This window comes from Alosa pseudoharengus, unplaced genomic scaffold (assembly GCF_046254945.1).
Source record: "Alosa pseudoharengus isolate Yale_2024_CS ecotype anadromous, Long Island Sound unplaced genomic scaffold, YU_APseudo_1.1 YU_APseudo_1.1_scf_18, whole genome shotgun sequence".
Taxonomy (NCBI): domain Eukaryota; kingdom Metazoa; phylum Chordata; class Actinopteri; order Clupeiformes; family Clupeidae; genus Alosa; species Alosa pseudoharengus.
This window is the reverse complement of record NW_027468650.1, coordinates 33,093,224-33,165,312: the sequence shown is the minus strand read 5'-3', so window position 1 is coordinate 33,165,312 and position 72,089 is coordinate 33,093,224. Positions and strand designations below refer to the sequence as shown.

At 40.7% G+C, this 72,089-nt stretch overlaps 3 protein-coding genes across 6 annotated transcripts in view; 1 reads left to right on the top strand and 2 right to left on the bottom strand.

Annotated features, from left to right (window-relative positions):
• The first annotated feature begins 31,547 nt into the window (after positions 1 to 31,547).
• LOC143131384 (uncharacterized) lies at positions 31,548 to 47,543 on the top strand. Of its 2 annotated transcripts, none has more exons than XM_076290995.1 (10): positions 31,548 to 31,826; positions 31,949 to 32,070; positions 32,193 to 32,217; positions 32,308 to 32,354; positions 32,460 to 33,088; positions 33,989 to 34,094; positions 34,213 to 34,359; positions 36,058 to 36,118; positions 39,300 to 39,463; positions 42,156 to 47,543. In XM_076290995.1, exons 1-10 carry the CDS (start codon positions 31,763 to 31,765, stop codon positions 42,168 to 42,170), a joined length of 1,380 nt encoding a protein of 459 aa, XP_076147110.1. In that variant the 5' UTR covers positions 31,548 to 31,762; the 3' UTR covers positions 42,171 to 47,543. The 2 variants fall into 2 exon arrangements, with proteins under 2 accessions (XP_076147110.1, XP_076147109.1); XM_076290994.1 differs by having other exon boundaries at positions 42,153 to 47,543.
• Positions 47,544 to 54,625: 7,082 nt separating this feature from the next.
• Positions 54,626 to 58,830, bottom strand: atf5b (activating transcription factor 5b). 2 transcript variants are annotated; one of them, XM_076290992.1, is made up of 4 exons: positions 58,537 to 58,830; positions 57,646 to 57,855; positions 55,954 to 57,118; positions 54,626 to 55,748 (listed from the first exon to the last, which is right to left on the bottom strand). In XM_076290992.1, exons 3-4 carry the CDS (start codon positions 57,096 to 57,098, stop codon positions 55,508 to 55,510), a joined length of 1,386 nt encoding a protein of 461 aa, XP_076147107.1. In that variant the 5' UTR covers positions 57,099 to 57,118; positions 57,646 to 57,855; positions 58,537 to 58,830; the 3' UTR covers positions 54,626 to 55,507. The 2 variants fall into 2 exon arrangements, with proteins under 2 accessions (XP_076147107.1, XP_076147108.1); XM_076290993.1 differs by having other exon boundaries at positions 54,626 to 55,694; positions 58,537 to 58,828.
• Positions 58,831 to 61,645: 2,815 nt separating this feature from the next.
• phldb1b (pleckstrin homology-like domain, family B, member 1b) overlaps positions 61,646 to 72,089 on the bottom strand; it is a 55,543-nt gene continuing 45,099 nt past the window's right edge. For both annotated transcript variants that reach the window (XM_076290990.1, XM_076290991.1), the window contains 6 exons: positions 69,671 to 69,971; positions 67,969 to 68,059; positions 65,970 to 66,116; positions 65,225 to 65,444; positions 64,453 to 64,538; positions 61,646 to 63,938 (listed from right to left, as the gene is read on the bottom strand). In XM_076290990.1, the coding sequence (XP_076147105.1) occupies positions 63,798 to 63,938; positions 64,453 to 64,538; positions 65,225 to 65,444; positions 65,970 to 66,116; positions 67,969 to 68,059; positions 69,671 to 69,971 (986 nt within the window). In that variant the 3' untranslated portion in view covers positions 61,646 to 63,797. The remainder of the gene's footprint in view (positions 63,939 to 64,452; positions 64,539 to 65,224; positions 65,445 to 65,969; positions 66,117 to 67,968; positions 68,060 to 69,670; positions 69,972 to 72,089) is intronic.

The window sequence follows — 72,089 nt, the reverse complement described above, 5'->3', positions numbered from 1 at the left end:
CTAGAAAACATTAGTTAAGTTAGCTAAGTAGCATGGTTAACATTGTTAACATGTTTACAAAACTGCTAGAAAACGTTAGCTAAGTAACATGGTTAGCATGTTAGCATTGCTAGCACTGCTATAAAACATTAGCTAAGTAGCATGGTTAGCATAGTTAAAAATCTTAGCATAACTGCTAGCAAACATTAGAGCCATTCCAACTTTCAGTTATCTACCTATACACAGCCATTAAACTATTTGAATATCAACATTCATTAAACTTCCAGTCTGTCAACAACTTTTAAACTATTTACCTTCAACTTTTAAACGGTCTACTTTTAAACTATCTATTAAACTAGCTGTCTATCAACAACTTTTAAACTATCTACTGTCTATCAACAACTTTTAAACTATCTACATTCAGCTTTTAACCAGCAGAATGCATCCCCTCGTGTAATTCCTCGGAATTGCATTTCTAGTTTGATGTGTTTGTGATTACTGTAGAAAGTAATTATGCTATTGCATGTTCTGCATGATCATTCTGTTATGTGATTTAACCTGGTTTTGATGAATTGTTAGAATGAAAAAAAAGTTCGCTACACCTGCACCAGCTCCCAATGAATGCTTAATTTATTGCGAAGTTTCGGGCACTAGCCCTTATCATTGTCTGTCACATCTCTGTATTTTCCCTGCCGCCGTGCAGGCCCAGATGGAAGCCTATATCGTTTTTGAATACATACTTTAATTGTATGTGTTTGTGATTGCTGTAGAAAGTAATTGGGCTATTGCACGTTCTGTATATATACGCACTAATTGCTGTATGATGCTAATGATCATTCTGTCACATCTCCAACGTTACGTTTGTGATTGCTATAGAAAGTAATTGGTCTATTGCATGTTCTATATATTTCACACACTGTTGTATGATGTTGATGATCATTCTGTCACATCTCCATCTTCTTTTTCCTGCCGCCGTGCAGGCCCAGATGGGAGCCTATATCGCTTTCATTTGATGTGTTTGTGATTACTGTAGAAAGTAATTAGGCTATTCCATGTTCTGTATATTTCACACAGTAGCCTAATTGTTTTATGATGCTGATGATCATTCTGTTATGTGATTTAACCTGGTTTCGATGAATTGTTAGAATGAAAAAAAGTCCGCTACACCTGCACCAGCTCCCAATGAATGCTTAATTTATTGTGAAGTTTCGCCCAGCCAACATTTGTATGTGGGGCCCATGTGGGTACCATGTGTTGCCAATATGGGTCCAATGTGGGATTGTCCGCGGGTTCCAAAATGGCCCCATGTCATTTGCCCACATGGGCTCCATGCAGGATTACACTGGGTTTTATTTGGGTCCCAACTGGGCAACATACACTGGACCCTTCTGGAACCCAGCCTTAAATTCTACCTGGGTCCTACATGGGTACACTGTAAAAAATGGCTGTGAAATCTACAGTTATTTACTGTGGATTTCACAGTACCATTACTGTATATGATTTTTACAGTAGACTGTTGTAAAATTTACAGTAAACCCGTGTCCACATGACAAAACTACAGTAGTCTGAGTGTTACCGTAGAAATCACAGTAGTCAAAGCATTACTGTAAAAAATCACAAGATAGCCACTGTAGTACTGTAAATACTAAAGTAAACTACTGTATTTTCCTTCTTTATCTTATCTTACACTCTTAAAAACATATTGGTTAAAAATAACTTTAGCCCCAAACATAGCAACATGTAGGCTTACCCTTTCTGGAACATTTATGTAGGCCTACCTTTTATAAATAATTCACAAAAAGGCCTAAACAGTAATGTGTCACTCAAATGTTGTTGGGGGAGGGGATTTTAGAGCGACCGTTAGCTGCTACTTCAGTCATCACTCACTCTCCAAATGATGCAGCAACTTTCAACAGAGGAGCTTCTGGAGTGTGAGAGAAAACACGTTTGTAGGATGGAATAAACTTTGTGGAAGAGGAGGCACAGCTATTCAGAGGTAAGGTTTAGTTTAAATGTAAGGAAATTCGGGTGGTAAATACTGTTAACCGAGCCAAATTATTAGCTAAAAGGTCAACATTAGCTGTCGCTAACGTTAGCAACCTAGCCTAAGCTACCCACAAATTCTGATACTTCTGTACTCTTTAACATGCCTTCAATAATGCATGACTGTTGTCAAGGCTGCTTGGCGCAAAGCAGAACTCACATAAAATGGGGGAGACCACACCGTAGCGTTTCAATATAAATACAGAATTTATTTACATAAATAGAAAAGTCAGTATAATGTATAAAAGCAAAGTGTCGTGCAAAGTGTGTCTAGGGGAAATGAATAACCAAAACAAAACGCGACGAAGACGGAGGGAGCTCCCAGCAAGGGCTACACGACCGGCGACGGCTCTCTCCAAGCTCTCCCCATCGAAGCAAGCCACAAATGAGCGATAGGCCAAGAGCGCATCCATGGGAAACCCGGCCTTCTTATATAGTCCAGCCCAGAGCCATAGAGAGAAAGAGTTGCGACACTCCCATTGGACTCCGTTGTACGCTTTTTGCCGCCTACTTCCTGGGTATGCAGCCTCACGTAGTTCCAAAAAGCCATTCTATGGCGTTGGACATCATTCACTTCCATTGCTGACTGTCGAGTAACTTCTGAGGTAAGTTGATTAAATAGCTACCTGTTTTGAATTGTCAAGTGTCTATATTTTAGCATAGGCCCTTTATGATGCATACACTGATCTTTTGTTGTATGTACACAACGTACAGTGTTTCCTCTAGGATTTTTTTAAGCAGTGGGGGCAGGCCTGTCCGAACCACCCACCGCCCCCCCGTCCCACGGAACTGACAACTGACACTTCGCTGCAACACAAACAATTATATGTATTCACCTCTATTCACACACAATGAGGCATTATTTTCAGTTGTGATTGAGCTGTATATTTGGAGAATCTACAACAGGTCTGCACAATGAATTTTGAAAGGCAACTGCGACTATTGTACGTCTGCCCAATTTCTGATACCGTGGGGGAAGAAAATTAAACCGTGGGGGGCCGCCACTAGCAAATCAACATAGAGGAAACACTGACGTAATTATATATATATTTTTTTATCTTGGTAGACGACCGATTGCCTGCTAGTTTGTTAGCTTGACTTGCCTTCTGTGAAGGTAACGTTATATCCAGGGGTAAATTGATTAAATAGCTACCTCTTTTGAACTGTCAACTGTTTATATTTTATCAGAGGCCCTTTATGATGCATATACTGATCTTTATTTGTATGTACACAGCGTAATTATATATATGTTTTATCTTGGTAGACCACCGATTGCCTGCTAGTTTGTTAGCTTGACTTCGCCCTCTGTAAAGGTAACGTTAACGTTATATCCAGGCGTAAATTCATTAAATAGGACACAGATGAGGATGTTAGTATGCGTTGTCGAGAGGAACTGCCTGCTGCTGGAGCGATGTCTGCTTGAGCTGGCTGGTGTTGGCGAAGGATGGTGATGGCGGCTGCTGCTGGTAATGGTGGCGGCTGCAGGTAATGGTGGCTGTTGCTGCAGGTGGCGGCTGCTGCTGGTAGCTGCTACTGCTGGTGGCGGATGCTGGTGGCGGCTGCTGGTGGTGGCGGCTGCTGCTGCTGGTGGCTGCTGCTGGTGGTGGCTGCTGCTGGCGGCTGCTGCTGCTGGTGCCGGTTGCTGGTAATGGTGGCTGGTGGTGTCTGCAGGTAGTGGCTGCTGGTGGCGACTGCTGACGGTGTGCCGGGAATGGAGAGGCCGAATACATTCAAGGATCCTCCCTCCCTCTCTCTCCTCAACCACTTTTGAATTTGCTCAGGGCTATTATAAGTGTGGTAAAGTATAGTATATTTGCGACGTTATAATATGTTGTGAATGGTTTGCCCTATATATAGTGTTACCTGCTGTGTCCATTGTTGAATCTATTGTCGCCCTATTTCGCTTCATCTGCTTTGAAGGGCTGTATTTTCGGTCACCAGCGCATGGCGTAAAGTTCGTTATTCACCGGCGCGAAGTTGAATTCGTTATTTTGCACCTTTATTTTTTAAGCATTGCGCCCAGGGGTGTGGCAATTAACAACCTAGGGAGGGACCTGGCGCATTGTCTAAAAATCGCTATCATACACCACCTAAACCTGGTCAGAAGTCAATGGCGAGTTGTTCATATGCTATTTTAAGAGCGCATGTCAACAGTCATATTGGCAGGTGCACGCACCATCCTTCTATCATTCATGAACGCACACCAGCGCACGTCCATGCAAAGCATTACAAATTGCACGATTACAATGGTAAAAATAATTAGAATAAAGATATTACGAAATACTGTACATCTCATGATGAGTAGTTATTCACCATCATTTGCAAATTGGTAATGACGGTTAAAAGTGATTAGGGGAGAGGCGAGAGACAAGTATGGAGCACAGCTGAAGACGCACTGTCACGAGATATAAGCAACTCCTCTGCAGGATAAATGTTGTTTTATTTAGTCATTTGAGCAACATTAGGGTAAGTGTTGCTTTTCCAGCCTATGTTTTCTATGGTAACCCATTGTCAGTCAATAGTGAAAGTAACTGCATATAACTGTCTTGTCGTTGACTGACTCCTTGGTGAAGTTAGTTTCACTTTGCCAATGAGTTCAAATAATAGACGAGTGCAAATGCGTGAAGGCTATGCTAGGTTTTAGTAAAGCATGGTTTAAGAATGACTATTCCATACGGTCTTGCAAGCAGCCTCCTTCAAATGCGCCGTTGAATGCCAAAATACCGATGCATTTATTTGACATATGATAGCAATAAAATGTATGGTTAAAATGGATAATAATTTAACTTCAAGACTACTTTTAGTTAGCCATGTAACCCATCTTGGTTTTAAACAAAGACCCCATCCCCTCAACCAATGGAATGCTAATGTGCTGGTTTAAGGCCTATCACTTACACAAGACAAAGGATGCTTCCTTGATATAATGTATCCATGTATCATGAAATGTAAATGTATTCATGTCTGGTATCATTTTGATAGTCTCATTACAAGGATTGTAATGATGTGATTGTGAGAATGTTTGGAACATTCTATAAGTGATATTTCTGATGTATAAGATATCTCTCCTCATGCTATTCTGACAAGAATTCATAGGTGTGAAGTGGGTGTGAGTAGGTGTGTCTGATACCAACTGTAGAACCAATCAAGTGGGCTTGTTCTTGGCGCCATTTTGTTCTTTGTTTAAACCATTTAAAGTAACTAAACTGCAATGTTTGTGAGATCAGATTTTCTAGACTTGGACTAAGGATGTAGCGGAAGAGAGGAGTTGGCTCTAGGCCAACCTAGGCCTTTTAGGCCTGGGCTAGGCCTACATAGACCTTTTTTTGTACCCTCTTTGCCTGTAATAGAATAAACTTGATTCCTGAGTTTTTCCTGAAGTTCGCCAGTCTAAGATTAATATTAAGTAATTATTCACCACAATTACTTTCACATATCGCGCGTTGCGCCGTTAAAGGGAATGACAGATGTCATTCTCATTGGTTTAAAATGATGTTACGCCCCAAACACACCCATATGACTGATTAAAAGACCTAGGAACACCTTGTTACGCCATGCGCTCCACTTTTGAGAACGAAACCCCTCCCAATGTGAACTGGACATCCTACTAAATTTGAATAGACTTTTGACGAGTGACGATGCACTTTAGAATGTCATGATAGGGCCCTTAGTGTCCAGGACACAGATGAAGAGGATGTTAGTATGCGTTGTCGAGAGGAACTGCCCTACAGTGACTGGCCATAGTGCATAGTGGAACTCCACAGGTGTGAGTCTGATGTATGCAAGAGAAAGTATTTTCTAGGCAGTCCTGAGTGAACTGGCTTGTTAGAATATATTTGTGCCCCTGTCTCAACAGATCTTGCTGGACCACCAGTATCGTTGTTGTGGCCACTGTACGTATGTTTGTTGATATTATTCATGCTTGTTCCTTGTTCATGCTTGTTCCCATTTTTTTTGGTTCCACACTGTTCATTTTTATCTTATGCCAGGTACCTTTATTATGAATGTTGTCCTTCCTTTCAGCCCTGATGCACTCTGAAGCCTGATGTATGTGGAGGATTTTTTTTAATGTATTAATCACTTATAATATTCCTCCCTGTTCCTTCACTTTGTTCTTGTTTTTCCAGTTAGATACACGCATTTACACACACACACACACATCTTGTTGTCTCACTCAGTATTTTTTATTAAACAATATTTGATTCATTCATCCAAGCTTAATGAGTTGTTATTCTTTAATATATTTGATTCTTTGTGCATGGCTTAGTATTAAAATGATCATGGTTGTGTGGTCAACTCCTGCCTCATCAGAAGAAGTGGGTGTAAATGCTGAATGGACTGTTCTTTCTCAAAAAAGCAAAAAGGTACAACGGAGTCCAATGGGAGTGTCACCTGTCACTCTATCACTCTGCAGCTAACCTTACTCTTACTCTGTGCATTAACCCAGAGCCGTAGAGAAAAATCTTAATAGCTCTGCACTTACCTATAGACCCAAACATATAAGCATAATGCTTTTGATAATATGTGAATGGCTTAATCTTAAAATTATATTCTTAGTCTTAACATGATCATGTTTCACGTTGTGGTCTGGGGGTGACCACTTATCAGAAGTGAGCTAGCTGCTAGGCGAATGCTGAATGGACCACGGCAGACCTAACGCTACCACGAAGGTAAGCTAATGGCTGAATCGGAATTTATAAGCAAAATCACGGTAATCAATAATACAGCCCAGTTGCGAGAAAATGAAAATCATGAGACATCTGTCATCACATGAATGATATGGAAAAGAAAACTTAAGTTAGAGCCGTTCTAGCCTCTACTTCTGTCCATGCGAACATGAACATAAGCTTTTCCCTCCAAAAATGTAAAACGTATCTAAGTAATATACAGCTTTTTCGTTGTCACCCTGCCTCTCAAAATGCAAAACTGACATTAACAAATATGTAATCATGCAATAACAGCTGAAAAAGTAGTAGGGTGTATGTTTATATATATATATTTACCGTTAAATAACGCAATCGCTGCTGTCTGTCCCATAGAAGAACATGACAGCCAGCGTATGTTTTGGAACTATAGCGGTTTACACGAACCACGTGACTGCACTGGCGGTGACATCAAAGAGTGTCGCAACTCTTTCTCTCTATGGCTCTGGTCCAGCCTATTAGCTACTAGGCGCCACCCCTGCACTCAGCACCCTGCAGGAGACAGACAGGCAACACATAGAATAAAGGGGCGTAGCCCCAAGAAGAGTCAACAGGGTCGTAACACTGTCATGATCTTTGCCATAGCCTAGCACTTTTAGCCATAACTAGACTAGTTAGCTCTGTGTCCTAATTGAAAGTCGCCTTAATGCAGATTAAAGAATCCTGTAAGCATTAACGTTAATATATTAAAAAAAAAAAAAAAAAATAGTTGAGCTGCCTATGTTGACCAGTTTGTCATGCAGAGAAACTTAGCTTGTCAGAGGTCTGTTTGTATAATACAGCTGTATTCATAAATCCAGTGGTGGACATTACTTGAGTACATTTACTCAATTACTGTACTTTCTGTCGCTTTTTCATGTATCTGTACTTGACTTGAGTATTTAAATTTTGTTAAACTTTTTACTTTTACTCCAGTACATTTCAAGGCCAAATATCTTACTTTTTACTCCACTACATTTTGTGACAGCTGAAGTTCCTTTTGGAAAAAACACTGTCCAAATACATGTGTACTGTACTTACATGTATATTTTCTATTAAGCGAGCTAGGCTTTAAATAATGGTGTTGCCTAACCTATGTTATTGTCATATCCACTATTTACTGTACCTTGTTGACCCCAATAATAATTCACAATATTGATGTTAATATAACTAACCTCTTGACGCCATCGAGCAAATGATAGACAATGATGGACAATCTGACATTATCAAACACAAAAGGGAACATCTTGATTTGGTCTGAAAGTATAAAGCATTCAACAAAGAAAAATGTGGTTACTTTGAAGAATCTAAGATAAGATATCACATTAGTTTGTTTTACAATAATTATTAGCTGATTTTGTCCTTGAATCGAGGAGAAAGGCTCAATGAATGCCTATGTCTGTGCCGAATCATTTCAACAAAAGTAAATGCAACTGTATTCGTCAAAATACATTTCAGGACTTTTACTTTTGATACTTAAGTATATTTGAAGGCAAGTACTTTTGTACTTCCACTCAAGTGGAAATGTAAAAGGAGGAGTTTTACTGGAGTAACATTTGACCATGTGTATCTCTACTTTCACTCAAGTACAGGATTTGTGTACTTCGTCCACCACTGCATAAATCTAACATTAATGGTTAACCTTCTCACAGGGGTCTCTCCAATGCAGAATATGGGCAGAATAAGTGCTAACAATGAAGTACCTGTCCAGAAGGATCTAACAGCTATGTAAGTTTACACACCTTTTTTGTAGTATAGTGGTGGTATTTCTTTTTTAATAATATTAAGCATAAGTACACATAAGTATTGCATTTATTAAATTAGGGTGCGTTCGTAAATTGGCACTCTGAGCGCTCTGAGCACACTCTAAAACTTTTTAACCATTCTTAAATTCTGGGCACGGAGTGGCAGAGTGTGTCGTCACACAGTAGATTGCAGGCTAGTGCAAGAATGCTTTCACATTACAAGCTAACTGTTGTTATTTAGTAGGTTAAAACAATTGCTTACACAGTCCTCATCATCACTGTCAAGAAGCTCTTGCATTAGTGGAATTGAGTTCTGAATGACACATAAACCCTGTTCCACAAGTGCTATAGTGATGTCCATATTGTAAACCATACTGTCTGTAATCCTAAATAAATTCACAGGGAGTTAGAACGCTCATCTTTTTCGAACTTCAGAGTGTTATTTTATTTTCAGAGTGTCAGATTGAATTTCACGAACTCAGCCTTAGTCTTGAGTGTGATGTTACATGCGCTCCAGTCCATATGGCCCCACCATGCCAAATGCAGCTCTTGCTTTTCCTATTCTCCTCTTTACATCTCCTTCTGATCCGCCATCACTCGCTACCTCGCTTCCCAGGCAAATGAAGGAGTTCACTTCCTCTAGTGGTTGGTGGCTAACCATCAAGCTGGCTAGCATCTTTGCATTGGCCTTGAGCACTTTGGTCTTTTGTGTGCTAATGTAGAGACCTGTCTCAGCAGCCTTCTGTTCTTCCTCTCTCAATTTATCTTGCATTTTTGGTGGTTTTGGGACAGTAATGTGAAATCATCTGCAAAGTCTAGGTTGTCCAGTTGTGTAAACAGGGTCCATTGGGCACCTGTTGTCAGTGGCTTGCTGCATGATCTAGTCGACCTCTAACAGTGTTGGGCAAGTTACTTCAAAATTGTAATATATTATGTATTACTTATTACTGTCATTTCAAAGTAATTTCATTACATTATAATATTACTATCTCTGAATTGTAAGGCATTACACTACTATTGTATTACTTTTAAGTTACTTTTACCAAAATATCTTGAAATATGGATTTGGAATTCTAAATGCAGTTTATGATGCTCAATGCAGCTCATTGCACTTCTAATGGAGGGTGATGTGGTACAACATAATGACTGAGCTAGGCTTAAGGCTAACAACAGTAGAATGCAATAGGTGCAGTGATGGCTCATGATGCAATACAAGGAACAATCATAGCCAGAATTTTGTTAAAAGAAGACAAAAGGTCAAAGTCTGGTCAATTGTGATAGAAATGCTGTAACTTTAGGCTTAGGCCTACTCATTAAAATCAACAGAGAGCCCACTACCTGTATATTGTAACCCAAAACTTAAAGACATGTCAAGATAGGCTACACAGTGCAGCTACTGGCCATTTTGGTGCCCTAACTGGTGAAATACAGTATTAACCTATGTCCTCATATGGCCAACTATAAAGATGTAATCTGCCTGTTCCCAGGGATGGGTAGTATTTCTGAAACATGTAATATGTGTTTCAAATGCAAAATAGTATTTTGTCATTTGTATTTTATTGGGTTGAAGGAAAGGGCTCTGTATTTTGTATCAAAATACTTTATTGGTGTGTATTTTTGTATTTTAAAAATACTGCAAAATACTATATGTGAAAAACACAAAAAAAGTAGATACTACACACAGGTGTAATGAATAATTGGTAATTAGGCAACAATGGTTTATGTTTATCACAATCATCTAATGTGAGAACAGCTGTGTTCAACAACACTTACAGCTTTTCAGTATTGCTGAAGCATCAGCTCTGGTCTGAAGCACTGGTGTGAAGTGGTACGCAAGTAAAGATGAGCAAGTTTACCTGTGCAAGTTCACATAAGGACACTGACAAAGGCAACCATGTCCCATTGTCTCCATGCCAATCTTTAACAGAAAAATGTCAGATATCTCAACCACAATGACATCAACAGATGGTAAGGTGTTGAGTGTGTTTGAATTCCCTTGTAGCATCCTTTTCTGCATTCCACAGAGGGGAGAAGTTCACCTTGTTTAATTAAATAACAATTCTATTTCCACCATACTTGAGGTTGGAGATATTAAGGCACGTCAAGTCTCTCACATACTGGAACTTCAAGATACATAGCCGTATGATTTTCTTATTCAGTTCTGCACTGGACTTGAATTACGAATTTCGGCACAGATACACAATTATGATTTTGGCCTATTGATTATAATGTGTTTAATTGAAAGCTCTGTCAGTCATTTGGATAAGCATCAGCTAGATGACTAAATATAAATGTAAATTCTTGAATTATTCTTAATTCTGATCACACTACATGAACTTGCATACGGTATACGACAGGGGCCAAATTGTATTGTTTTTTACTATATAGTTTTAATAGGCTAAATGTTTGGGATAAAAAAAGCTTTTTTGCAGTGCTTCCATACTTCCTTAAAAAAAGTATTTTGAGTATTTTCTAAATACAAAAATACAGTATTTTATTTTGATACATAATATGGTTAGGCCTACTGTATTTTGTAGTTTATTTTGATACATTAAAAATGAGGGTATTGGGTATTTTATTTAGAAATACATTCTGATGTATTTTTGCCCATCCCTGCCTGTTCCCAGCATTAGCACAACACTTTGCGATGATTAGCTTGTCACCTGTGACGATATATGCTAGGCCTAAGTGACTGACCTATCTGGGTGCGTTTGGAGATGCCTGTCGAAATCAGACATTGTTGAATAGGCATAATTTATCCTGGTGCCACGCACCTTGCATGTAGCTGTTCGCTTATTTCCTCTGTGTACGAAGTTATTGTAACTGAAAGTAACAATAAAGGGCACAACTCCACGAGGACTTTTTGTCGCCATGGTCAATGCATTTTTTTTATATATATCTGTTGAGTGTGCGCACATAGCGCATGCGTTACATTGCACATTATGGCAAAGGGGCAATGCCGCTCGTTATACGTTTCCCAAAGTACGGAGCCCCCCTGGGGACAGGGTGGGCAATATTTTTAGACCGCACTTTTGCGTTCCCACGCAATACTTTTTGCGTTCCCTCGCAATACTTTTGCGTTCCCACGCAATACTTTTGCGTTCCCTCACAATAGTTTTTGCGTTCCCACCCAATACTTTTGCGTTCCCTCGCAATAGTTTTTGCGTTCCCACGCAATACTTTTGCGTTCCCTCGCAATAGTTTTTGCGTTTCCTCGCAATAGTTTGGAGTGGTCTATTGCAGGGCTCTGTATTCCCAATCTGGCGTAGGAGACACACAGGTCCGTTGGTTCGCACATCATGGATAACCTCAACTTGATTAAGTTTTACTTTAACATGGGGCTCACATACAAAAATATGCTGGAGGCTTTGGCGGTGAGACACAATGTGGTTATGTGCTTAAAGACTCTGAAGCGTATTTTAAAGAAAAACGGTCTGTTTCGGCGGAGATATGATGCACTAGAACAGGGGTGGGCAAACTTTTTGGCTCAAGGGCCACATTGGGTTTTGAAAATTGGCCGGCGGGCCACACAACCCCCCCCCCTCCCCCCGACGACACACGCCTAAAAAAATACATTTTTTATAGCCTATAATTTAGTATGAAAAGTATTTGTTTTAAAATAGTGCTAATTTGTTTTAAAAATACTGCTAATTTTATGCTGTTAAACAAATGTATAAATTGTACACTATCGCTTTAAGACAGTCGCTTTAATTCACGTTTATTTCTCAATGATCTTCTGCCTGCTCCACTATGACTAGTGCTGTACCTACGGCTGGGCCCTCTCACAGTTTTTAAATGGTCAGTAGTGGGAACTACTGTTGCCTTCATGATTTCCTTTTAAAACTTTCTTATAAGGAGGAGATATCAATTATCAACAATCACAAGCCAGCTGGAACCTGCGGCTCTCTCTCCCTCTCGTGAGTGCAGACGCTTTCCCAATTAAATGGATTGCATATCTTCACGTTAGATCTGCTGCAAAGGAGATAACTAAGAGTTAAATTAGTTTAACATGATGTTATCTCTATTTAACATGATGTTTTGACATTGACATTGTAAACGTTATCTAAGGAGAGTGAAAAGCAGTTTGCAGTAAAGCTAACCAACGTCTATCGCAGGAAAAAAATAGCGAGCAGCCTGATAACTAGCCTAAATGAAATGCTCGGCGGGCCGGATGAAAGTGCTTGGCGGGCCGGATCCGGCCCGCGGGCCGTAGTTTGCCCATCCCTGCACTAGAAGATGCCGTGCGCTTTATCCGGGACGAACTCCGAGGCTCTGGAGGCTTGCATGGCTACAGAGTTATGCACGCCAGATGTGTTGAAAAGGGCATGTCCATCCGGAAGGAGGATGTTCGGATGATATTGTCGACACTGGATCCAGAGAGTACAGAACTCAGGAGACGCCGGAGACTGTCTCGAAGGGCTTACTTTGCCAAGGGACCAAATTTTATTTGGCATGTAGACTCCTACGACAAGTTGAAGCCCTTTGGTATCTGTATCAACGGGGCTATTGATGGGTTTTCTAGACGAATGCTATGGTTGAATGCGTACAACACTAGTAGTGACCCTAAGGTTGTTGGTGGGTACTACTTAGAGACGGCCCAGGAGCTTGGGGGATGTCCGCGCATTGTCAGGACCGACATGGGGACAGAAAACAGCTCCATCCGTGATATGCAGCGCTACTTTCGCCGTAATGACACAGATGCTCATGGAGGTGAGCGAAGCTTCATATATGGGAAAAGCACAAGTAATCAAAGGATCGAGAGCTGGTGGGGCTTCCTTCGCAAACAGTGCGTGGACTTCTGGCTGGAACACTTTCACCGTTTAAAAGACGAGGGGGATTTCGTGGGCGATTTCCTGGACAAGAACCTAATGTTGTTTTGCTTTCTGGCCTTAATACAGGTAAGTTAAACGTTTTCTATTAACCTACTTTCATTTCAGCCATAGCCTGCCAGACAGAACCTTGCTTAACCTCGCTCACCTCCATTACATGAGCATCCGTGTGAAGTGTAACTTTCTTCTAAGACTCAGGTCACAGGTAAGTATACTCAGGTAGGTGTAGGCTACTGATTTTTCAAGTAACAGGTACAGTAAACCAAGTGAATTCAGGTAAGTGAGCACATTTTCAGGTAACAGGTAAGGTCACAGGTAGGTATCAGGTAGGTGAACTCATTTTTTCAAGTAACAGGTACAGTAAACCAGGTGGATTCAGGTAAGTGAACACATTTTCAGGTAATAGGTAAGTGATTATATTTCTCTTTTGTTTTCTTTTTTTAAGTAACAAGTTCAGTTAACCAAGTGGATTTAGGTAAGTGAACAGAACACATTTTCAGGTAACAGGTAAGTGATTACATTTCTTTCTTTTCTTTTTAATTTTAGGGCAGCGATCCGCCCACACCCTTTACATTACAGGTCGAGAGTTGGCTTTGATCTGGAGATATGTCCAGACCTTGTCATGTAACCAGGCTGCTGTTGGTCTGTGGGTCGCAGGTGGTTGGCAGGTGCAGGGTGTGGGGTCTGTGTTGTTGTGCGTGTTGCATATCTGTATGTTGTGTGTCCCTTGTCTGGGGCGTCTCTGCTGTCACGGAGGTGCCAGCGGTTTCGCCGCAGAGTCTGTCTGTCTCCTGTCTGTTTTGTTACCGCTGCGGGTCTCCATGATCCATACTTAGTTGGGGTTTCAACTTGTCATATATGTATGTACATTACATTGTAATGGCTAGAGTAGCCTACAGACAGTGGTCTGAGGAAGTTTGGAAAATATTCAGTTGCTTAAAATGTGTTTGATCTATTTTTCCACCTCTGCAGGATGAACTGGACTGCACCAAAAATACCTGGAACAACCACCTGATTCGTCCTTCAAAGAATGTGCATGTTCCCCATGGTCGACCTGATGCTATGTACACCATTCCAGAGTTATATGGCACAGAGGACCATTTGTGCCCCGTGGAAGAGGAGGATCTGGCCAGGTGTGAGGAGTTTTGCACCCATCGCCGTGCCATTGCCCGTAACGATGATCTGTTCACCCTCTGTACCAGCATAATGGCAGAAAGAAACGTACAGGTTCCTGTGGATGCATACATGGCCATTGAGCTCTACCTTTCACTGAGATCAGAGCTCACCAGGTTCTTCAATCTTGATAGAGTTGCTTTTGGACATGACACATAGACTGCAGCTACTCCCAAAAAGATGTGGTCCCATATGTGCAAACACTACACTAACTTAACTACATTTCACAATACAACACAGTGTTCTGCATTGTTTATTTGCAGAGCTGCATGCACGTTGTCATGCAATCAGGAGGTATGCTGTACTTCATTTTTTCTAAAATTATTTTACATTTACATTACGTTTACATCTGTGTTTTTTTTTTTTTTTCAAAACCATAATTTGGAACATTCTAGTGCTTGAAAAGGTGTGTTGTCAAGCAGTGCTCCCCTACAATACATACAAAATATTGCCTGGAATTAAAATGTATGTCTTGGCATAACATTTGTCATTTGTTTTTTCAACAACCTTTGTTGCAATGCACAATTTGATTTTACTATACAAATCCATGACAGCCCTCTACTGTACATCTATGAAGGAATACAGAATGAATGTGCATACTGCAGCAAAAGTGAAAAATGTTCCCAGTTTATTGAACTGATCAATGCACATGGAACAAAGTGCAAACAGCATTATAAAACCAGCCCTTCAGTAAAAGTTAATACTTGCTAGGACACAACAGATCTCATTCAAGTAGTTAAAACTGTTGGAGTTAACTCATTAACATCTTAATGCATGAGCCTTAATGCAAGAGTCATCACGCAATGCAGAAACAGGAAATAATATTTTCTGAACAGTATGACATTCCTCAGTGGGGAAAAAACAAACCAACAAGCACACAAGTCCCTGTCATTAACAAACTGCATGGTAAGCTTACATCAGTCTCTAGAAAATGTAAAAAAATACAGGATATAACCTATGAACAAAACACAATTTATCAAATCATACCTAGATGTAATCCATTACCCAAACAGAGCTGGCAAGTATGTTATTAAAATCACAGCGCAGCTCTGGATAGTTGTGGTAACCTACAGGTAGTTTTAAAATGCAGCCACATGTGTGGGATTGTGGTCGTCTTTGAAATTCTGAGGTCTCAATTAACTCAACAGTGATTTTTTTCCCAATCAAATTGGATCCAGTGCAGAAGCGGAGGGAAAGCTGAAGGTTGTGCGTATCCATATCTCCTATGTATCTCTTCAGGTATCTGGCAACTGTTGTTTGTAGAGGAGACATATTGTGCGGGAACATCAGAAGCTCCTTCACAGCTTTGGCAGTAGGTATTTTCTGACATAAAACACCATGCAGAACATCAGGTGGCATAGATGTTGCAAAGTGTTGCAAAATCGGACGCCAACTCTCTATGATAAACAATGGTGCCTGAAGGAGAGCCTTGTGTCCCAATTGTGACAGCAGTGGTATGAGATTCTCTTCATTTGGCATTTGCAGGCAATCATGTGTCTCAAGAGCATCAAATAGATCATCCTTCTCCACAGAGTTAAAATCTTCCAAAGCCTTAAGAAGAACTTGTCTTTCGTTATCTGAGACATACTGTAAGAACGAGTCCTTCAAGCTGCTGGTGTTTGTACCATATAAAGCCATTTCAAGAAATGGAGGTGCCAGTTTAACTGGAAAGTAGCGTGCAAATCTCCAACCAACTACTAAAATTCTGGCAACTGCCTGCCATTCCTCAAACTGGTAATCGTGCCTAATAAATGGGACTTTAACGTCCCCTCCCAAGGTGCACCTCTCATAAAAATCTGTCCAAAACTCTGTTACTCTTGTAACACCACTACCCTCTCCTTCCTCCAGTGCTCCATTTGGAAGGCGCATCTTGATGGAGACATCCATATTTAAAATATCTGGGTTTTTGAAGGCTTGGATCAGATCACTGAGACAATGTCCTCTTCTAATAGTTAGTGTAATTGGTTCATCTGTTGTTTGCCCATCCCGTGTATCCAGAGGCGATTCTAGGGTCTGTGGGGGCCCCAAGCAAAAATTCCAAGGGGGCCCTACCGACAAGTGTTATCACCATTATGTTATATCACCATTATTAAATAATAAAAATACAAAAAGCGTATTATAAAAATTGTATATTTTGACATGTATCTCACAAAATATCATTTTGAGTGCATGGTGTATTATAAACATGCTTTGCCACAAAAACAGACAAAAATTCGTAAACGTGGGGTAAGTCCAGCTATATGAAGTTATTATTTTGCTGTCACTTCGTCTGTTTTATAACCCAGAAGGATGTACTTCATATCAAATGATAGCTCTGTGTCTCCTCTTTCATCTGACGTGCGTGGCATATCTATCCGATCACGGGTCCGCGAGTAATTCAAACGAGAGTAATGGGTGTGCAGCGTTGGTTTGTGTACATGACGTTATTATTTTGCAGTTACTTCGTCTGTTTCATGAATAAGGATCGATATTCATGGTACCAATAGATAGCCCTGTGTCTCCTCTTCCATCTGATATGCTTGCCATATCTATGCGATCACGGGTTTGCGAGTAATTCAAACGATAGTAGTGGGTGAGCAGGTGAACGCAGAGAAGTATAGACTGTAAATATGATGCAATTTGATTTCATTTCATGATTTTCTTTTATTTTCATACTCTATCGTACAGACACGTGTGTAGTCTCGTTGGAAAGCCCCACTTCTGCTCTGTCACGCAATAAAAGTTGTATCTCGCTGCAATGAACAGTTCCGGAGCAATGTAACAAAGAAGAAAGGGTGTGTTTTTTGACGCACTTTGCGTCAATCGGGCAATCTAACAAATTAACGCGTATGCTTGGTCCTTACTGCATCGCGATTATCATGTTATGGCTGACAGCCCTAATACAAACATAACGTTAACCATCTCCTTTTATTTAACTAGTTGTAACTGCCGCTAGCTAGCTGAAGTTTACTGTCGTATAGATGTAGCAAACCATGTTCAATCTTTCTGCCAATTAACATTAGCCTACTATTGCTTCATTGAGTAGGCTAAATGCCAAAATCCGATGTTGATCCGTCATCACTGCACCCTCGATTGACGTTTACCACAGTTGCCTAAATATGTGCGGATTCTTTGAACTTTTTTGAACACAGATCCGCTGTTCATAAGGCCATAGCATAGGGCCTACATATGCACGTATTGTTTGTACAACAGGGCAGGAGCACGCAAAATACATCATTCAATCTCTATGGGCGAAATTCTCGCTTGACCAGCAAACGCGCTGAGACCAGGTCGGGGGCCCCCTAGCGGCTCGGGGCTCCAAGCAGTTGCTTGGTTTGCCTGTTGACAAGGTGCGCCTCTGAGTGTATCTGGAACATCTAGATAGATGCATAGGTGCCAACTCTCACGCATTGGCCGTGAGACACACGCATTTGATTAGTTTCACACACTCACACGCCACCCCCCCCCCCCCCCCCGATTTCTCACGCTGAAGTGTCAACCCGGTCGGTCAGATGCCTGAAAAATGAGTTTAGCCTAGATCTACCTGTTGAGCCACGGTTATGCTTTCAGAGACGGTGAGAGGGTTCAAGAGCACCCCCTGTCTGTGGAATTTTCTAAATTTTCTCTCATTTGCGATGCTACTTCAGAAGCCGTCCCAGGCGCATTCCCCTCGCATTCCCCGGCTTCAGGTATGCTTTGAGTATTATTGAGTAGGCTATTTTTCACGCTGAAGTGTCAACCTGGTAGGCCTAGGTCAAATACCTGGCAGATGAGGTTCAACTAAACTAAACCTATACATATCACACATCAGGTGAACGTGCGGAATCTAAGCTTTCCAATGATATTAGTGCCTGTGATAAATGGTTAGATGGATAAATGGGAGAAAATTAACATTGAACCAACGTGCAATTTAGGCTAATCAGATATGCATTTTGCACACAGTGCACACCCATTACTCTCGTTTTAATATTTCAATAACCCTTCACACAACACGTGGCAAACCCAATATCACAATAAACAGCAAACCGTACCGAATACGAGGATATAAAGCATGCCTCTGTGCAATAAGTGGTTCCTGAGTAATGCGGTTTTGAAATTGCAACACATTTCTACATAGCCTCATTGGGGCGAAATTATAATGTATTCTAATGTAAACTATTTGTCAGTAGGCCTACATACATTTTTGTAAATTGCTCAGCCATAGATTATCCCACTATGGTTCTTATATTTCAGGTTCCAGCCAATCCCATTACAGATAAATGACTATATTTATATTGGCATGCTTCCTAGTGACATTAATGCAAAAATATGACGAAAATCAAATAACGAGACACAAATATTGATATAAAGCCTGACATAAGCCATATGCAAACATTCACATCATGCAGATATGGGTACATCCTGAAAAAGGAATAGCATGTAGGCTATAGGCTATGGCCATTACAATGACCAATATATTATCTTAAATAAACTAGCTGAATAACACAGGTGACCACTTCTGCATAATTTCATGGAGTGCTGAAATGTACACACATTTTTGAACATTTCTGAACTGTGAAATGTAGCATATGTTTTTTTTGGTTGTGAACTTATTGCAATATCACCATAACTATTCCACCTGTGTGTGCATGGTTATAATTGTGAAGTGCAAAATAGCTTAGGCTACAGCACAAATATTTCCATAAAAATAAGCAAGTCTGATCTCTGAATTTATTTTGAGATTGATGCATTTAAAAGTTAAAATATACCAACATTTCTTAAATTCTTACAAAACACCCACCCACTTTTTAAAATTGTTAGTTTGGACCCCCTCACTTTTGACGTGCGAAATACCAGTGCTGTTTTCAGCATCTGTTTAGTGCTTCATTGTCATTTTCATTGGATTCACGGTTTAGTTTGATATTTAATTTACTTTTGGACTGTTTGATTATATTGTTAAATGTTGGGACTGATGGGCACTGAAATCTGGGGAGGTATTTGATGATCACTATTACGTTCCATGTAGTTGAAAGAGTGTCGGGATTTCAAACAAACCATCCGCTTTCATGCGTTCATTGAACGTCTGCGGTGCTCTAATGGAAACCTTATTGCGTAGCCAAGTAGCCTATTGAGTTATTTTTAAATTATGCATGATTCACTTTTTATTAATTTCGTAGGCTGGCTTTATTTTGTTATATAGAAGTATCTAAATAACCTGTTAAAATGTACCAGAATTCAGAAAATTGCATCTAGTCCAAAAAAAAAATTCTGGGGGAGGACCCCCATACCCCCCCTCTCAAATGTCCCACCCACTTTCACAATGCCTCCGACTCCCATGGTCCTAGTAGTAGGCTAGATCCCTTTGATATCAATGTTCATTTAACTCTGGGACCCTGGTCCCAGGGATGGATTACTGCACGGGCCTTCCGGGCCCAGACCCAGGGGCACAAGGTGTCAGGGGGCCCTGAAGCCCAAGCATTTGCATGCAATCATTGCCTCAATATCAACACATCCGGATGTAGGCTATGAATCTGATTGAATTTAGTATTGGCCATCCCCAAAATGCTAGCCTGACGAGCCACACCCACATGTGGGGTAAAATGTAGGGTCTGGGCACTCACCGTTCGCAGTGCTAAGTCCGAGGGGTGGGATAATCGGTTGTCTTTCAAATTCCCTCTGCACGCAATAGGACAGCACTGAGTCCCATGCATTTTCCCACCAGCGGAGCTAGTTGGCTAGTTCAAACTTTTGCCATCTCAAAACAAGCTTAACTCGTGTCACACTGTTGGCCAACAGCAATATCCATCTTCTTTGTTTTCAAGTAGCAGGGTATTCAAGCCAAACCGTTGCAACTCTGCCATCAATCATTATGTTCTGCCCCCCTAACGACTCTATAGACGATTTGATTGGCCTGATAGAAGTTTAATTTTTCAAGCTCACAAGCCAACGGAGAGTTGCTAAACTAGCCCTGGAAGCAAATGTAATTTGCTGCCGCTAGGGTGTGTCTAGATTTCTAAGCTACCAAAATGCAAAAAAATTCTGGGGGAGGACCCCCAAACCCCCCTTCCATATATGCGACAATTAGTGGGGAGCCCTTAATACATGTGGGCCCAGGGGCCCGAAAGTTCATAATCCGTCCATGCCTGGTCCCTACACCTGAGAACCACTGATGTACGTTTTTTTTACTGTACGGTATAATGCTGAATGAGCCAAACAAAAATTTCCGCAGCAAAATTTTGGTTGGCCCCACCAAATCTCACTCCAAGGTTTTTTGAAAAGTTGGCAGCCCTGTAGATGGATAGTGATGTGGATAGAGGGAGAGAGAGAGAGATAAAGAGAGATAATCTTTATTGTCCACACTCATTACGTCTCAAAAGATCACACACACACACACACACACCCCCCCCACCCACATGCACATAGCAACATAGCCGTGGGAAGTAGGGGTGCTGGGGGCAGCACCCCCTGCAGGAAAGCACGCATATTTATATGTCATACCACTCACGATCAGAAAAAAAAGAAGCTCTCCGTCCCCCTGTCTATTATTCTATTATGCACTAAAAAATGTTAGGCCTACATTAGACCTGGGAGATCTAAACAAAAACTAAACAAATTAACAAAACAAACCTGAGGGAGATATCCTATGATAGCTTTATGGTACGACAATATGCCATATTAAGTAGGCTAGCTGAATATTACCGTGAGTTTCCCAAGGAGCTGAACACGGGCCGCCTCAATCTTCAGCTTAAAATGATGCATAGTGTTATGTCTCGGGTGCACCACGGTGAAAGGTGGCATGGATATTAAGTAAGCTCCATCCACAAACAAGAGCTCTCTTCAGCGAGGTAGATGAACTTATTCATCTGTGTCTTTGCGTGCCTGTTTCAGTGGCCTCCTCAGAGCGTTCTTTCTCTTCTTTTTGAAAGTGTAGGTTAAAGGCTACACTGTGCGTTTATGATGTCAGCATTTGTTGTAGCCTATATTTGTGATATGTGGATCAATTTAATGTAGGCTAGCCTATGAATATTGCATTGTGTAGGCCTATGTTATGCATATTTTTGAGTCAATGTGTTCTGTCTAATATGCTGTGCGATAGAGTCTTTAGCCTGTTTTGACACCCATGTCAGAAGCGTCAATAATTATTACGTTTTATTAATGTTGGTGTTCAACAGTTTTATATTTCTCGTGTTCACCGTCGATTTCGGTGCAAGGCTACAGCAACTTTGTTAGTGTAGCGTCAGATAGCAGACGGTTACTTTGTTTGCGTTAGTATCAATCTGTGGTTTGCGACATTTTGTCGCATTTTTTCTGTAGTGTAGCCATAATGTTCTTGACATTGATGTATGCCTGTGCCGTGTGTCATGCAATGCCAGTATACTGTTGTCCATTAACAGAGAAAGGCGTTTAAATAAAATACAATAACTTTTTTACTACAGCACCCCCAACCAAAACTCACTTCCCACGGCCCTGCATAGCAACCACCAACTTTTTGTTTAAGCTACCCTTTTGCACAGCACGTACAGCTATTGGCACCCTTGGAGTGGACCATGAAGTGGAACTTAAAAAATAAACTTTTATGAATATTGTCAAATGATAATCCAGAATAATACAAACACAAAGGGAAGCAAATTCAAGGTTGACTCCTAGTGAATGATTTAAAGTTTCCTAGTTTTGTTGCAATTTGTTTTTTTGGTCAACTTTACCAGGGGAGTTAATAATTGTGAGGGGCACTGTACATATAGCCAAATACAAGGGGGTCAAGCTGTTGTTCACCTGGTATCGATGGTGGATGAATAATCTCTGGAGTGAATTGAGCATTCCCGAATCCATGCAACACCTGGTTGCCTTCATCAGCGGTGGGTGGTTGAATGTTTGAAATTGCTGCACTCTCCTGCAAAAGGAACATTTTCATAACACAGAAATACTAATTACTTAACTACATAACAAAACAATATACTTTCCCATTTTGATGACTTTGATGAGTAAGAATTACACTCCAGACTTACCAATAAGGGTACAGGTGTCTGTTGAGAGTTGCCTAATCTGTGCATGTCCTGGTCAATCCTTGAGTTTGGCTGTGGATCATCCAAACTTGGTTGTGTGTTGCTCTGATCAGCTGAGTGTGGCTGAGTATTTGACATCACTGCAATCTCCTACAAGAGAAACATTTTCATAAGTTGGAAAGGTTAATTACTGAACCACATACATCAACAGCTTACTAGTCATTATTACACGGCTCTTCATAATGCAGCAGAATGCTCCATTCACTGGAATGGGCCTTCCCAACATTCGGCGGTCTGCTAATTCTGAATAACAGACCGTTGCTAAGTATAACAGACCACTGTCAAGGAAAATGGGCTTTGTGCTTCTATTTCACGTCTTTCATATTACTGCGCAAGTAGTCCGGCCACTTATTACTTTATAATACTCTGTTGCTAAGCAACGCGAGTTGACCTGCAGATACTTTGTAACGGACAAACTTCCAAAACATCCGGCACAATGGATGAGTTTAATATTAGTTTTAATATTCTTGGAGATTACCCAGATTTCGATTCTTGGATGAAGGCTAAGTTGTCTTTCACAAGAAAAGAAAAAGAAAAGAAAACGACACAGAGGAAGGCAAAGAAGCGAAACGGCACAAACATCTGGACGACAGAGACATAGACAGAATTGAAGAGAACCGACATAAAAACAATACAAAACGGACCACGGTATGGGCCATGTCAATTTGCAATGGAAATGCTAATGACCTGGTACTGAGTAGAGTACAGTAGGTACTCTGTATGGAAAAGTGCCACTAAAACAGCTCAGAACTTACCCGCATGACTGGAAGCGTTTCATCAGCATCATTGGAAATCTCTTGTCCTCTCCATTCACTTTGCAAGACGAAAACTTCAACTAGTTAACTAGTGAACAAAATATGCATGCCACTAGTTAACTAGTAAGGCCCACAACACCCTCACTAGTAAACTAGTGGGCATTTTGGCCTTTACATGTTAACATGTGAGCGTTTTGGCATCTCACTAGTTAACTAGTGGGGCTGCAATGGCCTTCACTAGTTAACTAGTGGGCATTTTGTGGCACACTAGTAAACTAGTGACACTTTTTGCACCTCACTAGTTAACTAGTCGAATGGAAATTGCCATGACTAGTTCACTAGTGGGTGTTTTGGTGCACACTAGTAAACTAGTGACACTTTTTAGACCTCACTAGTTAACTAGTGGGCATTTGTGTCTTCACTAGTTAACTAGTGAGCAGTTCTGCCTTCACTAGTTTACATGTAAGTGTCACACTGAAGCCACTAGTTTACTAGCTAGAGTTCCTTAGGCCAGCATGTTAACTTGTGTGCCACATGCAAATGTTGTGGGTGGGATTTCGTGAAATTCAGCACTGTGATTGGTTGTCATGTTCTATTTGGACATAGGGAGCCAATAGAAAGCCTCAATTTCCAGAATTCTCCGCCTCCTAATTTGAATTCTGCGCCACTAGTTGACTAGTGTGAATTTTGTCTTGAACTAGTTTACTAGTATACATTTATGACCTCACTAGTTAACTAGTTTGGACAAATGATGCATCAACTAGTTAACTAGTGAGCCTGCTGCCATCACCTAGCTAGCTAGTAAGCCATTTATGGTTCACTAGTTAACTAGTGACATTGACCTACTGCAACTAGTTAACTAGTGAGGGGTTTTGCCTTCACTAGTAAACATGTGCAAATTTTTGGCTGTCACTAGTTAACTAGTGAGACCCAAAAGCCTTCAACTAGCTGACTGGTATGCATTTTGGCCTTTACTAGTTAACTAGTAGACATTTCTGGCTCTTACTAGTTAACTAGTGAAGCTAAAATGTGTTCACTAGTTAACTAGTGTGCATATTTTGGCCCTCACTAGTTAACTAGTTCACACAAACATGGCTCACTAGTTAACTAGTTGACAAAAATGGCTTACATGTACATGACAATTATGCCTGATATCAAGATATCAGAATATTTTTTTTTTTTCTGAGACCTATCAGAATAAAACAATTTTTTCTGAGACCTGATTTTCTGAGACCTGACCCCACTTTTTCTGACAGCGTTTTTTCTGAGACCTGACTCCACTTTTTCTGAGGCAGTTTGGTTTGAAGCAGTTTTATCTGAGGATGACAGAGGTTTTTCTTACGCTGAGGCAGTTTTGTCTGAAGATGACAGAAGTTTTTCTGAAGCTGAGGCAGTTTTGTCTGAAAATGACAGATGTTTTTCTGAGTCTGACACCTGAGTCTGGTTTTTCTGACGCTGAGGCAGTTTTGTCTGAAGATGACAGAGGTTTTTCTGACGCTGAGGCAGTTTTGTCTGAAGATGACCGATGTTTTTCTGAGTCTGACACCTGAGTCTGAGGATGTCCTAAAATGAACACCGTACGGCTGGCATTTTGTGTAACTAGTTAACTAGTGGGACGTAACATTGTCCCACTAGTTAACTAGTGTGCAATGTTGCACTTGCATGCAAATGAAGAAGGCGGAACAAGGATTTTGATTGGTCCATTTAGGACTCAGAAACCTAGAAAACATGGCTGACTTCGTCCAGGCTGTTCTAAGAGCAAACTTTTATAAACTAAGATCGTTTGAGCATAAAAATATGTTTTTATAACAAGTCTAGTGACAAAGTTATGGTGTATTGCTGTACTCTTCGTTCAGTTAATGTGTACAATCTTTAGTTTTTCAGTTATTAGTCTGAAAATCGCGATAAAACTGGAGGCATTTGTATATGGTTGCCTAGCAACAAAATGTTTCAGTAACATGAACGCTGAATGAACAGTGGCAATGCTCAGCATGTTCATTGATGATAGCTTTGCTGATGTGGCAAGACTAGCTCAAGTGGTTAAGCAGCAGGAGATCATGTGGGAGATCTGGGTTCAATTCCTTAGAAGTGCATGAAGCTTTTTTCTTGAGCTTTTAATTACTTTTGAAACCATGTGCAGTTAATGTGTGCAGTTAATGTGTACAATCTTTTGTTTTTCAGTTATTAATCAGAAAAGCGTGACTGAATGGATACATATATGTCTGTGGTTGCCTAGCAACAATAAACAAAGAATGATATTAAAATCGATCCCTTGAATCTTTGGAGCTCACTTGTTAAAGCATGGGGTTTCCCTGTTAATATTAAAAAACATTTTGACAGAATATGAGACACTGCATACTGCAGGCTCTGCTTTACTATCTATACTGAAGTACCGTTGCAGAGCAGTGTGTCACTTTAGCCACTAGGGGCACCCATCAGGACCTGATCGCGAGGCTATGAACAGTAAATTTACATTTAGACTGGGTGGGATTCTTACATAATACCCAAAAGGAGTCTTCTACCCACCCTCTCATTAGAATTTGCATAATAGCTGTTTCAGGCACTAGTTAACTAGTGAGCTACTTCACTGCCACACATGCAAACTAGTGAGACTTCAATTGTTCCACTAGTTAACTAGTGGACAAAAATGGTCAGCTTGTTTGTGTTTTTAGGTGTAACTAGTTAACTAATGAACAAAATATACATGCCACTAGTTAACTAGTAAGGCCTACAACACCCTCACTAGTAAACTAGAGGGTATTTTTGCCTTTACATGTTAACAAGTGACCATTTTGGCATCTCAGTAGTTAACTAGTGGGGCTAAAATAGCCTTCACTAGTTAACTAGTGGGCGTTTTGGAGCACACTAGTAAGCTAGTGACACTTTTTGCACCTCACTAGTTAACTAGTCGAATGGAAATTGCCATCACTAGTTTACTAGTGGGTGTTTTGGTGCACACTAGTAAACTAGTGACACTTTTTAGACCTCACTAGTTAACTAGTGGGCATTTGTGTCTTCAGTAGTTAACTAGTGAGCAGTTCTGCCTTCACTAGTTTACATGTAAGTGTCACACTGAAGCCACTAGTTTACTAGTTAAAGTTCCTTTGGCCAGCATGTTAACTTGTGTGCCACATGCAAATATTGTGGGTGGGATTTTGTGCAATTATGCGCTGTGATTGGTTGTCATGTTCTATTTGGACATAGGGAGCCAATAGAAAGCCTCAATTTCCAGAGTTCTCCGCCTCCTAATTTGAATTCTGCGCCACTAGTTGACTAGTGTGAATTTTGTCTTGAACTAGTTTACTAGTATACATTTATGACCTCACTAGTTAACTAGTTTGGACAAAGGATGCATCAACTAGTTAACTAGTGAGCCTGTTGCCATCACCTAGCTAGCTAGTAAGCCATTTATGGTTCACTAGTTAACTAGTGACATTGACCTACTGCAACTAGTTAACTAGTGAGGTGTTTTGCCTTCACTAGTAAACATGTGCAAGTTTTTGGCTGTCACTAGTTAACTAGTGAGACCCAAAAGCCTTCAACTAGCTGACTGGTATGCATTTTGGCCTTTACTAGTTAACTTGTAGACATTTCTGGCTCTCACTAGTTAACTAGTGAAGCTAAAATGTGTTCACTAGTTAACTAGTGAGCCTTTTGTCTCCCACTAGTTAACTAGTGTGCATATTTTGGCCCTCACTAGTTAACTAGTTCACACAAACATGGCTCACTAGTTAACTAGTTGACAAAAATGGCTTACATGTACATGACAATTATGCCTGATATCAAGATATCAGAATAAATGCTCAATCGGCTTTCCATACACTTGAGATAGTCTTGCCACATCATCATCAGTGTCATCAACGTTGTGTTACTGAAGTGTTTTGTTGCTAGGCAACCATATACAAATGCCTCTAGTTTTATCGCGATTTTTAGACTAATAACTGAAAAACTAAAGATTGTACAAATTAACGGAACGAAGATTACAGCAACACACCACAACTTTGTCAGTAGAAATGTTATCAAAACATTTTTATGCTCAAACGATCTTAGTTTAGAAAAGTTTGCTCTTAGAACAGCCTGGGCGAAGTCAGCCATGTTTTCTATGTTTCTGAGTCCTAAATGGACCAATCAAAATCCTTGTTCCGCCTTCTTCATTTGCATGCAAGTGCGACATTGCGCACTAGTAAACTAGTGGCCAATGTTACGTCCCACTAGTTAACTAGTGGCACAAAATGCCAGCCGTTTGTGTATTTATTCAAACTCCACTAGTTTACTAGTGTGAGGGGGATTTTTCTCCAGCTAGTTCACTATGGACAGTGTTTTGTCCTCACTAGCTAACATGTAAGGCTCAACATTCCCTCTATAAGCTAGTGAAAGGCATTATAATGCAGATATGCTCACTAGTTAAGTAGTGAGCATGTCCTGTTCCATTACTAGTCAACTAAGGCCAAACATGTCAACTAGTTAACTAGTGAAGGCCAATTTGTGACTAGTTAACTAGTAAGAGTAGATTTTTGCATTACAAGTGAACTAGATAGCTCCAAAAACAGCCAGTGTGTGTCTTGTGCGCACTAGTTAACAAGCTGCTTCACTGCCACACATGCAAACTAGTGAGACTTCAATTGTTCCACTAGTTAACTAGTGGACAAAAATGGCCCGCTTGTTTGTGTTTTTAGGTGTAACTAGTTAACTAGTGAACGAAATATGCATGCCACTAGTTAACTAGTAAGGCCCACAACACCCTCACTAGTAAACTAGGGGGTATTTTGGCCTTTACATGTTAACAAGTGACCATTTTGGCATCTTACTAGTTAACTAGTGGGGCTGAAATGGCCTTCACTAGTTAACTAGTGGGCGTTTTGGGACACACTAGTAAACTAGTGACACTTTTTGCACCTCACTAGTAAACTAGTGAAATGGAAAGTGCCATCACTAGTTCACTAGTGGGTGTTTTGGTGCACACTAGTAGTGACACTTTTTAGACCTCACTAGTTAACTAGTCGGCATTTGTGTATTCACTAGTTAACTAGTGAGCAGTTCTGCCTTCACTAGTTTACTAGCTAAAGTTCCTTTGGCCAGCATATTAACGTGTGTGCCACATGCAAATGTTGTGGGTGGGATTTTGTGAAATTCTATGCTGTGATTGGTTGTCATGTTCTATTTGGACATAGGGAGCCAATATAAAGCCTCAATTTCCAGAATTCTCCGCCTCCTAATTTGAATTCTGCGCCATTAGTTGACTAGTGTGAATTTTGTCTTCAACTAGTTTACTAGAATATATTTATGACCTCACTAGTTAACTAGTTTGGACAAAGGATGCATCAGCTAGTTAACTGGTGAGCCTGTTGCCATCACCTAGCTAGCTAGTAAGCCATTTATGGTTCACTAGTTAACTAGTGACATTGACCTACTCCAACTAGTTAACTAGTGAGGAGTTATGCCTTCACTTGTAAACTTGTGCAGATTTTTGGCTGTCACTAGTTAACTAGTATGACCCAAAAGCCTTAATCTAGCTATCTAGTATGCATTTTTGCCCTCACTAGTTAACTAGGACATTTCTGCCTAGCTTATTTAAGAATAAAAGTAAGATAGACTTTATCCAAAGAAGTAGTTAGAATAAGTCAGGCTCCGTGTTAAACTATCCATCAATGCCACAATTACTGTAGCCTAGTGCCTAGTGTTGTAGTGCCCATTTACTATTCACAATATTGAAAGGGGAGATAGAACAGAGTTCATCAAGATAATGACTAACTTTGGGTATAGGACCCCAATAAAACTATTTCACTATACTTTATATTATATAAAACGTTTGTATTGAGTTTGTAAAGTAATTTACTGTATTTTATTCTATTTTTTTGTTATTTATTTGTTCGTTTTTCAAAGTCTTTGATTTAGTATCAAGAAAGGTGAAGCACCCAGTTGAAGTAGGCCTACTATAGGGTGTTGAGCGCGCTTCCTTATTTCTACACTTCTAATGATACAAAATTTAGACCAGATGTATTGGTAGGCCTATGTTCAATTTAGGATTATAAACTAACCATTTTACACTTACACATTGTACACCATTTTACGCTAATTAGATGGCCAAACCTCAAGATTCAGCTTGGGGACAGGGCTAGTTGGGTTCAGAATACCTTAATTATGATGAAAAGTCCTGTTCCCAACTTGTACTAGGAAATGCCGATAGCATGCACATATTTTAAAAATAGCACTTGTCTAGGCCTACTATAGTAACATAAATAGGCCTACATCGCGACTCTAGAGGGAGCTCTAAACTTGCCAAACTGGGTATTCCTAACCTGCATAATATTCCTTTAAACGTGTTCCCAAGCATACCGCTCAAGCTAGATTTGCTGCATTCTGCTGGAGAGGACCCGAAAGCATAATCCTAATGTAAGTAGGGATGTGACGCTCGAAGCTGACGTTTCGAAACAGTGTCGAGCTTCCGAAACGCAAGTGTTTCGAACAGTGTTTCGAAGTGTGGTTCAAAACGCCCATGTCACGTGACCATGGCTTCGTGGTGTTTCAATTTGGTTTGGACCTTACCGCGCGAGCCAATTACCCGAGTAAACACCTGTTTGATCTAAATTACAAAGTCCCAGAATGCTTAAAAGTCATTCAAACACATCCTATCTTTGTGGGTTTTTTGTGAGGAGAGAGATTTTGAGAGATATAGCGACATAGAGACATATAGAGATATAGCGATTTATAGTGCATTCTTGTGATTGATAGGTTAGTGATATAGATTAGTTGACAGGCTAGAGACAGACAGTGAGCGATAGTTTAGATAGATATAGTCTAGTGACGTTAATATTTAGATAGTAGCAGAAGTAAAAAAATATATGACTGATGCCTTTATTTCAAGAACAGCTGACCCTTTGAAATACTGGCAGGAGAGGAGAGTGGTTTATCCAAACCTAACTGTGATGGCCAAAAAATATTTGTGCATGCCAGCAACAAGTGTGCCTTGTGAAAGAATTTTTTCCAAGGCTGGGGAGGTTTATTCAAAAACAAGAAACAGATTAAATGCCAAGACGGCAGAACAACTGTTATTCCTAAATAAAAATGTATGTTGACAAATGTGTTGTTTATTTTTCCCATGTTGTACCTGTTTAGTCTAACGCATGTATCCTTTATTTCCCTACAACATGTTCCCAAAAAAAACCCTGGGCCATAAGCATAGCCTACATTTTAAAACCATTGTAGCATTTTCCTCTCCAGCATATTCCAAAGGATAATGTACTATGAAACTGAAATAACAAAACATCTAACTGGCAGATATAAAAATATTCTTGTTATTAAAGGCATATAGTCTGAAATTTCTAAGCACCAGCAGGGAATCGAACACCGGACGCTCCGGCCGAATGCAAGTGTGTTAACCACTCAGCCACGTGGCTGTTGACGAAATCGTGTGTTCCATGTTGGCTATTTATATTCTTCGTCTGAAGCAGTTGTGCTTCACGGTCAAAATGTGATGGTGACATCTAGTGGCTAGTTTTGCTAACATGGAGTTACGGGTGTCGGATTGTTTCGAAACCTCGACACATTCCGGCGCAATTGCTTCGAACGTTTCGTTGTTTCACAAAGCCTCGTTCTGCCCATCCCTAAATGTAAGATGCTGTTGCTGCATTAGACATTGTAAACGTCCTCTAAGAAGAGTGGAAAGCAGTTTGCAGTAGCCTAAAGCTGCACTGGCTAAATGTTGGTGCCCCCTCTGCCCCTTGGCGCCGCCCTACGTAGTGCGTGATGCGCGTAGTTGCAGCGGCGGCACTGATTTTAGCACTGTTATTAGGCTATATTCATGACGCTAATTGTTACAACTGTACAGCATTTTTTAATGGCTGCGTCAAGGTTGTAACAAAGGTAGGCCTACATGCCGCTGTTTACTTAAATTCTTAACAAACTATAACATATTTTTTATTCTATTTCAAATTTCATGGAATAGGCTAAACATGTGGGCCTATGACTCCTTTCTGGCCCAATTTCACAGCTTTGAAATCGTCTTTGTATAAATTGAGTTTGAACTGAGCAAATAGAAAAGTGTTACGATTGTACCAGTATTCTCCCCCTTTACATCTGCCGTCAAAAAAGCCCGCCTGCCCTTACTAAAATTAAATGTTTGCGGCAGATTTGCAGCCGATTTGCGGCAATTGTGGAATTTGCAGGAATTGTGGAGCAGAAACCTGTCTGCGTGTGATAAACATGTGAAGTGAGAAAAACTTGCATAATTGTGAAGAGGTGGACTAGTACACGCCTTCAACCGGATCTAGGACAGTTTATAGCTTTCCAAACGTCACTGCTTGTGCATTTCAGGATAGACACCTATACGTGTTGTCGCGTACCTGGAGGTGCACAGGCGAAACACCGAAAATAACCTTTTAAATATAAATTACGATCCTGATAAAGGAAATATGCTTAACCTGTAGATTAAAACCCAAACATCTTAGGCTCTATCAGAAGAAGATACTTTTGTTGCAATCACATCGTTTCACTTCTACCAGGGAACAACTATTACCATTGAGTCCACCTGCTCAGATCATGCGTTCGACATCGGAGGTCCATAACGGCGAAGGTGCCAGACACTCAGTTCCGCCTTTAAATGGTAACATTGTAACTATATATGTTTCTTGCAGTATAAGTTGGTGAAGAATCATTTGGAAAGTGAGGCCTATGAAGTTGATAGTTCTGCCAGCGATTGGTGAATCTACCTTTTTCTTTACACAGGTTCTAAACGCTCCAGGTGTAAAACTGAGAAAAGTTACCTTGGTGTCAGAGTACGCATGCCTGTCAGGGACTTGTTAAGAAACATACGCATAGCGAAGGGAATGGATCCTAAGGATATCCAGGTAGCTCATGTTGCTATGCTACAGAACTGTCGTTTTTTATTTTCTTAATTTTGATCTTGGGCTCTGTCTTTATAGTATAATCTGCACATCTCACTGAAATAATTTGCATTCATTTGTTGTAGAGAATGTCTGCGAAGGCATCAAAAGGTAAATATGACAAAAAAGACTGATAAACTATTTATTTGAAATGTAACTCGCTTTGAGGACAGTGTGATTTCACTTGTTGCTTCTACTCAGGAGACAAAAAACGTGTCAAGACGTCAGCAGATCGAAGAAACAACCAGGTGAATAACACAATTATATCATCAAAAGTTGTAAGCTCATTTTCAAACGATCTTTGGATGAGTTTGGGTAGGCCTATATGTTTTTTCTCTGTTTTTCACTTCTAGAAAAAACGTAACTCGGTGGCTCAGGAGGAATTGTCCATAATAGTGGAGGTGTTGGAGGAAGACCTCAAAAAGAGCACGTCCACACACCAGCCCATTAAATTGGTCACCTCGGCCAACAGACCCGAGCACAATCCACTGCCTGAAGAGTTCCTCCCCCAGACATACTTTTGTGAGTTCAGTCAGAAAATGGAGATGGCCCCTTCTCCAGAGCCTTCCTCGCCTCCCGCACCTTCCTCCCCGGACGGGTTCTTCTCCTTCCCATGTGCAGAGTATCGGAGGAGTTTTTCGGTCCTTGCCGACAGTTTCGGTGGCTACAGTAGTGACGACTCTGAAGACTTCCATGCCAGTCCGCAGCAGTATGTCGCTGACTCCCCCAGCTCAGGGGACTACCAGTTCCCCTCGTATCATGACTCCTGTCAGTCCAGCCCAGAATCTGCATGTGATTTTGGTCTGGACTATGCTGAGGGGTCGGCGATAAGTCAGGAGTTACACGGTTTCTCTCAGCAGGGTTCCTATCAGCAGAAGGAGTGGTCCAATGACTTCTTCTGGAACCAAGTTGAGAGGGAAGGGAACCTTCTGAAAAGTTTCTCCAACAGGGAGCTGCTGACACCTGACAGGAATGGAAAATTGTAAGTAGGTCAATAAATCATAGCCGTCAGTTTTATAATAATGATAAATAATAATAATACATTTTATTTAAAAACGCCTTTCAGGACACCCAAGGTCGCTTCACAGATAAAACAAATAGAAGAAAAAAATATATATCATTAGTCCATTTAGCCATATCATAGTCCATAGGCTAGTCTCATGGAGCAGGTGGTGGCTTTTGGGCTGGAAGGCGTCATTCCTCTATATTGGAAGGCGTCATTCCTCTATATTGCAACAGTGCTAGAGATATGGGTAGTGTGTGTCACTTGTCTCATTGTTGTTCGAGGGTAATTTGTAGCTTTCTTTAAAAATGTTGCACATGAACACAGATATACACATATTACACATATTTACTGACCCCATTTAGAGTGAAAGGCCAGACCACATGAGACCAATTATACTCATGAATACTTTGCCTAGGACCAGTCTGGCCCTCAGCCGTGGCCTACTGATTAGGGCTTCAGACTTGGAAACCGAAGGGTTGCCGGTTCGATTCCCAACCAGTAGGAAACATGTGGGTGGGGGAAGTGGTTGAGCATGCAAGTATACTTGGCCTATAAACCTGATTTACATTTTTTTTTTTTTCAGTCAGTGCTTCATCTGACAGTCTATCACAAGACATCTTATATCCTCACTTAAACATTTGGTCAAATAACCTTTATATGGTGTCAGAGGCCAATGTACAGTAATGTGTTAGTGTTGCTTTATATATATATATATATATGTGTGTGTGTATGTATATTTGTGTGTGTGTATGTATATTTATCTATGTATATTATTTTTTAATAGTTAATTATGATGAATTATGATTAATTATTAACTATGATTAATTATTATTAATTATTTTTATAACATGCACTTATATCTTAACACTTCTCCAGGTTGCTTCATCGACTGGTCGAAGAGGGCAAGCGGGCACACGTGTACATTATTGCCAAAAGAATGGCCGACCTGAATCAACTGAACGCCAAGGATCAGGAGGGGAAGGTAAAAAAGGCAAAAGTAGAGAAAAAACAGCCAAAATATATAGCATGTAAAAGGACAACATTGACTCATTAATTTAATGGTGAATACTGTTCATGTTCATGGTGTTCTTTTCCCATAGACTGCTCTTCACATGGCTGCACAGAAAAACCAGCATGTGATGGTAGCTGACCTGATCAGTTTGGGTGCTAACATCAACGAGAGGGACCTGTGTGGGAAGACGTGTCTCCATCTCGGTGCAGAAAATGGCTATGTCAGGGTGCTAGAGGTACGAAACCCTCCGATATCCCTTTAGTGCCTCTAGAGAATGGTCTATGGTTTCACATCTTAGTCTGTGTTCAGTGAGTCCATTCTACAACTAGATGTACCGCGGAGCGGTACAAAATATGACCGCCGCCCAGTCCGGCACATTTTTTCCACAAAAATAAGGCACACTTGTCAAATTGTGTTCAGTTCCTACTTAGCTTCAGTAATTCAGCAAAGTCAGGATATCTGCTGGTCTGGCTGCTGGCTAAAAACAAAAGGTGAAAGGCATATATGATTCTAACTGTCTCACTGAATTGCATTATGCACACTCAATTCTCACTGGTATCTGCTAGACAACAAGTACCAAAACATTAGTTCATAGATTTCACATGTAAAATACATTTTATACAACCCCACCCCCATCTTGCCTGTTCATAATTCTGAGAAATTGTTTAATTGTGTGCATTTGTGCGTGTACGTGTTTGTGTTTGTGTGTGTGTGTGTGTGTGTGTGTGCGTGCATGTGGGTGTGCCTGTGTGTGTGCATGTGCATGCATGCATGCATACATATATCTACTGTGTGAGTGTGTCATACGTATGATTACTGTGAATGTATGTGTGTGTGTGAATATCTGTTTATGCACATGTGTGCATATGGAATTGGTTAACATGACTCCTGGAGGCAAACATACGCAAAAAATTGGTCATCCTAGGCCCTACGGTTCTCAAGATATTCACAGAAAACTCTGTTGGTGTACGGTCACTAAATGTACACATAAATTAATTTATTGTATGGCCCCCCATGAACAAAAGTCCACGAAACTTGGCATGCATTCAGATAGTGTCATAATGATCCTACACTTTCAATTTCATGCAGTTTTGACCATGTCAGCCAGAGATATTGTGATTACAACACCTAATTTTTTGCTTTTTAATTTTTAACTAGGTGGCGCTATACATGAATTGAGTGCTAATGGGATGGGTTGACTTGGCCCCTTAAGAGCAACATAAAAAAAAGGTGGTCCTCCTAGGCCCTACGGTTCTCGAGATATTCACAGAAAACTGTGTCCGGCCACCTACAGGCCAGTTGGTGTACAGTAACATAAATTAATTTATTGTATGGCCGCCCATGAACGGAATTCCACGAAACTTGGCATGCCTTCAGAGGGTGTCATAATGATCCTACGCTTCCAATTTCGTGCAGTTTTGACCATGTTAGGTCACAGATACCGGCGATTACAACACCTCATTTTTACTTTTTTGCTTTTAACTAGGTGGCGCTATACATGAAATGAGTGGTTATGGAATGGGTTGACATGGCCCCTTAAGATCAACATACAAAAAAAGGTGGTCTTCCTAAACCCTACGGTTCTCGAGATATTCACAGAAAACTGTGTCTGCCCTACCCTCCTTTCGGGGGGTTCAGTCCAGCGGGGGGGGGGGCTACAGATCAAAACGAAAAACGATGGTTCCATGCTATCCATGTGGGGCTACATGCCCACTAGGTTTCGTGTACCCCGGTCTTTCAGTGTCCCGGGAATCCTTGACAGATATTTGCGAAAAAGAAAAAAAAATCTGACTAAACCTATATGACCGCCGCTTCGCTCCGCGGCGGTCATAATGACAGAACTGTGACACCAGAATTGATCACGCTGCAGTACTATCAGTACTATGTGACTTCCTTTGCATTGAACTGACACATTGTACCATTTTCTCAACAGGTCATTATGAACGCAATGAGAGATGGAGTGCATGTGGATTTGGAAGTCAAAGATATGAATGGTATGTAATTGTATGCTGCACATCTCATATTTGCTGGTTGACCCTATGTTATTGAGGGACTTGCTTGTTTATAAAGTTACAATTGGTAAGATGTATAATACTTCCTCTTTAAAGGTGCTCTAAGCGATGCTGGGTAACGTCACTTCTGTTGACTTTCAAACAAAACAGAGAGCTAGCTAGATACTTCCTCCCCCTCCCTCCTGTGCTGCTCCCGTGCAATTGAAACTCTCCTAAAAGCGCATCTCATTTGTGATTTGCTGGTCAGTTTGTTATGTTTTTATATGCTAGGTTTGCCCAGGTTGTTTTTGTTGCTGTTTTTGAAGCCTGGGCTGTCCACAAAGATCACGTTTTTTTACAGTGTATTCAGGACACAGACAGCTAGCGGTTGGTTAGGTGATGTTTGCAGTAAGTGACATAAAATGTTTTAGCCTAAAAACGTGTGGCATCGCTTAGAGCACCTTTAAGGGATTCTCTGCTCAGACTGTGTTCAGTATAGTCTGTGGCTCACTTTGACCATACACATAGTAGTAGTAGTAGTAGTAGTAGTAGTAGTAGTAGTAGTTGTAAATAGTAAATGATAAGTGGGCTGCATTCATTAGTGCTTTTCCACTCCTCCGAGCACTCAATGCGATTTACAATGCCATGCCTCTGATTCATAAAAAAACAGGCTAACACACTCAACACCTTGGTTTATACCATAGACAGTAAAAGACAGACATGTGGACTCGAGTCACATGACTTGGACTCGAGTCAGACTCGAGTCATGATTTTAATGACTTCAGATTTGACTTGATAAAATTCGCCATGACTTGCGACTCGACTTGGACTTGAATACTATTCACTTGAGACTTGACTCGGACTTTGCCTCTTTGACTTGTGATGACTTGACATGTCTCGAATCAAAAACTAAATTTCCTGATCGTGGACCAGTCACCCCACAGACGCTTTCCCGCGACTAAAAAAAAATAAATAGCGGAGACAAGCGGCCAGAGCACAGTACAGTACTGCCACTACCCCCACACGCGTTACACACTGTTTGTAGGGGACCAAGAGACAGAGGAAGGACCAACATTAAGCCAATCACTAGTAGCTTTACTGCAAACTGATTTGCACTCTTGTTAGAGAACGTTTAATGTCAAAAAGCACCAACAGCATGTTACATAAAGTTGATACTTTTCGAGTCCTGTCCATTAAGATCCAATTTGAACTTATGCTAGCCTATACTGCATTTAATTGAGAACGCATCTAAGCACGCACGAGAGGGAGAGAAAATGAGTAGGTTCCAGCTGGCTTGTCATTGTTGATGATGATTGATATCTTCTTTTAAATATAAGAAACATATAAAAGGAAATCGTGAAGGCAACAAATACGAGATTAGAGGAGATTGTTAATTTATCCGGTTCTCCCTAGCCTACTGTACTGTTATAAACTATGAGATCCAGGTCACTATGACATAGCTGCACTCACTGTGATTTGGAAAGTGGACAAGAATATTATGAAGAGTTGTCTTTGCCTTGTGTAATGGAACTGGTGAGTCTTGAAGTATATAATAATTTATTTACATGAAGCACATGATATGCCGATTGAAACGCATTTCACTCAGCTACTGTAGCTAGGTGGCTACTGGCTACCGCGCTCATAATTCACTTTTAATTGCAAACAGAAAATGTCAAGCAAGCATCATGTCATACATGCTTCTCTTTCCAAGGGAATGAAAGCTGTTTGTGCCAACTTAATATCATGCTTATCATTGTTAATATTGTGCTATACATGTGGCACAAACAATGTTTGAGTTTGTGGACTAGCCATAGGCTATATTTGAACGGAGCTGGTAAAAAAAGATCATTATGAGAACGTGTGGACAGTGGCACACAATGACACAATGGGCTTAAAGTGACAGTGCACCATTTACAAATGAGATAAACAGCATCAAATGTGTAGTAGAAATGAATACTTTAAAACAAAATTACTGTCATTATTATATTTTAAATAATATAAAAGTGTTGACCTTGGCTTCCCTTATGAGTCGCCACTGCCAGACAGCCTAATAAATTGTTTGCAGGCAAATCTGTGGCCTAGCGCAGTGAACTGCCGTCAGTCAAATTATTACTCATCCTTACAGTGGGCTCCGCAATTTGGAAAAACAATATATATATTTGCAGCTGTGCTGAGTGTTATGTAGCTATCCGTTTACAGATTACTCAGGTATGCACATGCATATGTCGTAAAAGATTACAAGACAGAAACATTGAACATATTTTAATCTGTATTTATAAACAAAAACTACTGTGGATTAGATGGAAGTGCTAAAATTATGATCGATAGTCTAATAATGGCATTATTAAGTGAAGAGTACCTGATGACTTGTTCAGGACTTGAAAAAGATTGGGACTTGGACTTGGACTCGACTTGGCTTTGATGTGACTTGGACTTGGACTCGACTTGCCCTTCTCTGTATTTACTTGGGACTTGACTTGGACTTGACTGCTAAGACTTGGGACTTACTTGTGACTTGCCAAACAGTGACTTGGTCCCACCTCTGGTAAAAGATATGGACACAGCCATCCCATAGTGATGTGTGAAGCAAATTTGATCCCATTTCCTGTTGGTCAACTTCGGTTCTCGCGCATCCTCAGTCCAGGCAAGTGAGAAGCGTGTGACGTTAAGCAACGGACTGAAACACAGTAACTCGTCTGGTAGCCGTGCAAAGAAAATTGATAACGTGCAGAGTGCTGCGAGTTCGAGTGCAGCTTTTGGTCGGGATTTGTTCTGACGTAGCACCAACCCATCAAAACATCACATAATTGTTTTCCCCCCTCGATGCTTTCCTAAATATCTTACCCGTGGCCTTTACCCCAGACTGCCTTCGAGTTTCTTATCCAGAGAATACGGTTACTTTGCTCCTGTCCCATGCTCATTATGCATTGTTTTCAGAAAAACTTTCTGAAACTGATTTTAAAAAAAACAATGCAAATGATCTCAGCTGGTATTCTGTCTATAATGAAGTGGAATGGAAATGTATAAGTGTCTCCAAACTTTCGACTGGTAGTGTAGGCTGTAATGGTGTCTTTTGAAGCACGCTCTGTGTGTGTGTAGGCTGTAATGGTGTCTTTTGAAGCCTGCTCTGTGTGTGTGTCCACTAATAACCTCTGACCTCCTGTGCGTCCATCTGTGCGTCCAGGGCTGAGCATCCTGCAGAGCGCAGTGGTATCCCTCAGTGGCATGGTGCAGGAGGGCGAGAGCAGGGCCCTGCAGGGCCACGCCAGGCTCCACGCCCTGCGCAAGCAGCAGATGATGGAGACGCTCGAGTGCCTCCTGCAGATGGAGAGTAACGTGCACAATGTGGTGAGTCTATACAATAATTATACATCTTTATCCTTTAGTGTGGTCATGGGTCTGAGTCTCACAACATGGTGGTGAGTCCATAGAATATACTATGCATCTTTATCATTTAGTGTCGTAATGGGTCTGAGTCTCACAATGTTTTGAGTCTATACAATAACTATGCATCTTTATCATTTAGTGTGGTTATGGGTCTGAGGGCCAGATGTACTAGCGCTTTTGCGCCCACTTCAGGCGTATTTGTTTCGCAATGTGCGTGTAAAATCATTGCGAGGTATGTACAAACAGGCCGCAATGATGTAAAAGTGCAAACTGCCTGTCGCGGGAGCTGAAAGTGGCAGATTGCATTTGTCATGTCATGCATATGCATTCATGGGAGGATCCAGGGGAAAGTGGGAGTTTAGCGTAAAAAGATGGGAGGGGAAGAGTAAAGAGCGCCTAATTATTTATTCCGTGGTATGTACAAAGTCTGCTCCTGAAAGCGCACGTCTATTCTGCGCCTAAATACTTCCGCCTTGTAAAAGCAGGTGTTAATCCAAATTGCAGTTCAATGCGTCAATAAGAGAACCTTTCAAAGACAACAGAATCGCTATTTAGAGCACCAGTTTGTGTGGTGAAAGTATTTGTAGCCTACTACCAAAAGCAACCTCAACTTTCGTTGTCCTTTCGAATGTCTTACTTTCACTTTTACGTGATTCACTTAAACTTTCCTACTTGCTAGATTTGATCTTCCATAGCCTATGTGCACAAGTAGTTTGAGTAGAACTACTGATCTTCATTATCTCCCTGCTTGTTTACATCTTATCATGTATGGTATTATTTCATGATCGCTAAACGTTTGATTCTTTTTAATGTTGTCATCAGTTAACTTCATTGTGTTTATGGGCGGAGAAAGGCAGAGAAAGGCGCAGTTTACACTAAGGATTGAACGATTGATAAATACGACGGAAACTTGGGTCTGACAGCGTTCGCAATCTGCGGTGTGTCCATGACGCTGATAACGCTACGTTCGCAAATGTACGTACATCTGGCCCTGAGTTTCACAACGTGGAAGAACTTCAATTTATAAATAAAATGTATTAATATTAAATAATAATAAATAAAAAACTAAAACTCTAAAAGGAAAAAATGACACATACAACCACACACACAATAGCCTACATTTTTGGGCAGCCGTGGCCTACTGGTTAGCACTTCGGACCTGTAACCGGAGGGTTGCCGGTTCGAACCCCGACCAGTAGGCATGGCTGAAGTGCCCTTGAGCACGGCACCTAACCCCTCACTGCTCCCCGTGCGCCGCTGTTGATGCAGGCAGCTCACTGCGCCGGGATTAGTGTGTGCTTCACCTCACTGTGTGTACACTGTGTGCTGTGTCTGTTTCACTAATTCACGGATTGGGATAAATGCAGAGACCAAATTTCCCTCACGGGATCAAAAGAGTATATATACTTATACTTACATTGCACATTCTGCATTCTCACTTCATTATGTAAGATCAGCATATTTCAGCAGCATTTAGTGTGGCTATGGCTCTGCGTCTGGCATGATTCCTGTGACAATGGCCCGGTTCCTCCTAACGTTGGAGCCCTGATGGAGCCCTAGCCTAAGACTAAAAGCAAACATAGGTGGAAATCTCCATTGACAAAAGCATTTAGTCAAGACTATAGATGCAATCCCTGTACAGGAAACAGGCTAAGTGTGCCGTATATACACTGTGTACAGTATGCAAAACAAGTGTCAATGTTATATCTCATTATCAGTGTTCTATCTCAGTATCAGGACAGATTTGTGATTGCTTAAAATGTTGCAAGACCTTTGCAAGAAAGGTACAGTTCAATACATTCCAATGTAAGATTAATTGAAGAGTTGAGTGAATGTTCTGAGGAAATGAGTCAGTTGAGTCAACAAAGTCTCAGATGTGTCACAGGCTGGCTGCACCGAGCACGGCACGCAACGCTGAGTGTTGCAACACACGCTCCATGATAGCATGTTAGCATTCAGCTGTCCTCCCACTTAGAGAGAATGTAGAAGGTCCGTCTTTCCTGCAGACATTACTTTGAACTTCAGACACACCTCAAATTCCATTTGTGGCACACTTTCACCATTCTGCTTTTCGTTTGTTGATTGATAAATAAAAAGAGAATTATGTGTGATTATGAAGTGTTGAAACAACAATTCAGTGGTTATAAAAAAAAGCTTGTTTTGCTTGTATATTATTGAATTGCCAGGCTCATTATTGAATTGCCAGGCCTCGTTGTACATCTGGCTCTGTTTGAAACGGAAGACAGCTGCCTGCTGCCTCCCTCCATAAATGTCTCACTAGACATGACTTTGGATTGAATGCATCTTTTAAGAATGAGCGTAGCACTCTAGAATCTTTGGTTAACACTACGGTATAGATGGGTTCACAGTGTAATCTGATCTAATCAGATCTCCACCCAAAACAGCTGCAAAAGCTTTGTATGCGTTTTAAGGTTCCTTTCACATCCTTTACCTTCTCTGTTTGTAAACTGTAAATTTGATTTGATAGGAATCTATTTATGAACATTTTCCTTGAACCTTTTTGGAGAGTTACTCAGAAACAGGTGTGCGCTACCTGTTGGAATGCCCTACCCAATAGAAAACCCGTGCTCGGGGACCTGCTGTGTGTGCACCATGCCTGATTGTGTTCTGTGTGCTTCTCTTCTTACAGGAGATCTGCATGACCTAGCTGTGGCCTGCCCGCCATCACATATCTTTAGTTCTCATGAACTTCACATGTGTGTGTGTGTGTGTGTGTGTGAGCGTCTGCAGAAAGAATGCAGTCCTGTTAACTGACGGTACATGTTTCTGAGTGAATACAAGCTTGAACCTGTCTCAGAAGAGAGTTCAGAGGAAGAAGAAGAAAAGCCAACAGTAGTTGGAAGGCCAGTTGTTTGTGTCGAGAGAGAGAGGAGTGTCTTCTTCTGGGCTTAAAGGTCAAAGCTATGTATTATGCAGCCAGAGGGTATTTGCAGAGTTCTGCGATTATCACTGAGGCTGCTCATTAGCTGGTTTCTATGGAAACTTATCCTGTTTGTTCAATTTTCTTGGTATATGAAGACGCACATGTGGAGTATACTGTGTGATCAGTCAATGTGTATATAATATACACAAATATTATTTGTGTAGCCTCCCACCGTGTCGCTGCCTTTATGCAGGTAGTGAGGTAATGTTAGGGAGCGCTGCGTGGCATGCTCATGTTTTTTACATGTTACATTGTATTTTACTGTGGGCCCTATTTTGGCGATTTAAAACGCATGGTCACTAGCGAATAGCTTAATTCAATTTAGGGGTTTGTCCAGTCCACATTGGGGGTGGTTTGGTTATCAAACATTATCAAACGTCGGGCGGATGGCGCAACAAGGCGGTTATTATGTTTCTTAATCACTCTTGGGTGTGTTTTGGGTACCCTGGAAATCCAGAGTTCTCGCGAGAGCACAATTTGAATTGTGCCCGCAAGATACTCTGGCCACGAGCAATGATCCAAATTTCTTCTACCTCTCGAGCGAGAGGGACCAATCAAATCGGTGTAGGCGGGACAAAGGCGAGCTGCACTGATGACGACGGTGCTGCGACGTCCGGAATCATCTAGAAAACATTGCAAGATAGCTACCGATGAACACCAGTTGTTTGAAACGGCTTTGGCCGCTACAATAAAGGATTTAGATTTGGCTTTTCAACTAAAAGAGGAGCAGAAAATCGCCCTCAAATCGCTCCTTTGCAAGAACTGGATACGTCACACTGTGAATTGTTGTGATTGGTCGTAGCGTTATCCAACTGCGTGCAGTGAGAGTTTCAAATGCATGCTTGGTGCCGCCCCTCGAATTGGGCCATTTTCATTACTCGTGGCCAGACCCTTAATCTGAAAGATTCCAGGGTCTGGTTTACCAGGCTATGTTTTGGGCGTAACTTCATTTAAACCAATGAGAATGACATCTGTCATTCCCCTTAACAGCACGCAGCGCAATTCCAAACAGCGCATCTGTATTTTGCAGCGCATTTGAAGGAATCTGCTTGCACGTGAGACCGAATGGAACAGATATTCCACTAAACCATGCTATACTAAAACCTAGCAGAGTATATAGCCTATACGCATCTGTTCTCGTTTATCCTGCAGAGGAGTGGCTTGTACTCGTTACTGGCTAAGAGCGTCTTAATGGTACTTCTCACTGAAGTTACCAGCAGGACATACAGGGGAATTACAACTTATAATATAATTATCCAACTTAGGTTCCCATTCTTTATCATATTTACTTGTGATGAATCAGATTTTAGCATGCAAAATACTCTGACCTTTATTTTGATAGACTTTATTTGTATATCAGTCATTGCCATGGACATAGCCTATGTTAATGTGACCGGTCATGTTAGATATCAGTTTAGTGGTATACGCAAGTAGGCTACAACCCTGGATATTTGAGGTAGGACATGGATTCGCTTAAATAGAGGACAAAATGGGACTGAAACCCCAGTGTGTGGTGTGCAGTGAATTGCTGGCACATGAGAGCATGAAACCAATAAAACAAAAATGCTTCATGGAAACTAAGTACCCCTGTTAAAAGCAAACCTGTCGAATACTTTGAAAGGTGTTGAAGACGCACAAATGTAATTCCAAACATCAGCATGTTCCAAACAAGTAGGCCTACAGGCACTTTGCGTGTCTTACCATGTAGCTCACCATATCTGTTGGCTTGAAAGCTAAAACAAAATTGCGTCACGATTAAAGTCGCGACTAAATGGGAACATGGGGAAATTGTGGGTCCTAAAGCCAGACCAGTTAAGAACCACTGGTTTAGTCTGTGCTGTGTCAAAATCTAAGCCTATATGTTATTTAAGCCTACACATTTCCTCACTTTCTTACTCGACCTCTTTCTTATCTTCAAACGTCTTCTTAAGTGACACCCCGAAACACTATTGCACAGGCAGCACACAGGACTCTCACAAGTAGCAAAGAACTGGCATGACCGATGTAGGAGTAAGCTATAGCCCAAGCCTAATATGTTTATATATCTTCCAACAAACATAAAAACGGTGCAACAATCTAATGTTAAATAGTTAAAATTATTTATGTCTCTGTGTGGCATATAGCCTACTTGGGATGCTTACATGCAGATGTCAAAGTTTTTCTATTTTCGTATTGATGTGAATTAATTAACCATCAAATTAGAGGATATTTCAGAACTATTAACATGGACAGCTCCCCTTAAGAGCATTTTAAAAGCAGTGCACACGCGTTCACGCTACGAGCATGTTAGGAATAATGTGCTAGACCACACCTTCGGTTGTTAATTGCCACACCCCTGAGCACATTGTTCAATAAAAGAGTGTATGATAGTAATAAACTTTGCGTCAGGATAATAATCCACTTTGCACCAGGTTTTGCGTCGCAAAAGTAGGGCCCTATGACTTTGTGATCTATTAATGGTGCAGTCTATAATTCCAATCCAAACTACGGAGTGCTCATCAACATGGTCTAGGTCATCAATGGAAAAAAAGAAAAGAATTAAGGCACTTCTGTCAGAATTAAGGCACTTCTTTATTAAATACTGGTGACATGGCTGCATGTTTCAATCGTCCTCATCAGGGCATGACTTGTTGTCAAATTGAGTACATTTTTCATCACAGCCTTCTAGCTATCAATTGTGTCTATGCCCAGAGAGGTGACTGCATGCAGTCCTTGCTCTGTAAAAGTGACATGGACCAAGCTATAAACTATTTTGCCAATTAGCACGTCGCTTCACGAGCATAGAAGGGATATGTGATATGCTCATCAGAATTGCAGACTACACCTTTAATGGAGTTATTTATATATGTATATGTATATAATTTGGTGGAGGACCTCTGTAAGAAACCTTGTTTCATTTTTTGAGTGATAATCAATTCAGAAAATAGTGATTTATTTCTAACTTCACTTTGGTTTGATGGTTTACTTTTGTGAGGTTATATGCGGAACAGAGAGTTCAAGGGCATTCATTACTTTTAAGGCAATACAAATAAAACATGTCACCTAAAACAGGTTACCATTATTTAAATGTTGGTTCTTGTTTAAGTCCCCTGAGGTGATTTATTGTTGCTGTCATTAAATTTTAATTTAAGATAGCATTGGTATTTGGCAAACCCTTTTATCTTTACTGACTCACAAGTGAACCCACTGATGTTAAAGTCCCATTATAAAATATGATTTGTGTCATCAGTGTCAGATAGGGGAGATAGAGAGGATTTGTGGTTGTTGAGGGATAAGGAATAAAACGCTGTGTAATGTAATTGTGTTAGCATCCGTTTCATATTAATAATTGTTCATTTTGCATGTCATAGGTCACATTGTTTTATTATTATTATTATTATTATTATTATTATTATTATTATTATTAGTAGTAGTAGTAGTAGTAGTAGTAGCATTTTGAAGACCGTATTAGCAAAAAAATGTATTTTACTTTATTTCTTATGTGTGTATAATACATTTGTTATGTTGTCTAAGCACATTTTGAAATGTTTTGTGTATTAGGTGATGGGGATTATATAAAGTGTGTTAGTGTTACTGCTTTTATATGTTTGAGAAGTGAGCAGTGGAGGGGCTGAGATAGCTCGTCTGTGTGAGTGAATGTGTACTTCCCATCACTTAATACGGAAGCAAATAGTGGAGGGAAAAGAGGTGTTTGGTTTCACAGCTATTCTACCACAGGCACCACTTTGCATGGGTGGGTATCGAATGAATAATACAGTGAGATGATTGATTTAAAAACTTTAAGTTGAGCTAGGTTTGGTTTAGTTTAGTTTAGTTTAGTTTAAGTGGAATTTATTTTTTCACATTTTTGTGGCGGGAATGTAATCTTATGTACAACATTAAAAGAATGTAACTTTTTGCTACACGGCATATACTAGGTAATTATTTGATGAGTTTTTACCTAAGAATGGGTTGTATTGCATTTCCTTTGTATGCAGTGATTTGTATCATGTTTAAGATTTATTATTGATAATGTATACATAATGTCTTGGGCGTGGTACTGATACATGATACTTTTGTGAGTGTTTCTCCTGTTCTCATGGCCGAGGCCAATTAGTACACACTGGGTGTGAATGAGCACCTGATCCATTATTGAGAATAGTAGGCCTAGCCTACGAGCCCTTTTATATGTGTAGGCTATTGAGAATAGTAGCCTACGAGCCCTTTTATATGTGTAGGCTATTGAGAATAGTAGCCTACGAGCCCTTTTATATGTGTAGGCTATTGCGAGTGTGAACGAGATGACTTGTTTGTTGAAAGCGGAGGACTTGGGTGATTCTGGTAAATTGTGCAGAGTACAGAGCCCTGTGGGGCAGCATCGGTGCAGGAGGGACTCTCTCCGCTCAGGTTGGATTTCACAACCCGCTTAATGTTTGATGTCGGCACATTACCCTGTTGACTTGTGTATTTTGCTACTTACTTTCATTGTATATCAAAATCAAAATTATGAAGATGTTATACATATGTGGAACAAAAAAAAATTATAAAACGCATGAAAGAATAAATTAACCTGGAGTGATCATTCTAATAAACCAACAAAGGCAAATAAGCACTACATGATCTCATTCATTCAACTATTCAGACATCATACAAGGTCAGAGAATGCCAACAGTTTGTTTTAATCCACATTAATATCCAGACAGTATTGAAATTATCTTATTAAGTGCTCACCGAGATTAGAATGCATTCTGGTCTTCTTCATCATAACCACACACTGCAGTGTGGGTTATAATTATTATGACACCACGAGATGATTATGGCCCTCGGGCCAACACCAACCCATCTTCTTCTCACGCACAGAGAGAGCCCACGGCTTCTCCTTGACAGATCAAAGATTTGTTGATCCCCACAGCTATTTGCACGCAAATGGCTGGCTGACAGAAAACCGGCTCTGTAAGATACCGTCTTGAAAGTCTGGAAAGCTATACACCGGCTGCAGACTTTAACAGTGTGGTTTTCCAGTCACACACTTTTGAAACTGAGCAGCATAACCAGTTCTAGTACCTATCATAGTATCATAATACTATCACTCCCAGTCTAATTTGTTCGAAAGCTCTGACTCGTATCATAACTACTCCTTAAATAGATCTTGGGCCCATCAGGCTTAATGCTAATGTAGTTGTCATTGTCCTGAGTAGGCATCAGAATGCTGCCTCTCACCCCCCCTCCCCCCCCCCCTCCAACACACACACACCATTGAGTAAACAACTGCATTTAAAACCTTCGTTTACCTACACTTCTGAAACGATTTGGTAGGAGTTTAATGCACCCATTTAGATTTAATTTCACTGCTAGTTACGCCCCTGCTCGAAGTCGTAAGTCAATGAACCTTTCCGAGACCCACTCTCAGTTACAATTGAGAATGGCTGCGTGCTAACCAGGCTCAGACCACCATACACTTTAAGGTACATATGCAGATCAAAACTCTATAATAGGGTATGTTTTCATTAAAAAAATAAGCTACACACAATAGGCTACATGTGATTTCCTGCGGGCAGCCAGAATATCTGGCGCGTTAGTTTCGTTGAAGTATAGGCTAGGTAGAAGTCTGCGTAAACATGGAAAACTGGCTAAAAACAGGGACACTGTCCAAAAGGCCTAATTAAAGCGATCGAAGAGGAGAAGCGAGAGAAACAGAGCAGGACACAGGTAACGATGGAATGGGATGGGGGGCAGACTAATGAAGGTGAAGAAAACGAAAGTATGATGAGGCATATAGCCCTAGGCTTCACGTGGATTGGGAGACAGACTGCCCAAAGCCATAGTGCGTGGTCTGCAGTGAGATGCTACCTAACCATTCTAATGTGGTTCTCCACACTGTTTTTTTAACGTGAGAGCTCATAGACCAGTTGCACATTTTGATTATGTTATCATGTAGGGCGGCTAATTAAACAACGATGCCTGGAATGCGTCAATAGAATGAGTTACTTTTTTATGTGTTGGATGGTGGTACGCGAGCCGAGTCAGGATGTAGAAGGTGGTCCGCGGGGAAAAAAGTTTGGGAACCGCTGCATTACAGGAACGGAGAGCACTGGGTAACTCATTTCATTAACATGAAACCACTAAGGAAAAAAGTCTTGAATTTGATCTAGCATTTAAAAAGGTCTTGAAGTTCTGTTGATCTTACAGTTTTTTAACTGCTTACACACTAAACCTTTGCTTGTCACACAATTTTCTAAACATGTCTTCCAAACTTCATAACCCCACACCAAATCTGCAGAACCATAAATACAGACATCCCAAGTCTCCCGGAAGTTCCGGGAGTCTCCCGCATATTGATAGCGGCTCCCTGATGCCCGCAAATTAGATAAAATCTCCCGGAATCTAGAGCGAGCGAGCAAGAGTGCGCACGCAAGACCGAGACTTCAAATCACGTATGCATCTGAGTTTAGCGGCACACAACAGAGAGAGAGAGAGAGAGAGAGAGAGAGGGGTGGTGTGGTGTGCGTGTGCCTGAAGCAAGACGCATCCTGATTGGCATGTTTTGCTAAATCAACCAATCCGTTTTCAATGTAGTCAGGCTTTGATGTCTTTTATCGTGAACGAAATTAATCAGTTCAATGTATCTAGGAACAGGAGCGTCATGGCAGAGTCAGAGTGCCCCCAAAAAATGAACATTTAAGACCCATTTCACATCAGACCACATGATGTGTAGGCCTACCCTTGTCTCATAAGAGTAAACAATAATGATACTGTAGTTGCATGCTGCACTGTTTGTAACAGTGACTTATTGCCCATGGCAGGTTAAATGATTGCAAAAGACATGTTGAGGTGAGTTGAACAAGTGTAATTTCATGTGCATATTATTCAGGCCTAGATGGCTAGTTGCCAAGGCTACATGAAAAGACCAAACTACCAAAATCTACATATTTTATTATCAAAATTTAATTATCAAACATTCATCTGTATTTCAGTATCTAAGTATACCTATAGGCTACAATAATTCTTTTTTTTTTTGGGGGGGGGGGGTTCTTCGGGATACCTCCCTGAAATGACTTTTTGCAGGTTGGGATGTCTGTAAATATAACACTAATTCACAATATTTGACTCAGTTTTCAATTTACAAAAACAATTTTGCAAAACACCACACACAATTTTTTACTTAACACACAAAAATCTAACAGGAAGTAACTTGATTTCGTTTTTCACACACCATCAAATGCCACACTAAATCACCAGTGCTTCACTCTCAGGGCAGTTCCAGCGTTATGGATGTGACAATTGGACTCATATTGGTAAACAAAATGCCTTAGAGTGGGGGCAAAATTAGTATCAGTGAATTAATTTGCATAACTTTTAATGCAACCTCTGTCCTCTTAATACTGAGAAAACCTCAAATTTCATATAATCAATTTCATCCTAAGAATACAAGGCACTATGATATATGTACCATGAAGGAGACTTGAATGAACACAAAAAGTGTGTTTTTGAAACTATGCGTCATTTTTGTAATGCATTATGTAGGAAAAACTGGCGTTATGGATGTGACGGTTTCACGTTATGGATGTGACGTGTCTGAACCAGTCCTCGACAAACTACATAAAACACATAATTAAGTAGTGAATTTTGATATGAAACAATTGAAATAGTAATCATGAAAAACTAGCGATGAAATTATTGCTTCCTCAGTGCCCACTAAGATCCACAGGAAGAATCAGGACAAGTCATTTAAAATATAAAAAAGAAATTTATTTTTTTCTTTTACCGTCATCAATTTTGGTCAGTGATTCCCGGGTTACTGAAACACCAGGGAACATGAAACTTGGTGGCCACTCCCCTAAATAACTAGCCCTACCTGAACCGTTGCACCCAAGATGACAAAATATTTATGGTATGCTAGTCTCAAGAGCCCGCATCAACCTAACCCATACCCACTCATTTGTGATTTGCACACATAAAGTACATGCACGCGCACGTGCACACACGCACATGCGCACACACACACACACACACACACGCACGCACGCACGCACAGTCGCACACATACAGACAGGCAAGCACACACACACATAAACACATACAGACAGGCAAGCACACACACACACACACACACATGCACAAACACCCACCCACATGAATACAGACACATAAACACACACACACAGGAACGCATACGCACGAGGGCATGCAAACACATACGCACACATACACACACATAAACACACAAACACAGGCACGCATACGCACATGCACACACACACAGACACAGACACACACACACACACACACTCTTATAAACAAAAGCAAACTCACATATGCACACACTCATTTACATGCACATGAGTTGCAGGAGTAGGAGATGGAGACAAATTGACAAGCGTGATTTATTTTTGCGAAGAGAATATGCAGGACTGAGAGGCGGTCATATTTTGTACCGCTATGCGGTACATCTAGTTTATTGCTGCCCTTACTGATGTAACTCTGTGGGTATTAGCTACAGAGGACCTGACACTTCAAATGCTGTCATATCGCGTCACATTTAAAATTAAACTGTGTTAAGCAGACGTGAACGGCAGGACAGTTGAAATGCGTTGAAACTGACATGCCACCAGAACAGACGTTTTATAGGCTTTGAGGTATAATAAAGTCCCCAGTCTTGTAAATTCACATTATGTAACATCCATAACGTCACATCCATAACGCACCATTAAAGGTTTTAAAAGTAAGAAAGGGGCACAATTTGGTCATCACACTTTACATTGATATAAATCAGCTTTGCACAGACACTTTGGACATTGCTGCATCAATACTGTATGTGTAGCATAAACTTTTCCTATAAAACGTTATGGATGTGACATGGCCATGGAACTTGCTGACTTAAAAACAAAAGCCTTACAGTTGTGCTCTTAAAGGCAAGCTGAGTATAGACATTGCTCTACTATTCCCTTGTCAATCTGGAATTTGTCAAATGACACAATTTGTTTGAACATTAGGTCCATTTATCCACTTTTGAAATATGTATAATATTACCATGTAAAAAAAGTTGTTTCTGTATGGTTGCACACCACATTTATGATGTAAAAAGAGTGTCATTCTCCATCAAATTCAATCAGATCAGTTACAAACAATAAAATATAGACCTAAATAAAGATTTTAACAACAGTTCTATTTGCGTATGCACAACTTTTTTTTTCCATGGTAAGGATGACCTTTGCATGGAATTGCCCCTCACTCTTCACATGAGTAAACACTCATTACTTTACTGAACACCATTCAATCATTGCCTTAGTATACACCTATGAATAGATACTCTATATGTCCTAGAGGATTTCCGTTTGAAATGTTCAAAATCAATGCAGATTTGAAAGGAAAATGACTGTAATCGGTAGCCTGACGTAGTCATACTCAATTGTAGTAATACTCAATTCTACTCAAACGTTGTGGGCGGGACTAAGTTCGGAATGGCACCCAGGCTATGTAATCGGACTTTAGCTTACAGTAATATTTTAAAAAATGTTGGCTTTATGTAAAACTTGTCTTTTTTACTCTAGTTTTGTTTCTCCCCAAGTTACCTTTAGCTCAATACCCCCCCCCCCCACACACACACACACAAACAGACAAACACACGCACACACACACACATACACACACACACAAAGGCAAAGTCATTTGATAGTAATTTCCATCTTAGGCAAAATCAGCTTTTTCAAAACTCCATGTACATCTGGTGGTCATTGTATTTTGCATTGTTTTTTTCTTGCTGGCTGTAAAATATTGTATTTGCAACAGCACATTATTTGGGGAAAATCATTATTTTTGGTTTCAATATTGCCTGCATTTTTTACTGTATATTTAAACTTCTCTCTGTAGATACTATAACTTTCACTCTTCTATGGAAATACATATATAAAGCCTATATGAAAGACAGAAGAGTTTTAGGTTTTGAGCAACAGTGTGTATGATGTATCCAAAATGTCATATTTTGACGTTTTGTTTTGCTTTTTAGATGAAAAATGCATTTACTGTATTGTAAATCATGACAATTTCTCCTGGAGCTATATGAGCTGCCCTGAACACTGTGTTTTCCATCTTTTGATGTAGCGTCTAATGACTGCTCAGTAGTGTTTCATTTTGATTGCTTTGTGAGATTATCTGAAGACAGTGTTTGATTTTGAGCACAGGTACAACTGTTTTGATGTGATTGTTCAGTTTTGCAGGGGTTGTCAGAAATTTTGTGAATGTAGTTTGATATTTGAGATTTGTGTTATTGTGTTTTGTGTAAATGTGTTTAAGCAATTGTGAAAAACTGTAATTACTTAAATGCAATTAACAAAGTGAGAGTGGTTTTAACAAAAAGAAAACACATTTTGTTCTTTTCATGTAGGTCAACATGTTTGAATCACTAAAGATGGCCTGCATGTTGTAACAATAAGCTGTAGGGCCATAATTAAAATTCTTGGGTTTGTTCACATGTGCAAACCTGTGAGGCATCTCTTCTGCAGTTCATAACTTGTAGCTTTGAAGGGGTCTTTCCAGGCTCCCCCTTCTGGTCCACTGAGGTACTTCACAAAGCACCTTACCAATGTACCATATAAAAACAATCAGATCATGGATAAAACATGGCAGACAAAGTGTCTCACACTATTTGTACAGATGTTTTTTGTTTGTTTGTAAATTGTTAAAAGTTAGGAATATAATGGAAGGTTTTCAATTCTTGTTTAAAACACAAATAACATCTGTATTACACACATTACAAGCTGCTTTTCCATTTAATGTCTTATTTTGTCACCCTGAGATGACACATTAAGAACAGCAAATGTTAATTTCCGCTGACAATCATGCAATGTCTGTGCACTCGATTTCCTCCACTGCCTTTATCACACCATGCAGCCTATTGTAACCTATGGAACAGATTGAGAACTCCTATTTGGAGCACACTATTCTACAGTTGACCTTATATAATAATATGATTATATTATCGTATTTATAATACTTATAGTTCTTAATCCTTGCACTGGAGGATATCAATAGTACAATGGAAGGCTTCTACAGCACAGCAGAAGTCATCTCTTGCGAATGTGTTCACACGTTTTCATTGGGTTCACACAGTTCTCACACCCTTTTGCAAAATAGTTAACAAAGTTGTCATTCAAAGTCCCAAAACTCGATTGGTTTCCCTGTGCTAAACAAAAGGAAAACATCTTTTCACAGGTGGTAGAGATTCCTTGTACAAGTCTGAATCTCTGATACACCTGTGTGAAACTCATTTGCTCAATTCTTCAATCAGCAATTATTCATTATCCATAAGAGATGCCATGTCTGTTCTGTTTTGCTATTTGCAAGTAGGCTGGATCTAAGGCACATTTAGAGAAATTATTGTATAGCCTATTTGGTGAAGAAAAAAGTACAAAAGGTGTTTACTGTAGGTCTATTTTGATGAAAAATGACAAGTTGTAGTTCAATGAAATTTGTTTTGTCTAGGTGCTTACTGTAAGTCTAACATGTCAATTATTTTTTATTCAGTACATTTAGTCTTATCAGTTTTTTCTGATACCAGAAAAATGAGAAAGAAATGTAACAGACATAGCAAAAATGCTAATTTTGAGAACTATATTTTGCATTTTGTTGTCCAGTGTGTAATGATTGATTGAAATCACACAGTGATTTGACGACAGGATGTGTTGAAAGCAAGATCTGCTTTTGCTGCATGTTTTAAGTGTTTTCAGAGAGTAACATCCTTTTGCAAGCTACATGTAAATGTGTCATTTTGGCCAGAGTGTTTTTGTTTAGACACGGGTGTTTTGAGAATGTGATGTCAGAGTTGACACAAGCATCAAAACAAAGAAGAAAACTGTAATGACAATTGTGGATACAGACTTCAGCTGAAAGAAACAGCGCCCTCTACCATTCACACGTTGTAAATATTAACATCTCCAGTGGCAGCTGTGCATGGGGAGGAGACTGCATAAACAGGACAGGCTGGATGTAATAGGACACTGATACAAAGATAGATGGCTAAGAATTTCTACCTTGTCCATCAGGTACTGGAACTGTTTTTAACATTTTAAAGGTGACTTGTGGAGCAAATAAGAATGAAAGCACACTTAAATAAAAAAGAGAGAAAATTAAGGTTGTGAAGAACAAATTTGCATACAAGGCTAACATTCTGTTTTAAATGGCAAAAGCAAGACTTGCTGAAGTACCATAAAAATCAACCTCTTTATTCGGCTTTTCCATTGTGAACAGATTCTATAGATTATTTCGATTCAATTTTGAAACAGTGCATTAAGATCAAAAATGATTGTCCAGTATATTTTAACAGCTGATCTGAAACAAGAGGAAAAGCAATATCATACATTAACTACGACACCCACACTACTGACAATGCAAATAAAATAGTGGGCATATAATGGTGTGTATTAATTAAAGTAAATAACAAAAATACCAGAGTACAAAAAAGTGTGTCAACTAGCAGAACATGAAATACTCCGCTGTAACCATGGTACATGCTGTGAAATCAAAGCAGACATACAAGTCCTGTCCTACCATGCTCATCTAGTTTTATCCATGCATTCAATACCTGAGTAAGTGACATTACTCTGAGGATTTAATCCTTGCATTTGCAAATAGGCAACACATGTCAAAATATCTGTAGTAGTAAAAATAATTGTTTGTAATATTTTGGCACAGTTTTCCATGATGACATCAACTCTTTTCTAAAGCACCCCTGCATTGTCCAATGAGCTTCTCTGAGGCATGACCTCGTAAAATTAGCCTCACTCATTCCCACTGATATCCTTTACTTCCTGTTTCCAACAAGATAAACTGAAGAGTGAATGCATGTGAAAATTCAAAAAAATTAAAAACAAGTCACAGTGCACATAATATCAGATCATCAAGATAAATTGATGTGTTGAGAAGATCATGAATAATACACGGCTACATTTATTTTTTTGTTTTGTTTTGTTTTGTTTTGTTTTGTTTTTTTAAGCAATGTGACTACATCAATTAAAAAAAAAATTCATGCAAGTCTCACTTCGTTTCCACAGTCCCACTGAATACATTGCTGGCTCATGAAGGCTTTAGGCACTGATATCATCTTTAATGCGCTGGCTGCGCGCCTTGTAGACCTCGATGAGAAGATCTTTGACATACTGAATCTCTCGCTCTACCGACTCCGCCTTGTCGCGGAGTGCCCGGTTCTGTCCCTCTAGTCCCTGAAGCTCCGCCTCCAGAGAGTCCAGCTCCGCCCTCTTACGCTGACGATACCTGCCATTTTGAACCATCATATGGTTTTTCAAGTTTACATAACAACTATTGCATCTAAACAGAAGACAAAATGGAAGCATTATATGGAGTATATATAATAAACAGAAATTCCAAAACTATTTTACGAAGCCAACTAAACGCTCTACTGATACTAATGATAATATATTAATAATATAGCCATACATATTCAATATATTTTACATATGATAATATATCAATAGTAAAATATCTAACGTTTAATATATTAAACTTGAGTTACCTGTGAGCAGCAGTTTTGTTCTGGTCTCGTTTCTTCTGCTTCCGCTCTCCAGGTTGGCCCTCCATGGGGACAGCTCTCAGGTCTCCTTTCAGTGCACAGAGCTTGTCCTTTGGTCTCTGCACTGGCCTGTGCATGGCCGACACCACGCTGTCCCCTCCTAAGACACATTCGAAACCCTCTCCAAGGCATTCGTGGTAGGGCCGGTGGTTCTGCAGCTGGGGCTCCGAGACCACCCCTTTCACTGAGGCGTCCAGGGGGTCCATGAAGCCTGGGCAGGGTTCTGCTGCGCCGACGCCGTGCTGGTAGAAGTACTCCTCAGCGGCCTCTGGCTCGGAGAACTCCAGGTTCCTCCCATTACCGTTGCACTGCAAAAACGGAATATCCATCCTATCCTGCCAACCAACGTTCTTCATCCCATGCATCAGATGGCTTTCCTTCTTTGAGTGGCCATTCAAGGGTCCACTCACACAATAACCCGGGGCCATCTCGACACTACAAAAAACATCGCCCCGGAAACAATAGTTTTCTTCTTCCTTCAACAATATGGCACATTCTTTGACCTTCTTAACACCTCCTGCGTTCTTCCCGAAAGTTCTGTCCACAGAGCTGTGGTCAAGCACCATGCTATCGAACCCTGAGTAGCTCTCTTTGGAAGTCCACGTCTCTTTCTGTAAAGTCCATGTCTGCTTCTGTGAGTCCATGCCTTCCCTGAATGCATTGGGCGCAACCCTTCGGCCGCTGTAGTGTGGAGGACCATTGTTGAATGCCGTGGGTCGCAACATTTTGGGTCTTCCCATTGGACCTCCACAGAAACCCACTTGATCGAGTTCCCCCAGGCTAACTAGCAGCGGGTTCGTTTCTGATTGGCTTGGGCTGTGCGAAGCATATGGAAATTCGTAGCACAAGGTTGAATCCATTCCTTGTACACCTTTGTGGCTCTTTTGCCATTTCTCCACTTTGGCCGGGGTGAAGTCTGAGAGGAAATAATCCTCAAACTGAGAAAGTTCCTCTTGCAAGAGTGACGTCATGATGTGCAAATCAGAGGGCACCTGAACGTCATGTTCTGGGGGAGAGGCAGGTTGTGAGGAGCCAGGAGACGATTCAGACGAAGGGGAAAATGAGCATAATTCTTCTTTTTCGGTCATCCAGTCTGTGGAATATTCACCTGCGGTAAAGGATAGATAAAAGACACATCAGAATTGTTTTCGCATGTCTTTCACTTCATCTGACCTAAAAATCGCTCGAAAAGTGCATAATAGAAATTGAAATATTGGCCACATACTGTTCTATTTCCCCTAAAGCGATTTTATTATTATGCAAAGCCTTAAGCTCTGCAGTATAACGACATCTTTGTCAAAATTGCATCATAACATGGTACCACGCCTCAAAAATCCACACCATTAAATAAAAAATAAATATTGCAATTTATCGTAAAAAAAAAATATATTCAAAATTCAATATTAAATTCTCTATGATAACCAATTTTTTTTTAGAAATTACGAAGACAAAATTATATATAGGCTGCGAAGAACTAGGTCACGGTAACAATCCAGAGTAATACGGTAAAACACATGCCAGCATACAAAACAGATTTAACGTTAGCCTTACTCACTGTACGCCATTTACATGTGTGCTGCAGTGCGGCTCCGACACGGACACTGGAAAAATAGAAATAGTCTAGTAGAGACTTACCAATTATTTGTCGTTTCCGCAGTGGCTCCTCCCCTCTCTCCTCCTGTGATTGGCTATCGTTAGCCCGTTGGGGAGGGGGAGTGATGAACCCGACCAAGCAAACGAAGGAAATTCGGAAATTTTCTCGAGAATGACTTCTTCTGGTTCATGTGATGAGCTGCGTTGGAAACGAAGGCAGGCATCATGGAGGATAGTGGTGAAACGTGAGACCTGAGGGATATAAAGAGCCACAGACAAATGGTCAGTTTGACATTCATGGTCATAAAATTTTGTGCATGTGTGCCCCACCCCCCTTCCTCCCTTCAGCTCCCCACCCATCTGTTTCCACACCCACTCACAGTGGTGAGGCAGTGAAACTGCTTTCCTAGAACTTTTGCCTGTTCAGTTGCCTGAAAGTTCTCATACATTTTTGCATGTGGGGTCACCAAGAGAAAGCAGGATTATGGGAACAGACCTCTATAATTCAAATTCTATTCATTTGCACACACACACACTTAACACAGATATTTAAATATGTCATAAAAGGTTTTTTTCATACTCCTGCTACACTGATCATTAAGTTTAAGAGCAACAGCTGTCACTGTGCATTTATAATCTACTGTGTTAAATTATAGATTTCATCAATAATCCATTGATTAAAGCAAAAAAGGACCTTCCTAACAATGAATATAAGACAATAAGAAATGTAGTTGAGGATATAACTTGTAGGGGTTGTCCAAGTGTCAGCAGTAGCAGTTGTTTACTATATCAATATTCTCATGCCTCTAGAACAGACTTGAAACAATAGCCTTTACTTACCCCTACACAAAACATGCTGTTACAAATTAAGCAGAGGAAAGTTTTAGCACAATCCGCAGGTTAAATGGAAACTTAAAAGAACTTGACACTTACTCCATTTTTCTGACTTTGCTCAGTATTCTGACTTCGTGGAGAATATATTAAAGCACAGCAACGCGGAGATATCGTCGACTTCAATTGATCTCAAACATAATTTTGTCAGATCCTGATGAGTCCGATGAGTTTGCAGCTCTTCAATGTATCAAGGAGTTCTGAAAGTTGAAACCGCTGCTGGGATTCTTCATCAGCGACCAACCGTGTCACACGACACAGTATCCCTCCGCAGATAACGGAATACAGTTGTAGGCTATACTACTAATGGGCCACTAGAGCTGTTCCCGCTGCTCATAATCTCCGTGTCCATGTGTAATGATTATCTTGGCGATACAACTCCATTTAATGCTGGTGTCGCTCGCATCTGGCCGAGTAGCCTAATACTGGTGCCGATGTGTTTTCTGATAGCGTGACGGCTTTACTTAAAAACGAGATGTCTAAAAACGTCTCCTTTTACAGTAAAGGACTACTCAATACGCGCACGTGGAAGGACACAGTTTTCGCTCTGGGCGATGCAACTATTGTTGCAATAGTCTTGCATCAGATTCAGAGGGGTTGTAACTTTCAAACTTTGTAGTTTTTCTATTTGTTACTACATGTCGCCCTCAAACATCATCTCGGCCATTTACCAATTGAAATTTCTGTTGATAGTGGAAAGAACAGCTTACACATATGCGTACTATAGTGGCCGAGGGCAGTACATTTTACGCTTTGTTGCATTATTAATGTGTTATTGCAGTGTTATCAGCAATAGTGGCAATTGCTCTTTGAACAGCATTAGCCTATACATCTAATTCTCGGGCTACCAAAACGGTCAGGATCAAGGGCAACGTTTGCATTAATGGTCAGTGTCATTATACTTGGTCACATAGATTACACATATTGATGGGTCATCTGTGTTATTGGCCCATTGGGTCCTTGCATGCATGAGCGGACTAACAATCCGGAGGTCTCATTAATGCCCAAGTGACACCGCCTCACATCTGGAGGTGTGCCCCACCCCCGCAATCACATCGTCCTGTTGCTATAGTAATAGTGAACACTGCCTGATTCTTAAAAACCGTAGCCTATCTGTTGCCATGGGACATGACTCTTAACTCAACATCCTGATTGCTGACAGGCTTGGTGAAGGGTTATTCACAGTAAATAATTAAATTAATCACATTTTTCACATTTCAATAAACCTGTGTTGTGTTTATCAACAAAATAATTCTGGCACAATAAGTGGCCCTCTTGGTGAAACCTGTCAGTGGTTGTACAAATAAATGTTCAGTTCACCAAGCCAATTAAATAGACTATAAATTGATATTACAGTGGCATGGTGAGTTTCAAACATGTCAGCCTATGGTGTGAGTTGTAGAATTGTATCTGTGCAGCTTACTGGGAGTGCTGTATAGCACATTAGAAATAGTTACACCATCATTTCATCACCAGCTCTCATCTTCCACTTTTTGCGTGCAATCCAGTGCAACACTAGACAGGGCACATGTGCGATCTGCTCTCCACTCAAATGAAAAGCTATATTTTCTCAAGAATACTGAGCTGAGTATTTTAATTAATGGACGCAATTAATGATTGCAATAGAGAAGTCAACAGGCATGTCAGACAAGTCAATATTTTCCACAAGATATCAATAAACCACTATGCCATGAGCTGATGTACCTACAAATTGTTATACACATTTTATGTGCTCTCCTACGTGAACGACATTTTCATGTATAAGGTGTTCTGTTTTGTTGACAATTCTGAGGTCTGTGACAAGCTTTCTAGTTAATCCTGGCCTCCTAACAAACCTGAACTCACCGCCATGTTTTTGACCAGATGATCACTAATATAGCAATTAGCAAATATTTTGCAAGGTTGTCAATAAGGAGTCCATTATGATATATAGAATGGTTAAAAAATCCCCATGCACCTGGCAATTGGTGTTCATAAAAAATGTGTGTGTGTGTGTGTGTGTTTAACTAGAATTTCCATATTCAAATACATGTGATGTGACTTCCTTAACTGATAGACCACCTGCTATCCCCAAACAGATCAAACCAGATAATCAAAAGTTGTTTTTACAATTCAATGTGGAAAACAGGTATATTCATGAGCTACAATTTAAATGTTGCATTTGTGAATTTATCTGTTTCTGTGTTTAATATGGTTGTCAATATTGTTCACACCACCGTTTAATAGAACCAAAACAATGTGAAATGCTTTCAACACCTTGTTTATTATTGTCCATATTGTGATTGTAAGTTGTATGTACAGTATCTGTGTTTATATAAATAATGTTATTGCATACAGCATGCTCAAATTAACTTTTCTTTTATTTTATTTCAACGTCTGAGTGGTTTTGTCTGTCTAGAGAAACACATCAGTGTGGCAATACATTAAACAGAATGAAGAGGTACTCTCTTCATTAGTATGTGTGTCAGCATAAACAGTGTGGTGCCTTGCCCTATCTCAACATTTAGAATTATCTTCAATGATTTTATCAGATATTTATTTTACTACGAAAGGTGTTTGACTGTTTGATTCAACATGAACACGCAATTTATTTCGACCTTGTTTAAGTCAGTGGCTGTATTATTGCTGTTTTTATATTACAACTTTTACCTTTGTGGAAAAAAAAGCTCCAACACTTCACTTAGGACAGGGGCTTTATTGCAAGATTTGGGTTGACACAATTAAGAGGGAGCACCACAATGCTCTGTATACAGATTAACCTGGTTGGTGTACTCCTAAAACAAAACTGAACTAGAGTCATGTTTCTCAGAGACGCATTCCAGTTACACACAATTGAGTATCCCTGGTTGATAAATTAATGTCTTTCTTTTTAAATCACAATTTACAGCTCCCAACTCCATTTTCTCTGTTTATGGCACCTGTATCCAATCACAATCCAAATGTGTCCAATCGCAAGTGAAGTCCACAATGCAAGCTTTTGAGTGATTCAACCTGTTTTTGATGTAATTTCATAGTTGTATTTATATTAATCTCATAGAGAATTATACAATAATTGACTCATGTCATGTCTATGTATCTGAGAGCACTGGGGGTTTAATATGGTGCAGTGGGGAAGGTGATGCAAGAATGAGGCATTTGGAGTCTGAGAATGTGAGAGCACATTTTTAATACAAACCAGTGAATACTTTTGTGTATGTAATATGGCCATTAACATTTTACAACACTTGATTTAACCTTGTGGTGACAATTCATACGGAAATTAAAAAAAACAAAAAAAAAAATACAAAAAAAAAACAAACACAAGCAACCAAATAAAAGGAACAGACGATTAAACAGTTATACAGAGTCAACGTCATGGCGATAGAACGGAACATGGTGGACGTGCATTATATATTTTAATTGGGTGTAAAACTACTCAGAAGCACCTGGTCTTAACAGTGTTATAATTGATATGTTGGACAAGCTCTTTATAAATACCTAGATTCATCTTAATTCCCTGCTTCACTTTCTGTTCTTGGATCTTGCGTTTTCTGACTCTTATTATCAAGGATATTCTATTTTTAATCTTTAAAACCTAAAAAGTTTTATCAGATATATTAATACACATTTCATGCCTTTGTAAATTCTATAGACTGTAGTTAGACATTTCACAGTTTTTTTCCATTTTCTCTTTCACCAATTTAGGGGGTGGTATTTTAACAATAATCCTCACACAGATGTCTTTTTACAACAATTCATTGAAATCAATCCATTAAATTCATCCATCAATTCTCTGGTGTCAGACAACACAAAGCACTGGTTTAGAAACATTCATTCAATCACTCCCTTTGTATGTGAGAATAAAACAATGGCTAGTCCATCACACAGCATACTGTAAAAACAGCTCACAAGAAATCAAAGGTAAGCAGTCATTTTGGTTGGGCCGACCCGCACTAGTGGATCTTCTCAGAACAGACGTCATATAAATAACACGTTTCACCTGCCGAGAGGGTAGCCGCAGAGTGGACTATTATTTCATGGTGATTCTTTTTCTGTTTTTGTTTTTGGTGAAACACTCCTTTAAGCTCATACTTTCTCACTCATGTAATTGAACAGTCCAAAACAACAGCCATACTCTGTCACTCCACACACACTGTGCAAATCTTTGCGATCACATCGATAATTCCACTTTTTAAAAACGTAAACATATGACGTACACACTGTAGCTTTTCGTAGTAGCAGTTTTCAAGAACTGTCCCATGTATTTTTTTTCCTTTTGTTTTCTTTTTATGTGTAGTGATAAACGACTATCAAGGCACAAACTGAATTGCATTACTGTTAAAAAAAGAAACAAAAGAAAGAAAATATCCAGCTCGGTTGTTTCTCCGTTGTCATGGCGCACGACGCAGACTGGCAGTGATGAACTTAACGGGCTGCCTTCAGAGAGGGTCCAGCCACAGCATCAAGTTATCAGGTCTTGGCAAGTTAACTCTACTTGGTATTTCAATGCTCATAACATATAAAATCCGTCACTAGTGTTTTATTTTATGCACTGCGTATGTGTGTATGTGTGTGTGTAAGATGCGCCTTAATGATGTATGTACCGGTAACAATACAGACAGATATAATTAGGCCTACTTCAAAAGGAGTCAATGGTGTCAGTGTATCAAACCGCAGCCGATGCCTGAGTATGGATGTGTGCTGCAGCGAAACCAGCACCACCACCACCACCACCACCACCACCACTCCCTGTGCCACTCAACGTCTGTCTCACTCCTCACGCTTCACTGCAGGTATGTCTGTCAGTGTGCCGTCTGTGGACTAAAAAATCCCTGCAATCCTCGCCTCAACAATCTCAAATGATATATATGACAAGCTACTCAGACAAAACAGGAAGAATAAACGTAACAGCACACTAGTTTGGCATCGTGTGGCAACATGCCGTGACAACTGTTTTTAAAATAGAAAGAAATAAAACTGTCAAAGCGTTGATTGAAAAGGTCATCTGTGGCAGACACCAAAGAAGCACCTGACTGCTACACAAAGATCTCTGTTGGCAAAAACAATAACAAACAAAAAAGGCAGTTGAGAGTATGTGTCTTAATGTCTTCAAAATCTCCCTTTTTTAAAATGCAGGCACAAGTAGAAAACAGGTGAATCTAGTGTCTATACAGTGGAGTGAATATTCACAATAAACACAGAAAGTTACAAATTAAAAGGCTATTCTCCCCCAACACCAAGAGTTTTGGGACAAGTATGGAGGGGTCATGGGTCTCCTTCTCAATGGCACAGCCTGACCATCGAACTCGACATACAGTACGGGGTCAGTTCAAAAACTGTGTGTATCCCTCCGCCCCTGTTACTATGACGTCCATCCATATCCGCATGGCTTCAGGGGACGGGGCCACCATGTAGTACAGTCTGTCATGAGTCTTCACGCAGAACGTCAGAGAATGGTTGGGACTCTACAAAGCAGAGGACAGCGTCAGTAAACACGAGGCGTCTTTCATCTTCAGCATAAACCAATGTCAAAACACAGATGTGTTCCTACTGAGGAACTGGTCACCGTGACAACCTTTTTCTGAACCAAGCAAATGCACAGTGATTGTGAAAACATGATAAATGTATGCAGCAAAGACGAGTTTGCGTGCTCGAAATCCATTCGGCTTTAGGCAGTAATACATAAAATATGCTAAGCATTTTAGAGGAAGCAATGGAGAGGCAGGGCAAGTGTAAGCATTAGAGATAATAGCAGGACACCAAGGAGACATTTTTTCAGTTTGAGAAAATGGAATATTATAATCTTTTTTTAATAGCCAAAGCAGTGAAACTCCAAATCATTTCATGTGTGTTTTCTCTAGACAATTATGCACGTCTTGAAAGGTGCAGCATCCCTTGACAACAGGGAACAGGGACGTGACTGCATTGTACTGTGAAAGCCTTTGATGTTTCTCCTCGGCTGACAAGGTGACACTCTACCTTAGTCGCACTGCGCAAATGGTCATAGTAAACCTCCTCGATCGCCTGGAAGTAGATGATTCCCTTGAGCTTGGACTCGTGTTTATCTGAAAAACAGACCCAATGGTATTCATGACAGACCAACTCAAAATATCACATTTCATCAAAATGCCTCGCAATGGGAACGGAACTCACCCATTACAGCACAACAAGGCGCTTCTCTCATTTACGGCCATTTTTCAATTAAGACATTAATTTACAGCAACAATATCAAATGAATCCAGTAGGAAACAGCAGTCCAATGGTAATTGACCACATCAATTGGGCAAAAAGAGCGGGTATGCTCCTATTCCCCTGTTGGCAGCTTGAACTGCCCATGTGGCGTGCATTCACTACAAAGCGGGTGCCCTTAACGTATGCCCATGAAATTTATTCGGAGCGAGTAGCTTCTTTATGCAGGGGCACAGTGCACACAAGCGTAGCCTGGGTGTGAATTTGTTTGCACTCCTCGATTTTTTTGCAGCTCCGCTGGTAGTAGGCCTGCTAGCATTGCACCTCATTTCATCATCAGCGGGAAAACACAAGGATGAGCTGCTAGGCAGTTTCCAAAGAGACAGTGAATTGTAAATGAACCTTAGCTCTCCTCTCCCCCCTACAGCCACGAGTTCGCAGCAGTTTTTTTTACTAATGCATTATCTCTTAAAGCTCTGGGGAATCGCCACGAAGCACGACAAGTCACGCAGAAGCCGCCGCAAAACGGTTCGCTCGGAGAGGGAGACCTCGCCATACCTACCTACGTAGTACGAAAACGTCCTTTTCATGCGGTCGAAGACGAACCAGCGTTTCTTCCAGGACTTGATCTTCCCTCCCATCTTGACAAGGTAGCCTTTGCAAATCTTCTCGGTAAGGATAACGTGGTCGCAGGTCTCCACAGTGTGACCCGAGGACTCGATGTGGGAGCGCAGGTCGAACTCTTCTTTGCGGATGGGCAGGTAACGAGTCATGGGCCGAGCCTTTCAAAAGAGATCAAAAGTCTGTCAGAATTGTCAGAAGTGTTATGTCTGTAACGCAACCCAAAATAAATACATTTTTAGTAATACTGAATGACTTGAATGTATTGGATTTTTTGTTGTTGAAACATATGTGAAATGCAGCTAGAATAAAAAATAACAAAAGAAAACAAACTGAAATAATATAGGCAAAATTAATTCCATTTAAATGAAGTGAAACACAATTCTAATTATGGTAATAGAAACAGAATGAAATAACATTTTATTTAAATCAACTGAAATGACTCTGAATGGAAATCTGGGCTTTCGGTATAGCATCCGTGTGTTTATCTCTGTGCACCTTCCTTCCCACATGCCCACCTGGGAGAAGATCTTGGCTTTCATCTGGACCTCTTTCTCACACACACACACACACACACACACACCTGAGAGAGGTTTTTGGCTCTCATCTTGACCTCTTTCACACACACACACACACACACACACACACACACACACACACACACACACACACACACACACACACACCTGAGAGAAGTTCTTGGCCCTCAGCTTGACCTCCTTGTCCACCATGCGCTGCCTGATGGCCGCCTGCTCCTGGAGCTGTCGCTCGGCCACGGCTCGTCTCTGGCGCTCCTCCTCTAGGAGAAGCTTCCGGGCCTGCTCCTCCCGCTCCTGGACCACACACACACACACAAACACACACACACACACGCGGCGCTCAGATCAAACGGACCACACAACACGACACGACACACAGCGGTGGGCAGGACCGTGAAATGTGACCAATGTAGACTGCCACGTGTTTTGTGTGTGTGTGTGTGTGTGACCAGTGTAGACTGCCATGTGTTTTGTGTGTGTGTGTGTGTGTGTGTGTGTGTGTGTGTGACCAGTGTAGACTGCCATGTGTTTTGTGTGTGTGTGTGTGTGTGTGTGTGTGTGTGTGTGTGTGTGTGACCAGTGTAGACTGCCATGTGTTTCGTGTGTGTGTGTGGGTGTGTGGGTGACCAGTGTAGACTGCCACATGTTTTTGCCTGCATGCTTCTGAGACACACGCAGTACACAGCTCTCAGATCACACCTTCACAAAACAGAACTGTAGTGACAGTAGAATATTTCTATAGTAGAGTATAATAGGTCTCTGATGTTCTGTAGTACCTCTTTAATTTCCTTACCCTCTTTAGTGTTCCTATAGTACAGTCTTACACTATTTCTAATACTAGGCCTAACCAATTAATACTTATGTATTTTTTTTTTATTTTGCTTTTTAGTATTGTTCATGTGTTTCATGTGGTGAATCGTGTTTCTGTTTAGTGTCAATTAGTCCATGTGTTGATGTCTGTGTGTGGAGCGCTATGGGTTGCACTCTGTGCATATAATAATGAACTTACTTTACCTTGCTTTACCTTTACTAATATGTCCTAAAATACTAAAGATTCCTATAATATCTATAGTATCCCTATTACATTCATACTAGTTTGTCTCATAATACTATAAGATTCCTATAGCTTAATTTTTTTTCATACGGGACACAGACAACGCAACACACGGAGGTGTGCAAGTGAAAACAGACCGGTCTACACAGAAACACATTTCTGCTTCTGTGGCGCGGATCTGAAGACACATGCTGGCGAGGAGCCTTGTTTGTTCAGTAAATGCAATTCCTGCTACCAACCAGCACCGGAGTATTAGCAGTGCACAGGAATTTATGTTAGACACACACTGAAATATTCAATAGTGAGCAAGCTATCAGCTGGTCAGAGCTAACGATAACTACTGATCTTCTGACTGCTACAACCTGTGCCTGCTGGAGTGGAGAAATTTGTTTCACAAGTAGGGGGGAACAAACTGAAATATATGGTCTCTAGCAACTTGTATTACAGACTGAAAATTGAGGTGGGTTTTGGTGAGTGTGGATGAGTGTGAGTTGTGTGTGAGTGTGAGTTGACTGTGAGTTGTGGATGAGTGTGACTGATAATGAGATGGGTCTTGGGAGTGTGTGAGTTGTGGATGAGTGTGTGTGGGTGTGTGTGAGTTGTGGATGAGTGTGTGTGGGTGTGTGTGAGTTGTGGATGAGTGTGACTGATAATGAGATGGGTCTTGGGAGTGTGTGAGTTGTGGATGAGTGTGTGTGGGAGTGTGTGAGTTGTGGATGAGTGTGTGTGGGTGTGTGTGAGCTGTGGATGAGTGTGTGTGTGTGAGTTGTGGATGAGTGTGTGAGCTGTGGATGAGTGTGTGTGGTTGTGTGTGAGTTGTGGATGAGTGTGTGTGTGAGTTGTGGATGAGTGTGTGAGTTGTGGATGAGTGTGTGTTAGTGTGTGTGAGCTGTGGATGAGTGTGTGTGGTTGTGTGTGAGTTGTGGATAAGTGTGTGTGTGTGAGTTGTGGATGAGTGTGTGAGTTGTGGATAAGTGTGTGTGAGTTGTGGATGAGTGTGTGTGGATGTGGATGTATGTGTGTGTGTGTGTGTGTGTGTGTACTGTATTTGTGTGTGTGTGTTTGTGTGTGTGTGTGTGTGCGCGCACTCACTCGAGACTCGATGAGTCGGGCCCTCTCCAGCTGGGCCTCTCTCAGCATGTTCTCCATCTCTGCTATCCTCTGACTCTCCATCCCACTCGCACTGCAAGACACACACACACACACACACACACACACACACACACACACACACACACATAAACACATGCACGCACGCATGCACGCACATACGCATGCATGTGCACACACGCACACACATGCACGCACGCACCCACACGCACACGCGCGCGCACACACACACACACACACACACACACACATACACACACACAGATGCACACAAACACACATTAGCAACAAAACTGTGCAAAAGTACACAAAAAATCACCCCACATCACAATTTTAAAGAATCTACTAATAGAAGTAATTTCTACAAATTACATTGGACTTGGTGGTAGTCGTAAGGATACTTTTATCTACCACTGCTAAGTTTAATGTATTTTTCCACAATACAATTGTAAAATTAAATACTGATTAAATATTCTAAAATGTACTTAAATACTTAAAGCCATGCCATAAACATTGAATTACTTTATTTTATTCCACTGCTTGGTTGAATTTCCCATTGTCCTAGGTAATTTAGAACGACCATTAACCGTATGTTATTTGCACACCTGTGAAGTAAATCCATTTTTTTGGCCGTATCACACTTGTATATTAATTCGCCGAACTCGTTGTGAAGTTTAAATGAACCGTCACGTTGCATCCGAGCTGTAAAATGCAGACGTTCAGAACAAAGCAACATTGTAGCATATGACGGAGGTGGCTTTTAGCTAAATGGATGACAGCAGGCTAAGTAGAATAGCGATGTTTCAAAGCTAAAGTTCATTAGAATCTTGGGATACGCCCGCTTGACAACGGGAGAGATAGAACCAGAGCCATATAGATATCTATAAGGCTCTGGATAGAACTAATGACTGGCCTTCCATCCATTTAGAACTAGTAACGGCAGTTTGTCCTGCAAGTTGAGAAATGAGTTGATATGTGTCGGAAGAAAGTAGTTCCACAAACAAGGCAGTTTTAGCGATTAAAACGTTGTAACAGGAAATGAACAGAACGCAAGTGGCAACAGTGGAATAAGCGGGATAATGGACTCCACGGTGGTCTGTTCACAGAAATTAATAAACTTACGAAGCGTCGGGGCCGTTTTACAACCTCGACAATGCATTAATTTCTGTAAACAGACCACCGTGTCGTCCATTATTCCTTACATAACATTCCCTGAGATGCTTTTGTAAAATCTGCAAGGTTTTCTATTGAAAACAATGCCTTGGCTCATTTCTCTCATCGTGTTCTAGCATGCTCTGAAAACCCTATGGAGAAAGAGGCTGATTTTGCAATTGAGCTCTTATTTTGATATTAAATGTTATATGCATGATTGGCTTCACTCTAATTGGCTAATGTATTTAGGCCTCTTCCAGGTGTATTGCTAGATTGTTAAAAGGGGAGGAAGCTTAATAAATGAGAGCAGTTGTGATGTAGAAATGTCACGCTTTTCTAATTAGCCATGACCCTTTCTTTGTATGATCATTACAGGCAGGGAAAGGAGCGGTCAGATTTGAAAAGCTCGGTACATCCCCTAGTCACATGTTATTTCAAAACCAACCTAAAAAAAATGGTTCGTTACGGCATGGCCCCTTTAAAAGACCTTGACCTATGACATCAGATAACACATGACCTGTGTGCATCTCACCTGGAGATGTTGTCAGGAGAGCATGCGGAGGAGACGCTCGTGTCCATGCTGTCCGAGCTCTCCAGGCTAAGCGTGTCGTAGGGCTGTTCGCCAGCCGAGGGCGGCTCGTGGTGCAGGATGGAGTGGTGCATGATGGGATGCACCGGCGCGGCGTAGTGCATTGAGGCGCTCAGGTGTGTCTGCGAGCCGTGCAGGTGTGTCTGCGAGCCGTGCAGGGCCTCCCACTGGCAGTGGGCCTCAGCCTGGGCCTTCTGCTTCAGCTCAGCTAGCCGCCGCCGCTGCTCCTCGATCACCAGCTGGCCTGCAGGGGGCGGTAGGGAGAGAGAGAGAGAGAGTGAGAATGTGTGTGTGTGTGTGTGTATAAAAGAGAGTGAGAATGTGTGTATGAGAGACAGAGAGAGAGAAGGAGAGTGAGAGAGACAGAGAGAGACAAAGAGACAGAGTGTATAAGAGGGAGAAAGAGAGTGTGTGTGTATAAGAGAGAGAGAGAGTGTGTGTGTATAAGAGAGAGAGTGTGTGTGTATAAGAGAGAGAGAGAGTGTGTGTGTATAAGAGAGAGAGTGTGTGTGTAAGAGACAGAGAGAGAGAGTGTATAAGAGAGAGAGAGACAGAGAGAGTGTATAAGAGAGAGAGAGAGAGAGAGAGAGAGAGAGAGTGTGTGTATAAGAGAGAGAGTGTGTGTGTAAGAGACAGAGAGAGAGAGAGACAGAGAGAGAGTGTATAAGAGAGAGAGAGACAGCGAGAGAGAGAGTGTGTGTATAAGAGAGAGAGAGAGTGTATAAGAGACAGAGAGAGAGAGAGAGAGTGTATAAGAGACAGAGAGAGAGAGAGAGAGAGACATGGAGACATGAGCACGGGACCATGGAGCTGTGTGCTCCCAGGCAGTGGTGTGTGCAGAGAGAGTGAGGGCTTTGGTGGCTGCCGTTTGGGATCTACATAAACATAAGGATGACGAAACAGTGGGGGAACAAGTGAGGGGTGGGATGGGGTGGACACAGACCACTCCTGGGTCAGTCAGTCTGTCAGCCTGTGTTCTGGCCACCGTCGGTGAAGCAGAGCGCACACATTTTTGACAAAATCGCAATACAAATGTGCACAGGACCCTCAAAGACAATACAGCCAATTCACAGCAAGAATTTTGCATCTATTGTACAAAAAATATAAATAATTCATTCACTGCTATTCACTAGACTACTATAGAAATATGCTGAATATATCCATATATAATGTAGATAAGATTCTTTATTGCCCAGAGGGTATTAGTCTAATTTCTATAGGGTGCAGGGAGCTTACACTGTATTGCCTCAGTCCACTTGAACACTCAAATCAAAATTATATTTGTAATTCTCTACCACAAAGGACACTGTTTACCGTAAATATAGTGTTTGTAAACACAGTGTTTGTAAACAGACACACCATTTCCATGCACTGACGTTTCCCTCTTTAACAAAAGAGGAGAGAGTGCTAGCAGGCTCCCCATAATAAAAGAAAACCACATGCCGGATCCAATTCTCCCAAGAGCAACACAACACACCCACACATGTTCAGGGGACAGACACAAAATAAACACACTGAAGACTCACATGTGGACAGCTCTGTGAGATGGCAAAGTGGCCCAATGGAATGACAGAGAGAAAGCACAGTTGTTAACTCAGCTGGAGACGCTTAAGGTTGGATTATAGTGAGCATCTTCATTCCACATCCCATTTGTGTATTCATACATAAATGATACTAAATGACTAAAACATGGTTTTCACGACACACCTATAAGTGATGTAAAGTGCTATAATCAGACCTCTAAGAAAATCAAATGTGATTTTTTTTGAGAGGCCAAATTACATCACAGGGTCTATCAATAAATAATTTACCATATGCGGGTACAAGTGTGATTTCCTGTTTACGCAACACTCGTATGTTTTTTAATAAAATTGCATCAGTCATTAAACCCTAAAAACGTGGCATGTTGGTCAACATTAGGATCCCCGGAGCCATAATGGTAGCTGTAACAGGTCTGGCAAAAGAAACAGCTGGCAGCGTGAACTGATGTAAAAGCGGTCGGAACGGGCAGAACATTTTCAGGAAGTGCACTTGCAGTTCTGTTGCATTTTCTAATGCACCAATTTCCTCTGGAGTACAACTCAGCCTTAGGTGCACCACCAACTCACTCTCCAATATCCGCCTTCAGCAAGTCACCTGCTGAGAAGTGTTGCAAAAGCTCAGATAATTGGGGGCTTCATTTGAATATATATATTTTTTTTTATCAATGGGCATTATCTCGAATGTTTCATAGAAGCAACTGGCTCTTCAGGAATGTTTTCTAGCTAAGACTTTGTTAATTTATCTATTATAGATCTATTAGCTATCTCGACATGGGAAAAACAAACAAAAAGTGTGTTCATGCCAAAAAAAGCTATAAAGA

Coding starts and splice junctions, on each gene's coding strand:
- LOC143131384 (XM_076290994.1), top strand. CDS start 31,763: ATGCGTTCGACATCGGAGGTCCATAACGGCGAAGGTGCCAGACACTCA. Junction 31,827..31,948: donor CTCAGTTCCGCCTTTAAATG/GTAACATTGTAA, acceptor TTCTTTACACAG/GTTCTAAACGCTCCAGGTGT. Junction 34,360..36,057: donor GCTATGTCAGGGTGCTAGAG/GTACGAAACCCT, acceptor TTTTCTCAACAG/GTCATTATGAACGCAATGAG.
- atf5b (XM_076290992.1), bottom strand. CDS start 57,098: ATGACCGAAAAAGAAGAATTATGCTCATTTTCCCCTTCGTCTGAATCG. Junction 55,749..55,953: donor AACAAAACTGCTGCTCACAG/GTAACTCAAGTT, acceptor TCTTCTGTTTAG/ATGCAATAGTTGTTATGTAA.